Genomic DNA, 71,417 nt, shown 5'->3' on the forward strand with positions numbered 1-71,417 from the left:
AGGCCTTCAGCCCATAGCCATGTAAGGGCGCCATCTTGGAAGTGTATCCTCCAGTCCAGTCCAGCCTTCAGAGAACTGTTGACTTGGCTGCAACCCCCTGACACCTTGAGCCAAAACTACCCAGTGAAGTTCCTACCCAGCTCCTGAGTTCCTGACTCACGGACACTACGAGTTCAAAAATGTTTGTTGTGTTAAACTGCTAATTGTTGGAGGTAATTTATCACACAGCAATAGATAACTAATAGAGGGATCTTGGGAGCTGACTTGTCCTTCAGAGTCGTTCCAAACTGGGGTGAAGGGAAGAAGTCTTTATGTTCTAAATTGACTAGTCATTACAGGTGGGCTGTCTCCCCCAAATTCCCTCCCCCACCCAAATGACCATGACTTTGGGCAATGCAGTTTTCCTCAGCTAAGGGCAAGCTTTAAAGAGTGAGTTTAGCCGACAACTTTTGAGAGCAATACTCCCAGCAGCTCAGAAACACGTTCCTCAGTCCTAAAAGGTCTGAACAGAGCAGCACAGCCTCCACTAAAAGATGTTTAGTGGTCCGTGTCCTACAGTCCCAGAATGGGCAATACGCTCATTCAGCACAGCTGAAACAAGCATAGTGCCCCATCTTCCAACAAAAGATGCCTACACTTGGAGGCAGGTATTTTCCCCAGAGCTTAATAAAGAGCTGCAGTCAAGTCCTGCTTCCACCAAATACTTCCCCAATCCTCTCCATCTCAGTCGACATGGGGAGGGAGAGGAAGGAATAAAAGGAGGCAGTTGGCCTTGCAGAGAGTTCAGCGTTTCTGGTGGGAGGTGACGTAGAGGGGGAGGCTGCAAGGTAATCTCTCCTTGGTATTGGTGGGGACTACTGCAAGGAGAGGCTGGTCTTTCATTGACTCCTTGCAAACCTGTCTGGCCTACATTCTTGATTTATTCCTGCCTGCATTTTCGGAGGGAGCAAGAAGATTGAAGAAAGACAGCAGGGTGGAGAGGAGAGGCCTTGGGGCAGGTTCCAGTCCAGCCCTTTTGTGTGGCAAGGATGTGTATTTCTCATGGGTCACGCGGACTCCGTGGGAGATAAATGGTCTTGAGCCGCCTTGCTGAACCGTCACAAAGAGGCTGGGTGTACTACTGGGTGCTGGTAGGGGGATGATAAGAAAATATTGAGCTGGAGATAGATCTTCCATGGAAATGCATGGGAGGGAGAAGGCCCACCAGACCTTCTCATACGTGCCCCACGAAAGGAGTTTTGAACAAGGACCAGTTATCAAGACAAGCAGGAATCAATTAAGAGAGAACTTTGGCAGTGGCCAGTTAAAAGATGCTTGCCTCAACACAGAAGCATCCAGGCCTTGAAGAGGACGCTGAAGAAGTGTCTGAGCCAGAAGCATGACTCGTACCTTCCCACTCCCAACTAAGGATCTGGGATCCCACTCATGTCCTGAGACTGGCACTTTGATGTGGTCTGATTTTTAGTAACTGAAACTGACCAGACAGGAGTATGCCCTAAGGTGTAGCTGAGGGATGGAGAAAAGATTCAAAACAACAGTGACTGGAGAAAAATGGACCGTTTCATGTTTGAAAGCCATCACACAGAGAGGGCCCCCAAACTGATTACACTGACAATTGCTGGAACCAGAGCTCTTTGCTCCGCACCAGCATTCCACACAAATTGTGTACAACTTACAAAGAGGAATAAAAACATGGCCTAGCTGACCTCAGGGAATAAGAAATGTTTGGTTGTAAAGTTAAGTAGAAAGCAGGTTTGCAGAGGCAGACAAGTCTAGGATGTGGATCCCTGTAAGAGGTTTCTTTTCCTGTTTCCCTGCATTGTCTACTGAGATTGAGATTTACCAGTTGGAAATGCTAGGTGAGTCTAGAGGAGAGGGATTCATTTCTTGAATTGCAAATAGACTAGTCTGTGATTATCAACTCCCTAATGAATTGTTTTAGAATTGCTGAGTCTGAGTTGCAGGAAGACATCCAAGACAGAGACTGAAGCCTTGAGGGCAGAGAGGAGCTGAAACCGGAGACCTGAATATTGGGAAATACCACCTTGCATCACCCTTCAAAAGCAATTGTAGCTATAGCACCATCAGTGTCGTCCTATAAAATGCCTTAAATTCTCAAGAGGGAGGCACCGGTCACACTAATTTCACGAAATCGTTTTACGGAAGATTTCTAACGTCATCCTGTAACCAATGCACATTGAAAAACAAACATCAGAACTAAAGAATTTAAGAACAAAAAGCACTTCTTCACCGCATCGCCAAAATAACGAAATGTTACCTGCCTGCTTATTGGCAAAGCCCTCGTTTAAAACATCTAAGAGGAATTTTATTCGTCACGGCAAAACGTTTCCTACCACTTTATTGCTGCCCTGCCTGGAGGCCACTCCCCCCAAAACCAATATGTCTTGTGCCTGCTTCAGTCGGCTCCGTCCGGGAATGAAAAACAGACTGGGCAGGTCCGCTTCGGCGCCGAGGTTCCCATCCGCGCGCGCTGCCGGCACCCACGGCCTGCGGGCCGCGCCTCCCCGCATCCTGCGCACCGACATGAATATTCAGCCCCCGGTTCCAGGGCGCGCGCCGGGGGAGTACCCACAAGCCCCCGCGGCCCCGCCCAGCCGGCCTCCGGGGACTCAGAGCGGGGCGAGGTCACCTGGTGCTCCCCGAGACCTTGGCCCGCGGCCCAGCGGCAGGGGCTGGCCGGGTGGGCCGCCCGCCAATCGGCGCCTTGCGGGCCGGGAGCGCGGGGCCGCGGGCAGGGGAGGCAGTGCCGCAAAGGCGAAGACGCCAGTCTTCAGAACCCTCGGGAGAGAGTGGGGGAGGACTAGAGACGGCGAGAGGCAGGAGACTAGGGAGGGAACTCAGTCCTCAGTTATCACCACCTTAAGGCCAACATAGCGCAGCGCCCCTGGGCCGCACAGCCTGACGGGAGCTTCACTTACCCCGCAAAGGCAGGGCCCGCGCTACGCGACCTCGGCACCACCCCCCACCGCGGGGCACGCCGGGAGCGAGCCGTTTTGGAGGGTATTTCCGGTGTTAGGACAGTCCTTACGGAAAGGGTGGGGCCGGCCCGGTCCCGCCCCTCACGCCCAGCAGGGGCGGGGTGAAGAGTGACAGCCCCTCGGCCCGCGCTAAGGCCCGCCCCTGCACCGGAAAAAGGAAGGCGGGGGAGTCGATCCCGAGAAAGGCGCGAGGTCTCCAGGAAAGACAGCTAGCGGCAAGGGAAAAGGGGCGGGCCCGGGTCGGAGAGGCGGGGCGACTCGCCTTCCGCTCGGGTCACGCGCGGCAGGAAGTGCTGCCGGCCGCGGAGTACTCGAAATGGGGACCTGCCTGGATATTAAGATTAAGAGAGCGAACAAGGTTTATCACGCCGGGGTAAGTAGGGTGGGCGGGCCTGCAGGTCCCGTCGTCTGCGGGGCCCCGCGCACTTCTGGGTGTGCCTGGGCGGGGCAGAGCGCCCCTCCAGGTGCGTCCCCGCCAGGTGTGTTCCGCGCGCGGCCCGCAGCCCTAAGGAGGGCACCCCGGGCGGAGTCGCCACCGCGTCGGCGGGGCTTGGGGGCCGGAGGGGCCGGCGCCTGGGCTGCAGCGTTTACCGTCTGGCCTCGTGAACATCCGGCTCGGCCTTGGTTCCGGAGCTTGAGCTGTCCAGTGAGGGCCGAGGAGCTCGGTGACCACCTGCCCCGTTCCTTCGCTCCCCCTGCTGTGACTGCAGGGGTCTTACTGAAAGAAAAGCAGAATTCGCTTTGAAAGCAGAAATACGCACTTCGGGCCCCGGTCAGCTCTAACACCGTACAGAAGTGACTTATTTCTCCGGTTTTATTGTTTGAATGATCTACAGAAGGAGTAGCATATTAAAATGCAAGTACAAAAAAATAAAAATCTTAATTATGGCACTAACAAGTTTTGTGCCTGCCATTCGCCAATCACTTAATCTCCTCAGTCCTCAGTTGCCTTATTTGCAAAACGAGGGTGATGCAAGGTTCTTGTAGCTCAACCCTACTCTGCAGTAGAATCAATCACCTTGGGGATTTTAAAGTATGGTAGCCAGGGCCCCACTCCCAGAGATAGCATTGATTGTAATGTGCAGCCGGTGTTAAAATCCCAGCTGGCTTGCACTGTGGAACAAACTTGCGAGTAGCAGTTGGTCACATTAATGCAGAGCAGTCTCAAAAAGGATCGAAGACCAAGCAAAGATCATGAACAGATGCTAAACCTTTTGAGTGCAACACAGCTGGGGAAACCTGATATTTACACAGACTCAAATGGTCACCTCCCAGATTGTTAATGTCAAAGGGGAAAAGCTACCTTTATAATGGAGGAATCAGGTTATCAGGACTCCAACGACAACCAACAGTGAGCATCACCTCACTGCCACCACTAGTGACACTGAGGTTTAGTTCTGGCATGATAATAAAGGGTCTGGCCTGATGGCACTGAAAAGCAAAAGCCCTTCGATGTGATATTCCTACCAAAAGGGTTTGACTTAGATCAGTTCGTAAGGAAACAATCAGGCATTTCCAAATTGAGGAACACTCTGAAATAATTGGCCTGGATTCTTCAAAAATGTGAATGTCATGAAAAGCAATTTTTCTAGATTAAAAGAGCCTACAAAGATACGACAACTAAATACAGTGTGTAATTCCTGATAAATAAATTTGGATATAGACTGTACGAAAAATAATTTTGTATGGGTGTTAAATTTCCCGAGTGGGATATTTGTATTTTGGCTATGTAGGAGAATGCTCCACATACTGAAGTCTTTAGGAGTAAAGTGTGGAAATAACTAGATTTTAAATAGTCCACCCACATATTGTGTGTGCGTGGATGTGAGGAGAAGAGAGAGAGCAAGTGGGGCAAAGTGTTAATAATTGAGGACTCTGCTCGAGTCTACCTTGTATTCTTTTTTTTTTTTTTTTTTTAACGTTTATTTATTTTTGAGACAGAGAGAGACAGAGCATGAACAGGGGAGGGGCAGAGAGAGAGGGAGACACAGAATCAGAAACAGGCTCCAGGCTCTGAGCAGTCAGCCCAGAGCCCGATGCGGGGCTCGAACTCACAGACCGCGAGATCATGACCTGAGCTGAAGTCAGACACTTAACCGACTGAGCCACCCAGGCGCCCCTTGTATTCTTTTTTTAATAAGAATTTTATTGAGATGTAATTCAAATACCGTAAAACTTATCCATTTAAGGTGTAGAATTCAGTGGCTGTAACATATTCACGGGGTTGGGTGAATAATCACCGCCATGTAATTTTACAACATTTTGATCCACCCAAAAAGAAACCCTCCACCCGTTAGCCGATACTCCTCATCCCCTCTACATCTCAGCCCCTGGCAATCACAGATCTACTTTGTGTCTCCATGGATTTGCCTATTCTGGAAACTTCATATAAATGAATCATGCAACATGTAGCCTTTCATGACTGGCTTAATTCCCTTAGCATGTTTTCAGCGTTCATACATGTAGCGTATGTCAATCAGTTCCTTGTCCTTTTTATGGCGGACTAATATTCCATTGCATGGATAGACCGTGTTTTATTTACCCATTCATCTGTGGATGGACATTTAGGTTGTTTTCACTTTGGCTTTTTTTTTTTTTTTTTTCAACGTTTTTTATTTATTTTTGGGACAGAGAGAGACAGAACACGAACGGGGGAGGGGCAGAGAGAGAGGGAGACACAGAATCGGAAACAGGCTCCAGGCTCCGAGCCATCAGCCCAGAGCCCGACGCGGGGCTCGAACTCACAGACCGCGAGATCGTGACCTGGCTGAAGTCGGACGCCCAACCGACTGCGCCACCCAGGTGCCCCTTCACTTTGGCTTTTATGAAGAATGCTACTATGAACATTCCTGTACCAGTTTTTGTGTGAACATAGGTTTTCATTTCTCTTGCATATACACAGAGGTGTGGAATTGCTGGGTGATACAGTAATTTTATGTTTAACGTTTTGAAGACCCACCAAACTGTTTTCCAAAGCACTGGGACTGCTCTACTGTGTGTGAGTGTTCCAGTTTCCCTACTATTTTGTGTTCTAGGAACTTTTCTGTGGCTTGGAAATTCAGAATAAGAATTGGGGGCAGGCAGTGGTAGGAGACTGTATACATTTTGCCTTAATTATTTTCATTTCATTAAAAAGTCAGTACATTCTATTCAGAGATGTTGGGCCAGCTGAGATGTTTTCTGTGGCTTTTAAATAATGGCACAAGTAATCGAAGGTGCATCTAGAAAAGCTGCAAGAAATGAAGCGGTGAAGTTGCCCCTGCTGGAAGTCTTCCACTTGTAGGACCAGGCCTCGTGGGTGGCGGAGTCGAAGGTGGTGTCAGCTTTGCACAGCTACTAGTGCACGTCCCTTAGTGCCATTAACGGGGAATAGAACCTGTAGTTGCTGGCTTATGGCGGTTTTAATTTAATTAACATTTTATTTATTTATTTATTTATTTTTAAATTTTTTTTTTAACATTTATTTATTTTTGAGACAGAGAGAGACAGAGCATGAATGGGGGAGGGTCAGGGAGAGAGAATCCCAAGCAGGCTCCACACGATCAGCACAGATGACACAGGGCGCAAACCCACGAACCGTGGGATGATGCCCCGAGCCGAAGTCGGACACTTAACCGACTGAGCCACTCGGGTGCCCCCCTACGGCAGTGTTTCTTAATCTCGCGTTGGGAGACCGTACATGGTGAGTAGAAGAGAAAAATCGAGGTAACGTCTCCTAAACAGATGGTTGCTGTCTATGTTTTTAGAAGCCAAAGGAAGAAGAAATGTTACTACACTGGGCAGTCTAATCAACCAACAAAAGTATGTATCTGGACATATGTGCCTGTGACTCAGATGTCAGACTCCGTGGTCTGTGATTCAGGATAGGTGGAGTAGGCCAGGACTGCTATGGTGGCTTCCTAGGCTCCAGCCGGCAGGACCCTTGCTGGCCAGTTGCTTGATGCTCTCAGGGCCTGTGGACAGTGCGTGTTTCAAGCATAGTTTGGGCCATGGTCGTGTGAGGGGTGGCCTCTTTTTCCCACTCTTACTGGCCGCAAGGGGAACTAATCACATACAAGTTTTCGATTTTCCCTGCACATCTCAACAGCGCTGGTAAAGATTCCGTTACTCAAGATTTGACTCCTCAGTGGGTCACCAGAGCACAGTACCTGTAACTGTCATCGTTTGACGTGGCTACCACCTACGTTAGCCCGATCCTTAGGTCATAAGTGATTGCCATTCATGCAAAACATGTTTGCCTGTGTAACCACATAAAGCGGTCGTCTGTTCCACTCAGACGTACTTGGTAAGCACTGGTATGGGTTTGTTAGTCAGGCCGTATCAGTCCGTTTTACTGATGAGGAAACTGAGGCATAAGCAGGTTGAGAAACTTGCCCAAGGTTACCCAACTCGTGACAGCCTGGATTCCAGCTCAGGCCAGCTAGCTTCGTCCATCCAACCGTCTTGCCATCCTGCCTCCCTAAGAGTGACTATAATTGTGCAACATGGTAGAATTTATAATGTAGAAATAGTTGTTATTAATTTCCTAAGAGTGTTATAAATAGTATTATAATATTTTCATTTAAAAAACTATGACTTCTGGGGCGCCTGGGTAGCTCAGTCGGTTAAGCATCTGACTCTTGATTTCAGCTCTTTGTTAGATCGAGTTTGGGATTCTCTCTCCCTCTCTGCCCGCCCCCCTTCTAGCTCTTTTCCTCCTTCTCTCTCTTTTAAAATAAGTAAATAAACTTTAAAATAAAAAAATAGGGGTGCCTTGGTGGCTCAGTCTGTTAAGCATCTGACTCTTGATTTTGGCTCAGGTCGTGATCTCACAGTTGGTGGGTTTGAGCCCTGCTTCGGCCTCTGTGCTGATCGTGTGGAGCCTACTTGGGATCTCTCTCCCTCTCTGCCCCTCCCCCATGTGCACGTGCACTCTCTCTCTTTCTCAAAATAAATAAATAAACTTAAAATAAAACATAAAAAAATAAATCAGAACCTCTCCCCTACCCTTAAACCATGGAAACCACTGGTTTCTTAAAAAAATTAAAAACGAAACAAAAACTATGACTTCTACTCAGAAGAATGTACTGATTCTGTTACTGTGCTTTTCAGTATTTTACTTATCATAAAAGCATTTGAAAATGGCTTTGATTCTGCAGATGCCAGAGAACCTGAGTTACCTTGGGTTTAAAATTGGCAGTTGGGTTTTTTCCTAGAAAAAAAAAAGTTTTTTCCTATTATTGACAAAATGATAGACTTTAAAAAGTCACAGTTGAATCATTTAAAAAATAAAAATGTAATTCATGCCTTGTTGACCACTTAACATTTTATAGAAGGCTGCTAAGTGAAAAGCAAGTTCTTCCTCCTCTCCCCCCCCTTTTCTGTACCCTGGAGGTATCCCCTAGCAGTTCACGTACTGGTCCAGGCATTGCCTATGAGTAATAGGTGTACATGTGCATGCACTCACACACACACACACACACACACACACACACACACACACACCTTGTTCTTTCTGCTTAACAGTGTCTCTTTGTCTTGGATACCTGTTCATATCACCACATCCCCATCAGTCTCCTCCTTTTTTAGTTGTTACTTAATCTAAACAAATTTATTCACCCCGTGTCTTTGGTCTCATGAGGCTTGGCGGTCAGAGAGAGAGATGGGTAACTATATAAATGAAAGGTGAGAAGGAGCTCAGATAGGAGCGTCTGTGGCAGATGAGCACAAAGTTGGGCATCCGCATTTCGGGCGGGCAGTAGTAGGGCCCTCTGGAGCTCACTGGCGGTGATGTTTGCACCTAGCTTTGAAATTTAAGCACTGGTCTGGGGTCTCCCTCCCCACCGGGCCTGTTCATTCCCACCAGGAGGAATAGACAGGGCGGCAAAGTGAACAAGAACCCGCAGACATTTGCAAAGCAGTCCGAGTCCAGTAAAAAGGTTTCGGACCTTTTTTTGTAGGCTTTTCCAGTGACTTCTATAATCCCATTTGGCTGGGAGCCTGACCTTAACCAAAACTAATTTTTTTTTTGAGAGAGTGCACGAGCAGGGGAGAGGGAGAGAGTGAGAAAAGAGAGAGAGAGGGAGAGAATCTTAAGCAAGCTCCACACTCAGCACAGAGCCCCACACAGGGCTCAATCCCACCACCCTGGTACCATGACCTGAACCAAAACTAAGAGTTGGACGGTCCACCGACTGAGCCACCCAGGTGCCCCCGCAGCAGTTTTTAAAAGGGATTTCATTTTATCATCTTTCCAAATATTTCCCCTCTTTTTCTTGAATTTATTCTGCCTTTTTCCTGTTGTTGTCTTTTATGTTCCTAACTTGACTGTTCAGCATATCAAATTAGAGCCTCCTTTTAAAAATGCAGACATTTCCCTCTAAGGACTGCTTTAGTTACAACCGCAAATCTGCTCTGCCTACGCGCTGCCTGAAGACACGGCTCCAGAGGACCCCACCGAGACTGCATGGCACAGCAACCTCACACTGCAGACATGGGAAGACCCCCAAATCACTCTACCACCGTGTCGCGTGAGGTGTGATTTGTGGCATTTCATACTTTATAATGAGATATTACTGCAATATCTTCCAATTTCCACTATGGTTTTTCCTTTGACACATGAATTGTTTAGAAGTGTGTGTTTTCATTTCTGTTGTAAAAACAATTCTCACTCATAGACTTAGAATAATTCTTTTTTTTTTTAACATTGTATTTTTTATTTTTTAAGAGACAGAGAGGGACAGAGCACGAGCAGGGGAGGGGCAGAGAGAGAGGGAGACACAGAATTGGAAACAGGCTCCAGGCTCAAAGCTGTCAGCACAGAGCCTGACACGGGACTTGAACTCACGAACTGCGAGATCATGACCTGAGCTGAAGTCGGACGCTCAACCGACTGAGCCACCCAGGCGCCCCAACTTAGAATAGTTCTTAAATTGCAAATTTGAATTTTAGAAAATTCCTTATGAGTACCTTGAACTGGAATGTGTGATCATGGTGGAGCAGAGGTGTTGGTCCGGTGGTCAGGAAAAGACTTAGTATCATGCCATGTTTTCTGTAACTCAGTAGTAACCTGTAATGCATCAGCAACACCGTTTATAGGTACCTGTATCATTGCACCAGTTAAACTTGTTGCAATTAACTTGTTCTTTGAATCTTCCTAACTACAATACTGTTTTGTTTACATTTATATACCTAGGGCCGTCAGTACCTGCCTACTCAGTAGGCACTCTAACACTTTATTAAACGATAGTTGAAGCCTTTAAACTAAATTCATAAAGCTAATAGTTTTCTAAACGCATCAATCAGAAAGGGAAAGCTATGGTTTCATAGGTATACTATAGATTTTCCTTTGTAATTACAAATAATACTCTAGGCATAAATTCTAGACAGATGTTGGTAAGATTCTTATTTTGGCATAGCCCCAGAGCTATGTGCGAACCCTCTCCATTATTTGTATCTGCTTTAGGACTATCGTTCTTATGGTTTTTTTTTAATGTTTATTTATTTTGAGAGAGAGCATGCATGTGAGCGTGGGCCGGGGGAGAGGGCAGAGAGAGAAGGAGAGAGAGAATCCCAAGTAGGCGCCACACTGTCAGTACAGAGCCCGATGCAGGGCTCAATCTCACGAACCGTGAGATCATGACCTGAGCCGAGTTTACGAGTCAGACGATCAACCAACTGAGCCACCCAGGCACCCCTATGACGATCATTCTTAAAAGAATGATTCAAATAAATATGGGAATGGAGACTTCCAAATTCCTATCAACGTGATTCTCTTCTCTGCAATTCAGAAACAGAAAATAGTAGAAAGTGGTCCAAAATTTGATCTGTGCCTTCATCACAATTTACATAGCGCAGAGTGAGTAGACCTTCCTCAGAGCTTAAAGCAGCATTGCTGTTCCACTCTGAGAATCCTCATTGAGTTCAGAAATTTGACTAGTGTTTCCCAAGCCCCATGTATGTCTGATACAAGATAATCAGTAATATGATTTAAAAAGAATTCCCTAATTCCATATTTCCAGTGAACATTCTGATATCCCATGAGAGCACTTAACTAAAATTGCTTTATAATAACATATACTAATATGGCCCATTCCAACTTTAATCCCCACCAACACTGAAGAATGCCCGCATTTTATGCCTGAGAAGACTGAGGCTCAGAGAGTTCAGTGACATACACTGATGAGAGGAAATATTTGAAATCGGGCTTCTGTATGCCTTGTCTTAATTTTTAAGGCCTTAATTTTTCTCAGCTGGAGGAGGAAGCTGATACCTACTCAGAAGTGTTATTGTAAAATTAAATGACATAATGTTTTAAGACATTTACTGTAGGCTCTGACCCTTAGTAGGGGCTCAAATGGTAAGTGTTGGTATCGCGAGGTTTTCCGATAGTGTCTGTTCACACAGAATCGCTGTGTTAGTGCACTTTCCAAGTGGCGTACAAGTAAGTGTTGTATCAGATGCTTCTCACGTCGTCAGATGTCTCTCCACCGTGGACTTGGAGGAAGGAGGGCCAGTGACCTAGCAGCCCCGATAGGGAGCCCGGCAGTTTTGGGCACTGAAAGCTGAGTGGAGTGTTGGTCTCCCTGTATACACTCCTCACACGGTGCAGTAGATGTGTTTTTGATCAAAAAGTTTGACTCCATTGCACCGTAAATTATTGTTTTCAGTGCACCGGGGAAGTTTATTGGTTGAAAGAAACTTGCAGTAAATCTTTTGGTAATGTAAATACGGTTCATTTGTTTGTTTTTTTTTTTTTTCAACATTTTTTTTTTTTTTAATTTTTTTTTTCAACATTTTTTATTTATTTTTGGGACAGAGAGAGACAGAGCATGAACGGGGGAGGGGCAGAGAGAGAGGGAGACACAGAATCGGAAACAGGCTCCAGGCTCCGAGCCATCAGCCCAGAGCCTGACGCGGGGCTCGAACTCACGGACCGCGAGATCGTGACCTGGCTGAAGTCGGACGCCTAACCGACTGCGCCACCCAGGCGCCCCGGTTCATTTGTTTTTATAAATTCAGAATGTTTTATGTTCTAAAATCCCGGCACATGTACTCACGAAAGTGATGCTGTTAAATAATGTGCTTGTGCCAAACGTAAATAAGAGCTTTGCTCTCCAGCATAGCCAGGTCACAGTGATAAGGGATTTGTGCCCAGTACGCTGATTACTGTAGCGTGAGAACCGCTAGATTTCCATCTTGTCTTACTTGGCTTGCATGTACTTTCTTGTTACAAAATTAAAGAGGGAAAATCCTATATGTAACTGTTATTCTGAGGAAAAATTGCAGGACTGGACTGGAATGGAAAAAGAGCCCCTTACTGTACTTTGTACTGCAGGATTCTTGATGCACGAATGATCAGTTCTGGTGAATGCTGATGCAGGTACTTAGGGTACAAAGATGTAGATCTTTGAGCCAGGAGGGGTGAGTAATCCTAAGACATGTGGGGGAGGTCTGAACCTTTTAGGAATCTCTGTCGTCGAAACGTTGAGTGGGTCTCTAGAATAGAATCTAGAGATTCTAGTGGGTCTCTAGAATAGAATCTAGAATAGGCCTCTAGAATAATCGAATGCTCCTCCAAAGGCCTGTCTCCTGAATCGTAACCTAACCCTTATGTAATGCATGAGAGGCATTTTCAGAATTATCCAAGCCTGTTTGAAAACTGGGTGCAGTAAAATGATTCATATAGTTCTCTAGTTGGTGTTTGTGACAGCGGGTTTTGTACTGACCTGAGCATTAGGAAAGCCTGCTTGACCGCTCTGGGTGTGCCGGTTTCTAGACTCGGCAGCAGCTGGACGAGTGTCAGCACGCAGGGCCAGGCCGCCCTGACTCCAGCAGGGTGGTTGGGTTTCCTCTGCCTTCCTGTGGATGCCGGTCCCCAGTTCGGACCTCCTGGCCTTGCATCATCTTGGATTTGCTGGTGGAACCAGCCGCACCCTCCCCGTGGGCTCAGACCCGCATCTTTGCCTTGCCTGCTTCCTGCGGTGATGGTCCCCCAGCTGGAGAGCCAGTAGCATGGGCAGGTTGGGGGAGATGCCACCTCTCTCCCCGTCTCATCCCCCCTCTTGACTCCGTCCCCACTACTGCCCCAACCCAAGTCAGCAGAGCCCTGCTGGGCTGTTCTCCAGACTTCAGGTTCAGCTAACGCTACGGATGGACGGTCCCTGCTATGTCTCCCTTACCTCCCCGTTCTCGGTCCTCTTGCACCTGTGAACCATGGGCTGCTCACCCCCTCAGCTTTGAGCTGGACCGACTCCCTGGCCCTGGCTCTCCTCCTACTTCCATCACTCTTCCTGCATCTCTGCCCACACTGCTTGTCCTCTGCCCTCTGAGCACAGGCATGTTCTAGAAAAGCTGTAAGTTGAAGTCTGTTTTCCGTTTGCTTCCCACTTTCATTTCAGCTACACCGCGGGAGTTTTTATCCCCCCAGCTCTGAATATCTCTTCATCTCATTTGGGTTTTTTTTCCCCCCTAAATCAAGTAGTTGTTACACAAAAATGCAATTCTTTTAGTAGACAAATCAATGGCCTCACCCCCACCCCCTGTTAGTTTTCTGGGCTTCAGCTGTTTCATTCAGAAAACAGTCCCTTGTGAGCCACTGGGTGGGTGGGCTGACCTGTTTCCCCTCCCCATGAGCGCACAAAGCCTTGGAAGTTTCCGAAGAGCATTATTAACAAATTAGCAACTGAGGGTCTCGTGCCAGCAAGAAAAGGACAGTGTTCTGAAGCTCAGAAATGAACTTGACCCTGTCTGGATGGATGGTTGAAGGAGACGTAGGTCACGCGGTGCGTGTTTGTGAGCCACTGTGATTGCCATGTGTGGCTGGAGATGCAGGGTGCTGGGCTCTGGTGTGTTGGGCATTGTTCCTCTCCGGCTGTGGGGTACTGGGTCCTTCCAGATGCTTTCCACAGACAGGTAAAGATCCAATTTTTGTAAAAGACTTTTGTGAAGTGAAGAATTCCTTTCAGTTTCAATTAGTGTCCCCTACCTGCACACAACACTTTCCGGACACAGTTTTATGGTGAGCAGCTCTTAAAAAGACTGCGTTGGTCTTCTATTGTCCTTATTGAAGAGAACAAAGTCTACTTTCTTACTCGTAGGTAGAAGAAAATTCAGGCTCAGAGCAACAGTGCCTTTCTTGAGGTGATGGAAGATATATATCCCCTTTCATCCCCAAAACTAAAGGGAGTGTTTCCTTATAAACAGCTCAAGAAAATGAACAACATCGTTTAGAATGAAGATTCCCCCCCACACACCCAAATTTAAGCCTTGAACCTCTTATGTTAAATGAAATCTTATATAGAACTCTAACATAACCAATTTTTGTAAGTGTATGTTTTATAAGCATATAAAATCAGAGCTTTTCCCTTTGAGGAGGTTTCCCCTGGCTTCCCTGACTCATCCTCAGATCCCAAAGTGGCTGCTGAGGCGTCTGCATAGGCCTGGGGCTCAGCGTTTCGCAGCTTGAAAAGTACTGGTTGTATGATGTAATGACTGGCCACAGCCAACAAAGTTGAAGTTTTGTATCATCCCGTTTTATTTTGTCTTATGCCAGAACTTGAAAGCTCTATTAACTTTCACATATAATGCAGTGGGTGCAACCAGGCTTAAAGCATTTTGCTTTCATTCACTGGAGTATTTAAAGAATAATAATAATTAAAAGAGGTAGCCTCCTACTCTACACGAGATTCCAGACCCACCCTTGCTGGTGAGTCTTCTGCCAGTTTCCTCCTTGACAACCCGCTCACCTGGGGTTCTTGGGCCAGTAGTCCCAGCAGAAGCCGGTGGGTCTGGCCGCCTTCACCGTTGTTCTCCTTACCGGTGGGTGATTAAGCTTGCCGTGGGAAGAGCGGTGTCAGATTGTCAGTAGAGCCTTTGATTCTTGCTGGGAACCTGAACCTGGTCATGCTCTCCTGACCCCGGATGCTGATGCTAAGAAAGGGCTTGCCTCTGAGAAACTGTGGGCTCCCACCAGCTGTCCTCCTGGCTGTCGGGCAGGTTCTCACGGTGTGTGACATTGGCACACGGGCTTTCTAATGATGGCTGGGCTCCGTTCATCCCCAGCACCCCGCCCTCTATGCTGACGTGCTTCTCTATGCTTATGGTTTTCTGTCACACACCTGGCATGATGTCAGCCAAAAATCGGCCCTTCCTCTGCTTCTCAGAAAAGATCATTTAAGACCATTACTCTAAAACCCGAGTCATCATCTTTAGGAAAGGAACAGAAGTCCCATCAATGGAAAAGTAAGGGATAGAAGGACAGAAATTCCTCCCTTCAATAATAATCAGGGAAAAAAAAAGCCACTTTTTTTTTTTTTATTGAAAAAAGATCTAGTGTTAATTTGGCCATGCGTTTCAGATCTTTCAAAAAAAGTTCTATTTTGTAAATTTAAAAAAATCTATGTTTTCCCTTGCTAAGAAAATTTAAGGAAGAGGAAGGAGTATCAGATGAGAAGTAACATTCCCTGTCCCCCTCCTTCACTGCCCCGTAAGCGCCCAAGAATTAGCACGTGACACTCGCAGCCTCCCGCTGTGGCAGGGTCCTACAGTCTCTTTGGGCAGGGTGCCCGGGAGCCACTGGGCCGCCTGGAGCAGAGGCTGCTGCTGCGTTGGGAAGCGCAATCGGTCGGCCCTGGGCTCTCTGGCCCCGCTCCCGCCTGTGGGCCCTGCTCCCCTCACCTCTCGCCCTCTGCTCCCGGGCCCGGGCTCTGCCTTGGACTGATGCTACACTGTTGATGATACACTGTTGATGTGTACGTTGTTGATGTACTGTTCTCATTCATATGAGAGTTCCCTCTGCCTGGGATTCAGTTTGGTGGCTTGTTGGAGTTCATTATGTAAGAGGGCTGGCCGTTCAAAGCGTTTTCTTTGGCCAGCTCGCTGTATTCCTCGGTCATTACTCTGGCATATAATCAGGCCAGCTCCCAGCCTTCTGTGACGGGAGCTCCCTGAAGCTCTTGGTTTGTAGTCTGGAGCCTTTATGCTCCCTTATGCCAGCAGTGGCAGACAAATGTCAGTGTTCCCAAGTTTCCGTGAGTTTTACTGTTCTCGAAGTCTGAACCCAGTCATCTCTATTAAGTCATCACTTTGCCGATACGCAGTATCCAACCCCTGAAACCACACAGCTCACCAGGATTCTAATGTGACCCTCCCGTCCTGAAGACTCGAAAAGGTATCACTTTTTGTGACTGGCGTCGGCAATCTTATTTTGCCCCTTCCGGAACTTTTACTCAGTGGCTCAGATTTCTTTTCCAGACTCCAGAAAGTTTGGGAACTGGAAATTGCAGAGGTGTCTCCCTCGGACAACTGCCATGAGTTTGTCAGCCCATTTTACTTAGTATCTACACCTGTACTTCTATACCTAGAAGTACAGAAGAAACCTGCTGTCTTTCAGCGTAGTAGTACAGCATCAGAATGCGCTACTAAAATGCAAGCCCTTGAGAGAGGGACTTTGTCTCTTTTGTCCCCTGCCCTGTCCCTGGTACCTGGAACAGTGTCTGACTCCTAGAAGGCATACCCAAAATGTTTGTTCAATACATAATGACGTTATTTCTGCTGTTTTGGCAATACGTATGTGAATGTAAGCCAAACAAGTTAGTATCTCAGTATTTTGTTACCGTTCTGTTGTCAGTGAACCGATTGATTTTCATCGATTTTTACTTAAATATTAATCACTTTCAGGGGTGCCTTGGTGGCTCAGCCGGTTAAGCGTCTGACTCTTGATTTTGGCTCAGGTCATGGTCTCGTGGTTTGTGAGTTCGAGCCCTGCATTGGGCTCTGTGCTGACACTGCAGGGTCTGCTTGGGATTCTCTCTCTCCTTCTCTCTCTGCCCCTCCCCTGCTCATGTTCTCCTCAATAAATAAATATTTTAAAAATCTTTAAATATTAATCACTTGCAGACTGTGACTCTGTTGTCGAGAAAGTAGTACGTATTGAAGAGGGCATCTTTTGGGATGACCACTGGGTGTTGTATGGAAACCAATTTGACGATAAATTTCATATATTAAAAAAAAGAGAGTAGTATGGCTGTATTTCCGTCTCTACTTAATGATCTCTGTGGGTTTCTTAATTGAGGTTATCCCATACAATAGATCACTCTTCAGCGAAGAGTTCTTTTGAGACGGTAACCACCACCACAGTCAAGATCTGGAGCAAGGACACCTGGGTGGCTCAGTTGGTCGAGTGTCCAACTCTTGATTTCAGCTCAGGTCATGATCTCATGGTTCGTGGGATCAAGCCCACATCAGGCTCCGTGCTGACCATGTGAAGCCTGCTTGGGATTCTCTCTCCCTCTCTCTCTCTGCCTCTCTCCCGGGTTGCATGCATGTGCTCTCTTTCTCTCTCTCAAAAAAAAAAAAAAAAAAAAGACCTGGAACAGTTCTGTCACTCCCTGAAACCCCCTGTGTCCTCTGTAGTCAACCTCTTCTCCCCCCTCTACCCCCCACCCCCACCCCAGCCACTGGCAAACTCTGGTCTGTTTTCAGTCCCCTATGGTTGCCCTGTTCCAGAATATCTTGTAAGTGGCCTAATTTTGATTACACGATATGTAGCCTTTTGAATCTGGCCTTACCGTGTAGCATAATGCCTTTGAGATTCATTCAAATTGTTGTGCGTATCAATGGTTTGTTCCTTTTTATTGCTGAGGTGTCTTCCCAGGTATAGATGTACCACTGTTTGTCCAGCCATCCACCTGTTGAAGGACATTTGGGTGATTGGAATAAAGCTACTAGAAACATTTGCGTACAGATTTTTGTGTGGACGTAATCTTTCATTTCACCTATAAATGGGGTTAAGTAGCATTATAGGTTTTAATGACAGATCGGAGGCGATACAGTCTCTTAAATTCTCCTTTCTAGAACTTCAGTAAACACCACATGATACTGGCCGTTACTGACTATGTGGTGACCTATCTGGTGATGCTTCTGCTTTTCAGACAAGATGGGAAACAGTTGTGATACAGAATAGTGGAAATGGGGGTACCTCACAAATTGAAATCTCCCTAATGTTTCTGATTTCTGTTTTCCAAACAGAATGGGTCTCTGAGTGCTACTAAGAAAGACGAGTGTTTCAGCAATTGTCTTCGCGATTAATTGTCTAACTTGCGTTTTCCCACCTGGCTCGCCGATTTACCTTACGATTTTGCTGTGCATTTGATTCTCTCGTTGGTAAATGAAAGGACAGCCCATTATCGATGTACAAGATCTCTAGACCAAATGTGGTGTGAGAATCCCAGGGTGGTTCTGAGTAGTGCTGCAGCATTAGGAAGGAGGGACTTGTTTGGATACACAGAGGACTCTTGGGAACAGTGCCGGCTCCTCTGGGACCATCAGAACGGAAAGATACTGGAGAGAGAATGGCTGAGGCATCAAGTAAGAGGCCTTTGCCTCTCTGGCAGTTGTGTTCAAGTCCAAAGCAAGAGATAATCCAGCTGTGGCTTTCTAGCATACAGTCTTCAGATCTTTTCCCAAGGCGAGCAGGTTATCAGAATTTAAAGAACTTAGAGTCTTTGTACTTTTAGGTCCAGAGGCCACCCATTCTGGGATTGATCTTACTTTAAAATTGATTTATTATGTTAATAGTTAATCAATTCACATGGTTTAAAATTCATGAGTTCCAGGATGGACGCATCTACCCCTCACCATCCATCAAGGTCCTCTCCATGGGGCAACCAAAAGCTATCTATTTCTTGTGTTTCCTGCCAAAGAGATTTTATGCATATATAAGTAAATCATACATATGGCCTTTCTCTCCCCCCTTTTTTTTTCACAATGGTGCAGTATGCATCCTTAAAAAAAAATAATAACCACGTATATACTAATGTGAATGATTTCCAAGGTATTGTTAAGGGGAAAACCACCATTTTCCTGTTGTTGGAATTTAGGTTGTTTACAGCCTCTTGTTATTACAAACAGTGTTGTAGTGAGTAACCGTGTTCCTAAGTCATTTCACCTGTGCTGGTATATCTCAGGAAAATTCCTAGCTAGGAATTGCCAGCCCGCGTGTTAGTGAAATGCCTTTGGTATTGCCAGATGTTCCTTATGAGGTCATGGTACTCCAGACTGCACCCACCCCAACATCTGAGAGTACCCATTGCTGCCTCCCTTAACACAACACGATAAAATATTTTGATCTTTAGTAATCTGATGGAAAATGGTGGAAAATGGCACTTGGGATAGTTTTATTATTTCTCCTATTGCTGTTGAGATTGAGCGTATTTTCATGGGTGTGGAATAGATTGCCTTCTTTTTCTGTGAACTCTTTGTTCCTATCATTTGCCCATATTTAAAATATTTTTTGATGTTTGTTTATTTTTGAGAGAGAGAATGAGAGACAGAGTGCGAGTGGGGAGGGGCAGAGAGAGAGGGAGACATAGAATCTGAAGCAGGCTCCAGAGCCCGATGCAGGGTTTGAACCCACGAACTGTGAGATCCTGATCTGACCCAAAGTCAGACACTTAACCGACTGGGCTACCTGGATGTCCCTTCGTTTGCCCATATTTTAATTTTTCTGTTAAGTTGTTTATCTTTTCCATTTATTTTTTAGGAGTTTTTTTTTTTTTTTTTTCCCAACATTTTTTATTTATTTTTGGGACAGAGAGAGACCGAGCATGAACTGGGGAGGGGCAGAGAGCGAGGGAGACACAGAATCGGAAACAGGCTCCAGGCTCCGAGCCATCAGCCCAGAGCCTGACGTGGGGCTCGAACTCACGGACCGCGAGATCGTGACCTGGCTGAAGTCGGACGCTTAACCGACTGCGCCACCCAGGCGCCCCTAGGAGTTCTTAAAGTATTAGAGAAATCATCAGCCCTTTGCCTTTTACATGGAGTTGCATTATTTCCCAGGTTTATCATTTATGTAAATGATTTGCTCATAATCACTTTTATGAAACAAACTTTAGGTTGTATCTGTAGTCATGTTTATTCAGAATTTTGAGTCATTCTTAGAAAGGCCTTCCCCACTTTGACATGATAAAAATCATCCTGTATGGTTTCTTCCAATATTTTGGTTGTTTCTGTTTTTACATTTAAGTCTTTGATGCGTTGTGAACTTTTCTGTGAACAAAGGTTTACAGTATGGCTCCAGCTTAATTTTTTTTCCAGTTCTGAGGCCAGTTTTCCAGTATCATTTAGTGACTTTTCCATCTTTTCCTCTGGATTTAAAACGCTTACCTTTATTATCTGTTAAATTCCCCTACTATCTGGGTCTATTTCTGGACTCGTCTATTTCCTTCTGTTGACCTTTCAGCCTGTACATGCCCTGCACCTCACGTTGTGAATAATTGTGGCGATGTGACATCTCATGGGGCTAGTCTCCTTCTTTTCAACATTTACTGACTATTCCATAAGAATCTTCAAATCAGCAGCACCTGGGTGGCTCAGTTGGTTGGGCTTCTGACTCTTGGTTTTGGCTCAGGTCATGATCCTGGTTCATGGGATGGAGTCCTGTGTCAGGCTCTGTGCTGTTGGCATGTAACCTGCTTGGGATTCTCTCTCCCTCTCTCTGCCTCACTCCCACTTGCATGCACATTCTCTCTCTCCCTCTCTCTCTCTCAAAATAAATTAAAAAAAAAGAATTTTTGAATCAGCTTGTCTGGTCTGTCTCACCCCACCAAACCCCCCCAAAAGAGAATTATTTTCTTTAGGATTCTGTTGCCTTTATAGACTTAACTTTGGGAAAGTAGGCACACTTAGGGTGTTAAAACTTCGTGTTCATAAGTATGGTATGGCTTTTCATTTATTTTGTGCCCTCAGCTGTTTTAAGTTTTTGTCTTATCTGTGTTTTGGACATTTTGTTAAGTTAATTTATACCATTTTAACTTTTGGGGGCACCTGGGTGGCCCAGCTGGACGGCTCAATTAAGCATCTGACTTCGGTCCAGGTCATTATCTCGCAGTTCATGAGTTCGAGTTCTGTGTCTCGCCCTCTTTGCCCTTCTCCCACTCACGCTGTGTCTCTGACTCTCTCAAAAATGAATAAACATTAAAAAAAAAAAAAGTTTCCCATATAATATTTTAACTTTTTGTTGCTTTTGGAAATAAAGTCTTTACTTCCAGCCATGTCTTCTCATTGGTGGTGGTTTTATACAGGATGCCTTATTCATTTCTCTGCATTAATTTTCTACCCAACTGTCTTCCTGAAATTTTCTTCATGTTGATAATTTTCAGTGAATTCTCTTGGGTTCTTTTAGGCATGCAATCATATTATCTGCAGATAATGACCATTTTGCTTTCTACTTTTCAATTTTCATACTATTTGTCTAGTTTCATTATGTTAACTAGTACTTGTAGTACAATAATAGTGGTGACAGTGTTCATCTTTGTTTTATTCTTTTTTAAAATATTTTAGAGAGAGAGACAGAGTATGAGCGGGGGAGGGTCAGAGAGCGAGGGAGACACAGAATCTGAAGCAGGCTCCAGGCTCCGAGCTGTCTGCACAGAGCCCGACGTGGGGCTCGAACTCACGAACCCATGAGATCATGACCTGAGCCGAAGTTGGTCGCTTAACCGACTGAGCCGCCCAGGTGCCCTGATCTTTGTTTTATTCTTGATTTAAAGGCAGTGTATCTCATTTCCTATCAAGGCTGAGGCTGGCTTTTGGGAAAAGTAGATATATTTTGTCATGTTAAGGAAGTATCCTAATGTTACTAAGAATTTTATCGAGGATGGGTATTAGATTTTAGCAAGTGACTTCTGTGCATCTCTGGAGACGACTGTATTTTTCTCTGGAGAGCTATTAATGAGCTGTATTAATAATTTTTCTCAATAATCGAGCTATCCATTCCTGGACTAAATCCCACTTGATTATGATGTGATATTCCTTTAAGTTGCTCCTGGATTATATTTGCTAATATTTTATATACCTTTTATCTGTTTGGGAGTAGTTTAATATTGGAAATTTCTGCTTTTCATATATTTTGGGAGTGGTCTATGAATTTCTCTGGGCCTGGCGCTTTGAGCAGGGGTTTATTTATACCTTTCTGTACTTTTTCTAAGGTGATTGATTAGGTTTCATGGCTCCTTTGTTTAGGTTAATTGTATTTTCTAGAATGATAATTGACTTTATCAACTTTTCAGATTTACTTACATGCAGTTGAATAATGTGTTCTCCTATTATTCTTTTAATAACCTCTGTATCTCTGATACTTCCCTCTTATTGTGGAAATTTGTGCTTTTTTTCTTCTTGATAGTCATTTGCTTTTTTTTCCCCCCCCCGAAAAAAAACAACTGTTGATCTTACTTATGGGCCAGCTTGGTCAATTTTTGTGAAGGAACCACGGATATTAAGTGTGTATGTCAGTTTCCAGGGGGTAGAGTTCCACATGTACCGATCAGTCGTACCTCATTGACACGGAACGTAGGTCCTTTATAGCCTTTCTTCTCTTTGTCCTTTTATCTGTCATGAGCCAAGAGGGTAAATGAACACCTCCCACAACTAACGTGTTTCCCTCAATTTGTCCTGGTATCCCCTGTGGTTCTTGCATTGCGTTTCGATGCTGTGTTATTTGATCTGCAGCGAGTACTGCCACAGGTCGTCGCTGTGAGTGGCACTGCCTCGGGTGGTACAGCGCCCTTCTGCTTCAGCCCTTCCTTCTCTGAACTCACCCTTGTCTGATGTGAAGATTACAGCCTGTGATTTATTTCTTCGCTTTTGCCTCACAGTCCTTTGCTTATCCTTTCTTCTTCTTTTAGGTGCTTCTCTGTCATACACCATAAAATTGGGTTTTGCTTTAAGATATAATCTGTATGTCTGTTTTTAATAGACGTTAATTTAGCCCATTTATTAACGCGACATATGTTTGGCATTAGTTCTGTCACTGCTGCTTTGTTGTCACTCGAGGGGATGGTTAAGTACCTTTTAAAACTTCTTCCTCTCTTATTTTCTTTGCTTTGTGTTGATTTTCTAATACTTTGGAGTTTTATTTGTTATAGTTGTTACCCTTACAACTTTTTATTGTGCCCCACATCTGCCGTGTTTTAGACGTTACTTATAACTCCCTCTTGTGAACGATGATGAGATGACTGTATCCCCTCTTTCCTTCTTCCTTTCTCTTCTACCAACTGGTCCTAGTTATTTACAAATATTAACTCTACTGGCGTCTACCTTTGTTAAGTTTGTACTGTACGGTTTGACGTGTTACCTTTAGATCCTCACCGTCTAATAGAACTCTCCCCAGTGATGTGCATGTCCTGTACGTTATGACAGCAACTGGCCATAAAGTGGCTTTTAAGCACTTGAACGTGTGGCTAGGACGACTGAGGGGCTGAACTTTAAATTTTATTTATTATTAACCTATATAAATTTGAATTTAAATAGCTACCTGTGGCTGGTGGATACCATACTGGGGAGCATGGCTTTATTGGAGTGTTTGTAAGTCCCAGCTGTGAGAGTCAGGAAAACCATGGACATTATGCCACTTGCTGCGTTGTCTCTCCCTTCCTTCCCCAACTAGTGTCACTTAAGTCACTTCTACACTGTGAGGTATTTTGCATCCTTCTACCGTCATCATTGCGTATCTCGTCGTTAGAGTTGAATGGATTGAATCTTCTCGTGTTTGTTTTGTTTTTTTAAAGATTTTATTTTTAAGGAATCTTTACACCCAGTGTGGGGCTCAAACCTGCAACCCCAAGACCAAGAGTCACACGCTCCACTGAGCCAACCAAGTGCCCCACAAGTGGGTTTTTTTGACACGGTTTTTCTAGCCATTCCACAGGTGCATATAATTTGCAATGTAGTAAATTCCTCAAGGAGGATTTTCATACAATGTTGCCTGGGGTTTATTTGTTTCTGCACATTTAAAACTCTTTTCTACTGGAGTGACTGTTGAAGTGGGTATAAAATTCTAGGATCACTTTGTTCTTTGAGCACTGTGTCAGGCATTTTGCTGTCCCTTCGTTTTGTGTCTTGCTGTGGAGAGTCTTTTCTCCCCTCTTGTGAGTGACTTAATCTTCCTGCCTGACTCCTAAAGGATTTTCTTTTTTGGTTTAGAATAATTTTACTGTAGTTTGTCCTTTTTCTGACCATTCCTGATTCATTTTCCCTCTCAGTATTTTAAAATTGATCAGTGACGACGTGTTCTGTTCCATTCTTTCAGTTTTCTTATTTGGGAACTTTGTTATGCACCTGTTGGATGTTCCTCACAGTCTGTCCTGTTTGTCATTGTTCTTGTGATTCTTTTTAATTCTTAAATTTTTATTTAATTTGAATTTTCTTATTTCTGCCCTGCATGCACTTTTTGCCCTTTTCGGCTTCACCCCCTTTTCTGTGGTGTTTTCGTTTTTTTCCTTCCACTTCTTCTCTGAGTTTTTCTTCTACCTTTATCTCTTTCTGTGGCCTCATCATGTCATTATCCCTGAGCTCTTACCGCTCTGTTTTGTGTCCATCCTTTATAGAAGCAGTTTAAAGAGTTCATGGTGAAATGCATCTTCACAGTGTTCATCTGCTTGATGATACTGTTTTTCCTGGTGAATGGTCATTTATGAAGATTGAATAATGAATATGGATCGAGGGCCTGTGGTTGCAATCACTCTGCCCTTGTGGAGTTTATGTTCCAGGAGTACAGATAATAAATAAGAGAGAATTACTTATGTGTATTTTATTGATTAATTGATTGATTTTTGATTTAAATTCGAGTTAGTTAACATACAGTGTAGTACTGGTTCAGGAGTAGAACCCAGTGATTCATCGCTTACATACGCCCCCCTGTGCTCGTCCCAACAGGTGCCTTCCTTAATGCCTGTCGCCCGTTTAACTCATGCTCCCTTTAGCCCACCCCCCACCCACCTCCCGTCTAGCAACCCCTGTTTGTTCTCTGTGTTTAAGAGTCTCTTAGGATTTGCCTCCCTCTCTGTTTTTATCTTATTTTTCCTTCCCTTCCCCTATGTTCATCTGTTGTGTTTCTTAAATTCCACATGAGTGAAATCCTACGATATTTGTGTTTCTCTGCCTGATTGACTTCTCTTAGCGCCATACCCTCTAGTTCCATCTACATTGTTGCAAATGGGAAGATTTCATTCTTTTTGACCTCGGAGCAGTATTCCATTGTAAGTGTGTGCATATACGTGTATATATACCACATCTTCTTTATCCATTCATCAGTTGATGGACATTTGGGCTTTTTCCATAATTTGGCTATTGTTGATAGCCCTGCTATAAACATGGGAGTGCAGGTGCCCCCTTTGAAACAGCATTTTTGTATCCTTTGGATAAATTCCTAGTAGTGCAATTGCTGGGTCATAGGGTCATTCTATTTTTAATTTTTTGAGGAACCTCCACACTGTTTTCCAAAGTGGCTGCACCAGTTTGCAGTCCCACCAGCAGTGCAAGAGGGCTCCCCTTTCTCCACATCCTCTCCAACATCTGTTGTTTCCTGAGTTGTCAATGTTAGCCATTCTGATGGGCACGAGGTGATATCTCATTGTGGTTCTGATTTGTGCCTCCCTGATGACGAGTGACATTGAGCATCTTTTGATGTACTTGTGTGTATTTTAGGAGGTGACATGTGCCCCAGAGTGGAGTTGAGGTGGGGCTGACTGTTGGGGAGAGGGCGGTTTTGGACAGCACGGTCTGCGAGGGCCTCACTAAATGGGGTCATTTGCATGATGACTTCATAGAGATGAGCGAGTGAGTGTTGAAGAAAAACGATCCGTGACACTTGTTAAAGATGGTCGGGTAGGCTTTTTCAAGGATGACTTCTGTGGTGGGCTCAGGGGAGAGAACAGGCTCAATTCTGATCACAGTGTAGGTAAAGAGTGGGGGTGGGGAGGAAGAGACACGGGGACTGAGTCCAAGTGGGGATTCTGGCTAAACCAATCTAATGGGACTCTTGCTGAAGGCAGGCCAGGTTGACGGGGTCTCATGTGTTGGGTGAGGAACCTGAGCAAGGGTGATCAGATATGGGGGGTGGCTAAAGCAATTAGCAGAATTCTTGCTACAGTCAGACATTGCAGAGGTGAACACGGGAGTCCAGAAGTTGAGGCCTCGTTGAAAAAGAGCTCAAGAGAAGCTGAGTAGAGTTTGGTCAAGGAGAGGATTTTTGTCACAAGCCGTGTGGGTATGTGCAGGAGGAGCATCCAGGTTGGGGGGTGGGGGGAAGGACATGTGCAAATGCCCTGAAGTTGGAATTTGCAGGCACCTAAAGGACTAGCAGGGGGGCCAGTGAGGGAGGATTGGAGTGAAGTGATTGAGGGGGAGGGCTGAGAGATGAGGTCAGGGAGGGGGAGAGAGAGGAGAGAATCTCAAGCAGGCTCCTCGCGGTCAGCACGGAGCTTGACGGGGGGCTCAAACCCACTAACGGTGAGATCATGACCTGAGCCGACGTCAGGAGCCCGATGCTTAACCAACTGAGCCACCCAGGCGCCCCTACACTTGGACAAATTCTATATCCTTCTTTTATTGGCAGAGATTGAACAGACCTGTATATCATAGGAACAACTAACTTATCTACTATTTGATTAATTTTGTATTCTCTCTACTGCGTTCTTTCTGAATTAAATCAGCGAGTGACAAAAGAGTCCCTTGGGTCATAATTATTTACTCTGCTTACTTCCAAGGTGCTTTGCTTCTTTTTCCTTCTCATGCCATAGGGATGAGGGAAGGAAAGGTGCTACTGATTATAATATGCCAACCAGCGGTCAGCCCAGACCCTGCTCCTGTGACATTAACTGAAAATGTTGTGATTAGATAGGAGCAGAACTGTCCCAGGCATGACTGTGTTGCATTAGGTGATAAAGTTCATGCAATTGTTTTGGCTCATTTTATTTCTTGCATACACTAGTCAAGTAGATTTTTAAAAATATACTAGTGAATTTAAACTTCTAAAAATTAGATTTCTGTTTAATATGGGTTGTACAAGAACTAGTAGAATTAATTTTAATTAAATTTAAAAGTTAAATTATTTCAGAGGGGTTTTCATTTAAATTTGCCTACGTACTTTTTATGGGGGAGTAGGAAACAAAAACAAAATACTTAGCATATTTAAGGGACATAGAATATTCCCTGCTCCCCAAATTCCATATACCATGATAACTTGGTCAGAGGGTTTTCACTGGATGACTAGAGGAGATGGAGAGGTTTCAACATCAATAGGACAGATGGTTTTTAATGCTTTGATCTGTGGGCCCGTTTTAATTTTGCTGTTTTCCTTTTTTTGTGTTGTTGCCCCCAGTTTTCTGCCATCATATTACCGCTTGACAGACGCATGCTGTTTCTGAAGGTCATTTCAGAAACACATTGTTTGAATTTATTGTGGATTCTCTTTCCGCTCGGGTGGATGCTATTTAATCTCAACTTCCTTTTCCACCCAAAACCCCCATAGCAAATTGAGACTGTCGAGTTCAATGGCGACAGGAAGAAACTGCCATCCAGCCGAGAGTATAATGTCCATATTCTGTTGCTCAGTAATTATCTTCAGGCAAATGAATACACGATCTGTTGTGAAATCGTTCTCAAATGATTTATGATCCAGGGAATTCTGGGCTCGAATGTCTGCAGAGTGAACCTGCACGTGGAGAGATTGGGGAAGACCTTTAGTGAAAGGCTGGGTTGCACTCACGTGTTGTGTGGACAGGCTCGAGACCGCCCCCCCCCCCCCCCCCCCCCCCCAGCGAGGCTTCCTGGGCAGAGAGAGCACCATTTAACAAGGAGTTGTGTTAAATTACGCATTTGAAAATGTGTAGTCGTTTTAGCATAATCGGGAAAGAACCCAAAGAAAAGGGTCTTACTTGATCGTATTCTTTCTGAAGAAGTCATTATACGTGCTCATGTGTAACATGATTGTGAATCTGCCATTTGCCTCAGGCCCTTGTCTTTGCCCTTTTGAAATCAGACATTTGTTGGGATTCCCCCAGCCGGGAGGGCGGATGTGTCTGGAAGGGGGCGATCGCATGAGATCCCTCGCCCGCTCCCCGCCTCGCGCTCCCCGGCAGTGTCACCCAGCTAATTGTCCATGTAGTTGTCCATGGCCGTCCGGCGCCCCCACCCGAGGCTGTGCCTTCTCCATCCCAGCATCCAGGCCTCTGGTCTGTAATAAGTGCTCAGTGAATGTCTGCATCTTTGAACAGATCCTTAAGGAGACCTATTTTGGCTAATAAGGTGAATGCAAAGGAACGTTAATTTGGTGGCTGTCTCTGCTTTCCTAGGAAGTCCTCTCGGGCGTGGTGGTCATATCTGGCAAGGATTCAATCCAGCACCAGGGAGTGTCTCTGACAGTGGAAGGAAGTGTGAACCTCCAGCTCAGCGCCAAGAGCGTGGGTGTGTTCGAAGCTTTCTATAATTCTGTTAAGGTAAGAATGCTCAGGTTGCACATCTTTTTTTAGTTCATTATCCCCATAATTGTGGGTTTTTTTGCTTGCTTTTTGGCTTTATTGTTGTTACCTGTCGTCGTTTTGTAAGGTATAGTGATAGTCATACTTTTAACACTTACTAATCAAACTGAAAAAAATACTCCGATATTTTGATTCTGAATCTCTCCTGCGATTGAAAGTCTGTTTTTATTCCTAGAAGATAGGACGAGGAAAACTATAAGTGGTCTAAATTCAGCCTTTAAAGAGACCAGAGCCCTTCCGAGACGTTGTGCCTTTGGCTTCTGGCACTCACCTTCCCAAAACAAAACCGTTACTTGATATTCAGATAAGACGCAGGTAGGGCAGTGGCCATTCTTTCCTTTTTGTCATTTTGGGTAGAGGTCTGTGTTCCGGAATATCAACTCTTTTTCCGTACTTATAGTGTCCGTTTCCTGAAGGACATGTTAACTCTCAGTGTTGAGAGGGAAGGAGGTGAGAGGAGAGAAGGGCTCTTGCTGCCCGCGTTCCGATTCCGGCCTTCCCGCCCTCTTCCGCAGTCTCCCTGCTTTCCTCCAGCAGCCCTTGGAGACTCACTTCAGAAGCCGGAGATCTTCTGAGTGATGCTAACCCAGGGCTTGGAACACATTAACTACGGCGTGATGGCTGCCTTCGGGCAGGTTCCCAGTGTGATGCAGAGGCACGCAGGGCTGAGGCCGGGCGGGCCGCTCCCTCCGCACACGGCGGGCGGGCGGTGGGCAGGCTCCCGGGAGGCTGGTGTCCGAGGCGGGTGCCGGCTGGTGAGAAGCCCCGGTTCAGGTGGCGGCCCTCCTGGCCGCTCATCCTGACTGTGCTGCACCTGCTTCTTCATTCCGAAGGTCAGAGTGCGAGGCAGGAGGGTTGTTAGGATAGTTGACTGAGCTTTTTGGGGAGAGGAGAGGAAATACCGCTTCAGATGTGCCCCAAACATCGAAGCATCCGGTACCGTGAGTGAACCATTATTGTGCCAGAGACTTGAGCCGACTGTGTGCTCACCTGCAGATACAGAGCTGTGCGGCCCAGGACACCGGGAGGGGGGGCACCCAAGGGCTCGTGGCTCGCGGCTCTCAGGGGATCGTTAACGGACACAGTGATTCGGAAGTACATCCGGAAGTGCGTGCTGATAGACGGAGTTGCTTTTTTGTCTTTACAGCCTATCCAGATTATCAATAGCACCATCGAAATGGTGAAGCCAGGAAAATTTCCCAGTGGCAAAACAGAAATTCCTTTTGAATTTCCCCTGCACGTGAAGGGCAACAAAGTCCTGTATGAGACTTACCACGGCGTGTTTGTCAACATTCAGGTGAGCGCTTCCTAACGCTGCGGTGCCACCTTCACAGCTGTTCCTGTGCAAAACGGCTCCGTGTCTCTTTCACTGAAAGTTAACAGACCCAAGAAGTTGATGTGGTTGTTGCCGAGACCTCCTGTGTGTATTCTATTTTGATTTCTCATTTTGCTTTGCAGAACACGGTTTGTGTGCGGCTGTTAGTTTTGATAGAAGTCCCAGAGGACCCGTGCTACACGGCTTCTTTGAAAAAACTCCGTCGTTTCTTTTGGCCCCCACTCAGGCCGCATGGACGCCGCGTGAGGGGTGCTTTTATTGTTTGGTGATAGATATGCCCTCACGTCTCTCTGGCACCCGCACTAATTGTCTATTTTCTACGTATAAATATCTCTTTGTTAGACATCCAAAGGCTACTACTCTGACATAGGCTTGTATTCTTTATTGAACAAACCTTGTAAATGAGGGGAAGTGAATTATGACTTCCTGTCTACCTCTGCTAGCTCAGGATGCCTTTCACAGCCACTATTGTGTCAGGCACAGTTTGGAGTCATGACTCAGAGCGAGCGAGCGAGCGAGAGAGCCTTTCCTTTATTCAGTGGAAAGAAAGGTACTTTTGTGACGCCAGCTCTGCAGGGTTCCCCTTGCGGGATGAGACAAAACCATCTTGTCTTACGTACGTGCAAGAGGGCAGCAAGTTGGGAAGTTTTTTGATTTATTGAGTTTTAGCCGATAATTTGGTCTTGGTAAGTCCCCATTCCCCTGCCTCGAGTGTAACACTTTAAAAATGCAACACTTTAAAAATGCGGTTCCTCAAAACACTCCTGAGAGTTTTAACTAAAGGTCTGTCTACGCGTGAGTTCCATGAAGTGCTTAAAAGATGGGCAGACAAGAACCACGTGCCGCCTGGCGTACTGTGCTGCACTGAGTATCTTTCTACAAAGAAAAACTGTATCTAGTCCTTTGTTATTGGTGCACCTGTTTCAGGCATTCTGTATAGTGAAGGCTTTGGACAGGCCCGTAGGAAGTACTTGTAACAGTGGGGAAGCGTCTAGATTGGAAGGAACCTGCCTGCATAGACGTGAGTCCTCTGGCCAGCTTTCTAGGCTGGGAGCACTTTCACCGTATAAGAGCATAGATGCAAAATGCCTTTTTAGCAAGACTGAGACTATCTCAAACGTTTATTTGGAAATCATATTTATTCTCTTTCCAGAATCAGCATCACCGCACTTTCCTGACACGGTAGCTCTTTAATCCTGTTTATTTAATAACATAAGCATATGTTCATTACAAACCGAATAGAATAGTGTTCAAATTTCAGTGGCATACTTCTTGTTACTTCCTCCTATATTCTTTGTTTTTGTTAAAAGATTAATTGTTTGAAATCAAATTGGAGGGCCGCCCGGCTGGCTTAGTTGGTGGAACATGTGACTCTTGATCTCGGGGTTGTGGATTCAAGCCCTACGTTGGGTGAAGAGATTACTTAAAAAAATAAAATCTTTCAGGGTGCCTGGGTGGCTCAGTGGGTTAAGCATCCATCTTCGGCTCAGGTCATGATCTCACGGTTCGTGGGTTTGAGCCCCAGTGTCGAGCTCTGTGCTGACAGCTCAGAGTCCGGAGGCTGCTTCGGATCCTGTGTCTCCTTCTCTCTCTGCCCCTCCCCTGCTTGTGCTCTGTCTCTCAGAAATAACTAGAATATTAAAAAAATAATAATAATAAAACCTTAAAAAATCATATTGGAAATTTCATTCTTTTCCAGATGTTGCCAGGAAGGGCATGTGGATCTACAGTTGACCCTTGAACGGCATGGGTTTGAACCGTGCGGGTCCGCTTACTTGTGGATATTTTTGTCAGTGCATACAGTTCAGTGCTATAAATGTGTTTTCTCTTCCTTGATTTTCCTAGTAACATTTTCTTTTCTCTAGCTTACTTTATTGTAAGAATATAGTATATGATACATATAACCTAACAAAATATGTGTTAAACCACCGTTAATGTTATCACTCAGGCTTTTGGTCAACAGTAGGCTCTCAGTAGTGATGATTTTGGGAAGTCACAAGTTACACCTGCGTTTTTGGGACTGGTGCCCCTAACTCCCCATTGTTCGTAAGAGTCAACTATACATAAAAACTTGTGTACTTATGTCCTGCATAGCTGTATGTAAGTTGGAAATTCTTTAAAATGCCGTTAGAGGGCTAACATGTGGTGAATTCTTTTAGTAAGGTGTATACTCTCCCGACCCAACCTTTATTTTGGCCCTAAGATCTTACCCCTTGAGGGTTAACTTCAGAATGCTACAACCTGGAATTCTCTACCTCCCCAAATATCTCACAGATTTCTAAAGATGAGGGGATTTCTTCTTATCCTAACCTTAGATTCATAAGAGCTTATCACCTAGATTCAACATTCATTAGAATTTTGCCACCTTTGTTTCATCTGTATTTATCCTTCCTGAATCATTTCAAAGTTAGTTACAGAATCTCGACACTTCATCTAGAGGCACTTCAATGTCCATCTCTGGAAAATAGGGACATTCTCCTACAGAATCACAGTTGACATTTTCACACCTATCAAAATTAACAGGGATTCTCAAATACCATCTCATTCCCAATTCATATTCAAATTTGTCATTGCTTCTTTTGAGAAAATACACTTTAAAAAAAAAGATTTTATTTAATTCATTAAAAAACATTTTTGTAATGTTGTTTTTTTTGAGAGAGAGAGACAGAACATAAGCGGGGGAGGGGCAGAGAGAGAGGGAGACCCAGAATCTGAAGCAGGCTCCTGGCTCTGAGCTGTCAGCACAGAGCCTGATGCAGGGCTTGAACTCGTGAACTGCGAGATCATGACCTGGGCCAAAGTCGGACGGACGCTCAACCTACTGAGCCACCTAGGCGCCCCAATTTAATTTATTTTTTAAAAATGTTTATTTATTTTTGAGAGAGAGCATGAGAGAGTGCGTGGGGAAGGGGCAGAGAGAAAGAAAGAATCCCAAGCAGTGCAGAGCCCACAGTGGGGCTCAAACTCAAAACCCTGAGACCAAGAATATCACACGCTCCACCGTCTGAGCCAGCCAGGTGCCCCTTGAAAATATACTTCTTGAGCAAAACTAGGATTATGGGTTTTTTAAATCTGCTTTTCACTGATCGGTTGATTCAGTCATTCGGTTTCTAGATGGGTCTTTTGCTAGCCTTCTTGTTTTATTAGCAGAGCAAGTGCCTCCCAGAGTCCACGGTGACCACTTGTGGTCACAGGGCTGGCCTTTGCACCACCGCTTACCACGCTTACTCTGCAGATTCGTGGGCAGTTTACTTTGGATAGAAGGTGGTGTTAAACTAGATAGAAAGTGTTATTAAACCTAGTAACATCCTCTTTCTCAAATGACGTGGGCACAAAGACATTTTACACTTATAATTTGAATTGTGTTGTAGTAACATATTGTAAAAACAGTAAAAACCATAAGACAGAATAAAGGGTTTAAGATGCAGCCAGTATTAAATTCCCAGCTTGCAGGGTCTGGGTTTCCTTGTGACTCCTTAGACGGAGGCTCAGCGGTGTTTGCCCGTCTTCTTCTCAGGCCTGTTCTCACCTTCATGATTAGATCATGCATACGAGAATCCGCCCGCTTTCCCTAGTTGTCCTTGGTGCGCCTTTTCTTTTAAAAGTTATGTAAATCGTAGGCAAGTTTTATTATGTTTGTTCCACGCATGTGGCCATAGTAACAACGTTTTGTCCTATAATAACACAGCATAGAGCGGTACTAACATGTCTGAAATCGCAATTCAAAATTAGTTTATCCAGATGCTAGTCATTCTTTGTCATAGTTCAGAATATCCTTTCTGGGAGCCTGCTTCAAATCTATCGGCAGTCTTCTTTCTTCTTCCTGTTGGCTCTGTGTTTACTGACGGTCATAGAAGATCCAATCTTGCACCTCTTTCTGGAGCCCTGCTCAGTCTGACCGTCCTGACCCCCTCTGACCTGCGGAAACTCCTACCACCTGGACCATTTCTTCACGATCGGGCAAGAGCGCGATAAAGCAAAAAGATCGAGGGCTTTGCGGCAGACAGATCTGGGCTTGAGTTACGTGTTGTGTAAAGATTCCGAGCATGGGTTTTGGCAGCCAGCAGGTGTAAATTCATATCCCACCTCTGTGACCCCGAACAGCCTTCATGACCTCCTCCTAGGGGATTAATGAGGTCTTGGCATGAAGTGCTTAGTTAGCTCGGTGCCTGGCACATGGAATGGTCCAAGTCCGTATTTGTTGAATGATTGAATATAAATGAGGTATTGGTAGCTGTCCTTGCATTATCCTAACAGTTCTATTGGAGTTGTTAGAATTAACTGAGATGGTGCATGTAAAAGAATTGACATAATTCCTGGAACAAAAATCAGCATGTTCCTCTTCTCCGCCTTTCTCCCCACCCTCGCTTGTTAGCATCTGCCCCATGTTACGAATTACTGCCTTCATACTTAAAAACATTCCGTGGCCAGAAGTTGATGCCACTTGTTCTCCTTTGCGAGTGATGGAAATCCAGTTCAAGCTGACTTCGCCTAAAAAAGGTATCCGATCACAGAGCCAGAAGTGCGGGAGGCCAGCTGTGTCCCCGGCTCCGTTGTCTTCTGTGCAGGCCTCATTCTCAGCTGGGTTCTTCGCTGGCCACGGCAGAGCTGGCTGCTAGCGTGTGGCTGGCGTATGATGTACTGGATTGGCACCCCAGCAGAAAGAGTTGTTTCCGACAGTCCCCGTAGCAGGCCTGGCTTACCGGTCACTTCCAGGAGGCTGACGGGAGGTCAGCTCTGCCAAAGCCCTGAGGCTAAAAATGAGGAAGGGGAAGTTCCCACTGGGAAGAGAATGCAAGAGACCAGGCCGGTCTGATCAAAATGTCGCCCATGCTGGACAGCGTGTGGGCTGTGTAGGAGAAAGACAAAACACGCGTGTGCATACACACAGACTGCACGCATACACACACGTTGTGTGCACACACACGTATACAGATCTAGCAGTACCAGGCCTCACTGAGCTTGTCTGGCTGGGGAGACCAGATTGAAATCTCAAAAGAGAATGTGTGTGTGTGTGTGTGTGTGTGTGTGTGTGTGTGTGTGTGTACACACGTATATATACATCCCTTGTCTACAAAGATCTTTATATATAGATATAGATCTTTGTAGATCTTTATATATATAAAGATCTTTGTAGACAAGGGATGTTTCTTTAGAAAAATGTTTTAGGGGCGCCTGGGTGGCTCAGTCGCTTAAGCGTCCAACTCTTGGTCTCTGCTCGGGTCATGATCTTACAGTTCTTGAGTTTGAGCCCTGTGTCAGGCTCTGCACTGACAGTGTGGAGCCTGCTTGGGATTCTCTCCCTCTCTCTGCCCTTCCCCTGCTCATGTTCTCTCTCTCCCTAAATAAACAAATTTTTAAAAATGTTTTAATAACCGGTAACACCTTAAATATATAGCAACTTCTTGTATAATGTGGACAGGTCGTTCATAATAATGTAGCTTCTTGATTCAACCATGCATGTAGTCCCAGTTATATAAAATATTTTCAACATAATTCTAAAGTTTTTCCTGGATGATTAAAACTGTAGCTGACTTTCTTCAATGTGGGTTATGTGATTTTTTTTTTTAGATTAGCATGAAGACAGTGATCATGCTATAGATTTTTGTTACCGGTGTGTCAACCCACAGACAAGAACCATGTGAAGAAACAGTCCCAGGTCAGAGCTCTTAGCTCAGGGACCGGCCCCGCAGAGGGGCCCGCTCCCCCTTGGGTAGAACCGGGCCTGTCTTGCAGGAGGTACACGAGCAGTGGCTGGTTCAGAAAAACAGCACAGGCACAGCAGAGAAACTGAACACGGGTTAAAAGCTAGCGTGATGCCACCTGCCTTACCTGTCCCCGTCACCTTGCACTCAGGGTATGTCTGTGTATTGGCACATGGGGAACGGCTGAGAGGGAGAATAGTTAAGATCGGCCATGCATCGACCCCTGTGGAAGCTGGCTCCTGGATACGTGGGGCGTCTTTATACTCTTCTCTTTACTTTTGCACATGGTCGACTTTTCCAAAATAAACATTTTAAAAGATTTCCCCTTCTTTATTACTTCTTAAGGTTAAAATATGGAGAGCTAGTGGTGCCAGGGTGGCTCAGTCGGTTAAGCGTCTGGCTTCGGCTCAGGTCATGATCTCACGGTTTGTGGGTTCGAGCCCCGTGTCGGGCTCTGCTGGCGGCTCGGAGCCTGGGGCCCGCTTCGGATTCTGTGTCTCCCCCCCCCCCCCCCTCTCTGCTCCTTCCCCACTCACACTCTGTCTCTCTGTCTCTCTCAAAAATAAATAGACCTGGGGCGCCTGGGTGGCTCAGTCGGTTGAGCGGCCGACTTCAGCCCAGGTCATGATCTCGCGGTCTGTGGGTTTGAGCCCCGCGTCGGGCTCTGTGCGAACAGCTCAGAGCCTGGAACCTGCTTCGGATTCTGTGTCTCCCTCTCTCTCTGACCCTCCCCTGTTCATGCTCTGTCTCTCTCTGTCTCAAAAATAAATAAACATTAAAATAAATAAATAAATAATAAAAATAAATAGACCTTAAAACAGTTAATTGAAATGTGGAGAGCTAGTTTTGAGGTGCCCTGGAGTCTTAGACCTTGAGCACTGTCACCGCAGAGTCCTCTCTTCGCTAAAGCCGCAACTCCTGGGTGCAGGGTCCGACTCCGATCTTGGTCCGTCACCCGGCGCCGTGCTGTGCACACGGTGCCACGGGCAGCTCGCTTCTCAGGGGCGGTTCGTGAGATGCCAGACGCTGTCCTGGGGCTTCTTGTCCTTCCTGTGTGTTTTCTAATCCTCAGGACAAAATAGCTGCCATTTTACTAAGAGCTGCTACGTGCCAGACCCTGTACTAAGTGCGTGTCACACATTATCTCATTCGGCCCTTGCTGCAGGCAGGTACTAATATCCCCATTTTAAAGAGATCCCTCCTCTTTAAAATTTTTTTTTTTCTTTTTTCAACGTTTATTTATTTATTTTTGGGACAGAGAGAGACAGAGCATGAACGGGGGAGGGGCAGAGAGAGAGGGAGACACAGAATCGGAAACAGGCTCCAGGCTCCGAGCCATCAGCCCAGAGCCTGACGCGGGGCTCGAACTCACAGACCGCGAGATCGTGACCTGGCTGAAGTCGGACGCTTAACCGACTGCGCCACCCAGGCGCCCCTGATCCCTCCTCTTTAAAGCTCACACGGGTTGTCTTATTTGTCAGGGTTCACACGCTAAGACAGACAGCTGGATTTAAAGCGGTGCACATTCTTTCCGCTCTCTGCCTCTTATAGGTGAGACTCTGTGCCTTTGCACCAGCGGGTCAACTACGGGACGTCCGCGGCATCACCCGAAAGTGTGTTTTTGCTTTTGGTCTTTTTATAGAAATGCCTTTACTTTGAGCACTGGCTCCCCCAGTTATGTATATTAAGTTCATTGAACACAGTAGTTGGACCACGTTTCCCTGAAAGTTGGCTTTCTTGGGTCTTTGGATAAAGTTCCAAGGTGGAAGCAGACCACACTAAAACGGCATTTTCTTGTCCGATTTCGCCCTCCAGTACACCCTGCGCTGTGACATGAGGCGGTCTCTGTTGGCCAAGGACGTGACGAAGACCTGCGAATTCATCGTTCACTCCGCTGTAAGCTGTGTTTGGGGCTCTGCGCATCATGATGGGACTCTTCCGCAGGGTCTGGTCTTTTCCCCCGTTTGTAGGCCAAGAAGTTAGCCTGGTGCTGTGTCATGGCTGCTGGGGAAGAGACTCCTGGGTTGGAGACAGGGATGCTAGTGTCTTCTGGCAGGATCAGAACCCTCCAGGGGGCCGTGCCTCCGCTGAGAAACAGCGGGCAGGGGCGCCACCTCTGTCATAGGAAGCAGCAGGCCTGTTTCCGAGGGACGCATCTCTTCCTTTCTCAAGGTCATGACGGCCACACAACCCAGAGCAGTGGCCCGCCTCAGACAAGGGATGGTCAGGACCTTACCTTGTTGGCACGCCCAGTGAGAGCACACAGGGACCTTCGGGGTCAGGGTGGGTCGCGTCTCCCAACACTTCCTTTTTTTTTTTTTTTAATACATTTTTTTAAATGTTTTATTCATTTTTGAGAGACATAGACCATGAGTGGGGGAGGGGCACAGAGAGAGAGGGAGACACAGAACAAGAAGCAGGCTCCAGGCTCCGAGCTGTCAGCTCAGAGCCCAACGCGGGGCTCGAACCCACAAACCGTGAGATCACAACCTGAGCCAATGGCAGACATTAACTGACTGAGCCACCCAGGCGCCCCTCTCCCAGCACCTTCTGTTATTATTTTGCAGTGACGACATATTCTTTATTTTATTTATTTATTTATTTATTCATTTTAAAAAATTTTTTACAACATGTTCTTTAAAATTTCCTTTCACGTGCCGACTGAGGGAACTGGATCCCTCTCCCCTGTGACTGTTGGCGATTCCGGGTGAATTCAAGGTAGAGTCCGCAGCCCATCTGTGCTGTTCCTTGGTCGTCGTGCAGAGCCTCACGGTGACTGGCCATGTCCGCCCTAGGTGTGACACGTGTGACGGATGTCCACAGCATTGGATTCCCTTGTCTCCCGGGCCTCTCTGCAGGCCGTGTCGTCCTTCCCTTCCCTGGGCTGTGTGCTCACACCTCCAGGTCAGGGCCGGCTCCCGCCTTCTCTAGGCCAGCGCTAGCCTAGCTCCCCCTTGAATGGCCGCCTAGACTCAGATCGCAGCGCATCTGCCTTTCGTTTGATCCTGAGCAGTTTGGAGACGGAGGTGGCCAAACTGGGGTTCCTGGAGGCGCCCAGGTGTACGGGGTCTGGACGTGTCGGCGCACGTCTGCCTGGGCCGTCCCTGGGCTGACCCGGGAGCACCGCTTCTGAGGGCCTCACCGGGCCGGGTAAGACCCGTGCGTGTGCTCGGTGAGCGAACGGGTTCTGCGGGGCTGCGGGCCGTGTCAAGATGGCACCAAACTGGACAGACGCAGAAGCCACTAGCTTTCCCTGACTCGCTTCCCTTCGTAGGTAATTGCGCAAGGCGCCGCGTCCTGGGGACCCCACACGTCTCCCACCGTCCCTGCCACGTGCCTTAGTAAATGGGGGCTCCTACAGAGCTCCGCGGGGAGGCACGTTGCTTTTGTGGAAAATTTGCAATTGTATTTCTTTTGTACTGTTATGAAATGTCCATGGATGTCTTTTAGTCATGGTTACATAAAAATGTAAGACTTAAATCTCTTGTGCAGAAGATGGGCAAAATCACCGATGTCCTTTATTTCCATCATTTTTGTGATTTTTTTTTTTTTAGGACGTCTAACATTTATCATTAACCCCTTATTAAATGTTTAATAATCACTGTTTAAGTGTCTTTTAGTGATAATGTATTATATAAAATATTAAAAATATTTATCTTTTTTTAGAAGTCATGTGATTTAGGTATTTTCCTTTTTTGTATCAAAGGTCTTCACATGGAAGCAAAAAAAAAATATTTTTTCTTTAATGTGGATTATTCTGTAAAAGAGACATACACCCTTTTATGTCTTTAACAAAAAGAACCTCCAGCTTTGTGAAGGAGAATAAACCCAAATTCAGCCCCCTGCCCAGAGCCACACTCCAGGCCAGGTCTTCCCTGACCCCCGACCCCCAGCCTGCTCATGACTGCAGGGCCCTGTCCGAGGTCAGCTCAGGGCAGGCCCTGACCCTGGTGCCGTGTGGGGCTCCCGTGTGGGTCAGGGCCGTGTGGGGCTTCCTCCATGCTCCTGGCAGCTTACCAACACCCAGCCTTCAAAGACCGTGTTTTTGGGGGCGCCTTGTGGCTCAGTCGGTTAAGCGTCCGACTTTGGCTCAGGTCATGATCTCACCGCTCGTGGGTTCGAGCCCCACGTCGGGCTCTGTGCCGACAGCTCGGAGCCTGGAGCCTGCTTCGGATTCTGTGTCTGCCTCTCTCTCTGCCCCTCCCCTGCTCACACTCTACCTCTCTGTCTCTCTCAAAAATAAATAAACATTAAAAAACTAATAATAAAAAAAAGAACCCTGTTCTTGGGGTGCCTGGCTTGCACAGTTGCTGGAACATGCAGCTCTTGATCTCAGGGTTGTGAGTTCGAGCCCCATGTTGGGGCTTAAAATCTTAAAAATAAAATCTTAAAAAAAACTACAAAAATAATCCTGTTCTTTTTTACGAACGATTTCATGAGAAGGCTAAAACCATGCTGTGATCTCTAGTCGACAAGTTAAGTACTCCTTTAAATGCCGTGAGGAAGAATATGTCCACTAAAGACTATGTTCATGAACCTATTAATAAGAATATCGCGTAGAATACGCCTTTGGTAAATGAGTAAACTTGGCAGTTTGGCTCCTGGCATCTGGCTGTCAGTGGCCTCGGGATCCCAGCGCCGGAGCGGAATCCGCCAGGCGGGCCCTCATGAAGCTCGGCGGTGCCGATGGGTTCCGCAGCTGTGCAACGTGGAGGTGACCGTGCTTGGCTGACGATGGCAACACTTATGATTATTTAATGGGAGTGATCCTCCCGGTGGACACTTGGACGGCTGGGTGGCTCACAGTGCCGGCCTTGGAGCCAGACCACCCGGGTTTGACTCTCGGTTCTGCCACTTGAGACCGTCCGGGTTCTCTGTGCCTCACTGTCCTCGTCTGTGAAGTGGGGCCGGTGACCGCAGCAGCACCCCGTAGGCTCGTCGCGCTCGGTCAGGAGCGCATCAGAGGTACTTGGCGCCAGCTCTTATTCTAAAGCTTTAACGTGAATACCTTCCAATACTACTACCCTTGGTTCTTAGGTCTGATTTTTAATTCCCGGACCTGAAAGGGACCTGATAGGTTAAGAAAGTGGTCCCTCATTTTACAGATGAGGAAACTGAGTCACAGGGGATGAAGAAATGTGACAAAGAGCACAACACTGTCTTTTGGCAGAGCTGTGTTCGTAGAACCCAGGTGAGCTGCCTCGCACTGCCAGCTCCCCGCCCCCCCCCCCCCCCCCAATCCATTCTGCTGCCTTTCGTCTGTTTAAAAACGGAAAGAGAGGGGCGCCTGAGTGGCTCGGGCGGTTAAGCGTCCGACTTCGGCTCAGGTCATGATCTCACGGTCCATGAGTTCGAGCCCCGCGTCAGGCTCTGTGCTGACAGCTCAGAGCCCGGAGCCTTTTTCAGATTCTGTGTCTCCCTCTCTCTCTGCCCCTCCCCTGTTCATGCTCTGTCTCTCTCTGTCTCAAAAATAAACGTTAAGAAAAAAAAAAAATTTAAAAACGGAAAGGGAAGTTGGACCCGTGGAACCCTGGGCCTTCAAGCCGCTGATGTTGGTTTTACCTCCTGTTTTAGCCTCAGAAGGGGAAGCTGACCCCGAGCCCTGTGGACTTCACTATCACTCCCGAAACCTTGCAGAACGTCCGAGAGGTACGTGCACTTCCCACTTGAAAGCCAGAGATGTTTTCTTGGTGACCGGGCCCCGTGGACAGACCGTTGACCAAGGGTTCCTTCTTTGGGTATGAGGTCATCAGCAAAGAGTAACGTTCTGATTATCTCTGTACCCAAAATAGCCTGGATTTTTGGTTTGATTTCTTTTTTTTTTTTAATGTTTATTTGTATTAGAGTGTGTGTGTGTGTGTGTGTGTGTGTGTGTGTGCGCGCGCGCGCATGCGTGCGTGAATGTGAGTGGGGGGAGGGGCAGAGAAAGACAGAATCCAAAGCAGGCTCCAGGCTCCAAGCTGTCAGCACAGAGCCCGACTAGGGGCTCGAACTCACAGACTGTGAGATCATGACCTGAGCTGAAGTCGGCCACTTAACTGACTGAGCCGCTCAGGCGCCCCTGGTTTGATTTTTTAAACTCGGTAACTACTTGGAACAAGAATGCTTTTCAGAGGCTGCTCCGGGAGCCTGTATGCCCACCATGGTCGCCCCGCTCTCCTCCCGGTTCTTTTGTGCTGCGGTCAGAGCCCCTTTTCCCTGAGTCCCGACCACCCCCGCACCCCTCACTTCTTAGCTGGCCACCTGCTCTCTTGTCCGAGGGCCTGGCTCTTCTTCCCTGCTGTCATCCCGCATTCTGCTGTCCGGACCCTGTCATCTGGGTTAAAGGCAAGTCTGGGAGGCCTGGGGCACAGGAGCGGTTATTGGCCTCCCTGGGGAGGCAGGGGTGCGTCCTCAGGTGCCTCTCAGAAAGTCCCTTTACCATCTGGAGGGGACAGGACCCCCATGGCCCGGTCGGCTTGTACTCTCACAGGGATTTGAACATGACTGGACACGTGCAGGGAGTGCAGGTGGTAGTGACGGGCTGAGGCTGCGGCCGCGGCCTGGATCTCACTGCCCTGGTCCCTTCCTGGCCTCGGCTGTTCAGCCCGAGAACTACCCGGTGGTGTCCCAGTTGGCGCTCATGCTCTTAACTGGTTTGTGTTTCTTAGGAATCTAAACAATACAGAACCAGGTGACAGAACGGGAGAGGGGAGGGGGGCTGAGTAGATCCAAGAGCGTCTTGTAAAGAGCACGCAGCCAGATCCTTTGAACGAGTGTTTTGTTCCTTCCGTCATGTCCTGCACCCTCTGGTGGACCTTAATGTTTCTCTCTTTGCCTGGCCTTGGTCTAATTGGTTAAGGTCGCGAGGGTTTTTTTTCTGTTAGCGTACTATTACCTGCTCCTTTTTTCTCTAACATCCTGTTTCTGTTTTCCTAACAGTGATCCCCAAATGTTCAAACATGCAGAGACAATCATGCGTTTCAGTAACAACACGGAGAACGAGAACCTTCTGCCGGAAGGTTTATAACATTTTCGCATTTTCCTCCTACCACACCCTTGTTTGTTGAAATGGTCTGAAATCTAAGGTCCGCTTTGTCTGTTTCATTTTTCTCAGTGTTAATTAAGCCTCTGTTGGCTTAGAAGCCATTTCTTACAGTTGCCTGAACTATCACAGTCAGGATTTAACTGTCACTGCTTTACTGGAGGTGTCACCGTGGTCATTGCTGCCTGTTGCTTCCTCTCCCATTCTCGTGTGTCTTCAGTTTATTTTCTGTGTTGCTGGAGTACATCCTAGAGTCATTCTTTCAGAAAGGGCAAGGAGTGAACTTACATCCTTGAGTGTCTAACAGACACCAGACACTGGAACCCTAGTTTGTTCAGGTCGAAGACTCTGGCTCTAATTTCGTTTCCCCTTAGAACTTGGGAAGTAGCTGCCTGGTGTTCTGGTGCCTCGTGATTCTCATGATGACCTGATCCCCAAATTTGTGCGAGCTCATCTGTGTCTCCTCCCTCTTCCTTACCCAGCCCTGAAAACTTCCAGTATCTCCCCATCCTTAGCATTGTGGAACATCTAAGCCCTTGCCCAGATTTTGATGTTTCCTTCAGCTGTCTTTCCTTCAGCTCTGTGACCATCTCTCAGTGTCTCTTAGACGCATCCCAGCAGAGTCCTCGGCTCGGTCTTCCAGCTCACTGATTTGCTCTTTGGTTGGTATGGAGCCCAGCTATCGAAACATTTGCTTCGGGCGCCTGGGTGGCCCAGTCGGTTGAGCGTCCTACTTCGGCTCAGGTCATGATCTCACGGTCTGTGAGTTTGAGCCCCATATCGGGCTCTCTGCTGACAGCTCGGAGCCTGGAGCCTGCTTCGGATTCTGTGTCTCCCTCTCTCTGGCCCTCCCCTGTTCATGCTCTGTCGCTCTCTGTCTCAAAAATAAATAAACGTTAAAAATAATAATAATAATAATGATAATAATAAAAGAAACGTTTGCTTCAACAGCAGTGTGATTCATCTCCAAGCAGTTCCTCTCGCAAGATAGTGCCTCTTCCTGCAGACACACGGCCCTTCATCTCTCTTCCTGGTGATCCTGTTTGCTGGCATCGGCCTCTTTTTCTTGCTTTTATTTTCCTCAAGTGTCTATCGGTTTTTGGGTGTCAGCTTATGTTTATATAAACGAGGATCAAACGTGTGTGGCCTTGTTAACCAGACTCTCTGTCCTCGGCCCAAATGATAATCTGTCCTTGTGGTTACACACGCACACTCTACCTGAGGAGCTCTGCTGCAGGGGAGGGGCATTCGGCCCTGTGGGCTCTCTGTGAAGGTGTGCAGGTGGCTTGTCTTCTGGGGTCAGAGCCTTGTCGTCCTGCATTGTGGCCGTAAATGGGGACGCTCGCCCAGCCTGCTCTGGGAGCGTCCTGGGTGGGAAGTCCCCCTCTAGGGGGACACGCTGACCCCAGAGGCCGCCCATGGCCAGTTCCGCCATCCCTGTGACTGCCCCGCCCCGACTGCCCCTTCCCCGGGTGGGCCCCACCTCTGACCTCAGGGCTGCCCAGGGCCCGTTGGGAGCACGCGTGTGCAGAGCTCTGTCTTCTAACCGCGGGACGTGGTTCCCTGAGCTGGGAGCTTCACTGTCCGCGCACTTTTATTCACAGAAACACTTCACCGGGCTAGTCTTTCTCTGTGTAGCTTGTTTTTTTGTTTATTTATGCCAACGTCATGTCCCCGGGAGGAGGGGTAAAGTGAATTATTAGTCAGAATCTTTAGCTGGGCGTTGAGAGCTTTTCTTTTTTGCCAGTTGCCTAAAAGAATTTTAATGCAGACTGCTACTGCTTTTTAGTTTTCGGAACAAATAGCCTCTCTGTAGTTATTTTTAGAACTTTGTCTTGAATCAAGTCTTTTTTTAGAGCTCTCTGCCCTTGGGGCCAGCAGGTGCGGGTCCCTGCACCCCAGTTCCGGCGCTGCCCGACAGGGGAGACCAGTCACGGCCACCGCTGGCCCCTGAGGTGTGGCTGGTCTGAACTGGGATGAGCTCTGGGTGTCAGGTCCTGACTGGATTTCAAAAAGAAAGAGAATATAAATGTAATTTTTAATATTGATTATATGTGGAAGGGAGAGTTTGGACCTGTTGGTTGATTTTAGCTGTTTCCTTTTACTCCTTAAAATATAGCTACTAGGAAATTTTAAATTACATAGGTGGTTCCCATTTTGGCTGCTTTTTGTTTCTGTGAGACAGCAGTGCTCCAAACTCCACTTTAGTAACTGGGACCAGCGAGGTGAAGGCTTCTAGAACAGTTACCTCTGTTTATATCCACTTCCCACAAGAAATCATCATCCACCTGTGACCAGGTTCTTAGGTCTACAGAGGAAGCATCCAGAAGGTTTAGTCAATTGTTTTCTTTAAATGTCCTTGAGGGGTGCCTGGGTGGCTTAGTTGGTTGAGCGTCTGGCTCTTGATCTCAGCTCAGGTCTGATCTCCTGGTCATGAGTTCAGGCCCTGCATTGGGCTCTGCACTGGGAGTGAAGCCTACTTAAAAAAATAGTAAAAAATAAAACCAAATGTAAAAAAATTTTTTAAATGTCCTTGAAATAAAATAAATGCCTTGGCTTTTCAAAATTGCATAATTGGGAGCATAGCATTCTTAGGGAGAGACAGCATGAGCAGGGGAGGGGCAGAGAGAGAGGGAGACAATCTGAGGCAGGCTCCAGGCTCCGAGCTGTCAGCACAGAGCCCGACACGGGGCTCAAACCCACGAACCCTGAGATCGTGGCCTACGCCGAAGTCGAACGCTTAACCGACTGAGCCACCCAGGCGCACATAATTGGGGGCATTTTTAAGTTGATTATTTTTTTAAAACCTTTTGGGTGTATGTGTGACCAGTTGCCCGTGGCCCTTACACGCTCTTGGCAACTTCCTCGGGCGTTTTTCGGTCGTGTTGCTTGGCAAGAAGGAGCTTTCCAGATCTGATCTAGGCGATCGGGACAGCTCCGAGGGAGCCGGCCATTCTGTGCGGGCCGTGTGGACGCCTGGTGTCTGCGGGCAGCTGTTGAGTAATTCAGTCTGTTAGCTGACTCGACCGTGGGTTTTACGAAAATTACCCAGCTTCGCGTTCGGTTTTTACTTGCACCGAGTGGCTGACTGTGGAGCGATCTCCCTTGGCACCTTCGTCCCTGACGTCTCGCTTCTGTTTGTCGTAGAGAGCCCTGCTCCCCAAGTTTCTCATCAGGGGCCATCTCAGCTCAACCAGCTGCGTCATCACGCAGCCGCTGACGGGCGAGCTGCTGGTCGAGAGCTCGGAGGCCGCCATCAAGAGCATAGAGCTGCAGCTGGTCCGCGTGGAGACCTGCGGTAAGGACCCGGCGGCCGGCCGGCCGAGGGGGGAGCGGGCCGAAGGGCGCGCCTCCCGCTTCCAGGACGTGTCCGTGGGAGAAGGCGCCACGCGGAGGGAGGCGGCTCGAGTCGCGTGGGGCAGACGGCAGCGCCGGGTGAGCGGGGTGACACAGGTGCTCACGGGGTCCCCGGGGTCTCTCGCTCGGCCCGTTTGGACACCCGCTGTGTCCTGACCGCTCGGCGGCCCGCCTCCCCCAGGGTGCGCCGAAGGATATGCCCGAGACGCCACGGAGATTCAGAATATTCAGATCGCCGACGGAGATGTTTGCCGGAGCCTGTCTGTCCCCATATACATGGTCTTCCCCCGGCTGTTCACCTGCCCTACGCTGGAGACCACCAACTTCAAAGTGGGTAAGCGCGCTGGCTCCCTGCCCCGGGCCTGCCGGGGTTCTCCCGCGAAGGCGGGGCCCGCAGAAGGGCCACCGAGTGCCCGAGGCCCAGACCCACGCGGGTCTGCTTGGGGCGGGCTCGGCCCCGAGCACCCGGTCCTCCGGCCGCTCGGCAGGAGCTCCCCGAGAGGCTGCCGTGCCAGCCCTGACCGTACACGTGAGCGGCGCCGGCCCTCCACGGGGAGGCAGCGTGGCCCTGTCGCCGTGGGGCAGGGACCGTGGGTCCGAGAAGGAAACTAGCACAGCGGGGAGCAAGCCCGCCGTGTGCGTGAGGAGGTCAGGCAGGCTCCTCTGATAGGCTGGCATTTGGGGGAGACTCGGGCGTGACCATCAGTGTGATCACCGTGAAGGCTGCTGTCTTCCACCAGCTGGCGGCGTCTTGGTCATTTTCCATGACGAATATTTGTGAAGCCCCTTGAGTGCTTTTACCTGCCATGTGACATCATAACAAGCACGTCGTGGGGTCAGGACATCGTGGCAGGAGCAGAGGGTACCAGACTCCGCTGTTTGCCAAACACGTACAAGGACGGCGATGTCTGCTAAAGACAGCGTGGGGTCAGATCTGACCCGAGCTAAGTTGCTGTGACTTTTTTTTTTTAATTAAAAAAAAAAAATGTTTTTTTAACGTTTACTCATTAGTGAGAGAGAGAGAGAAAGAGACTGAGCATGAGCAGGGCAGGGGCAGAGAGAGAGGGAGACACAGAGTCCAAAGCAGGCTCCAGGCTCTGAGCTGTCAGCACGGAGCCCGATGCGGGGCTCAAACTCCCCAACCGTGAGATCATGACCTGAGCCCAAGTTGGACGCCCAACAGACTGAACCACCCAGGCGCCCCGCCGCTGTGACTTTTCTCACAAAACATGTGTATGATTATCGAATAGCTGGTGTGTGCCCACAGCAGAGAGGGCAGGGCGCCAGGGGCTGGAGTGCAGAGCGAGCGCCCTCCGCTGCCCCCCGCAGGTGCCCCCCTGGCGACCAGCGTCAGGCCCCCAGCACGCTGCCCACGGCGCCCTAAAGGCCGTGTTTTATTTCAGCATACTTTGATTTTAAGCCAGAAGGAGGAGCTTATCTGTTGCTTTCTCACTTGGTTTTTCTACATAAACTTCAAGAGCTCTAAACATTTTTGTTCTTCTGTGCTGTATTTTAAGCACCTAACTTTTTGCATGCTGTTTCTATCAGATTTAGAAAGTATCCATATAACATGTCATGCGAGCCTGCGATTCTTCCATATAAGTCATGCCCTCAGTCCTTCAGCTGGGACAGCAGTAATGCTCTTCAGACCTGATCGTGAATTTCATGTGGTTTGGGGCTGACAGGCTCCCGGACACCAGTAGGGACTTGGTGGGGCTCACAGGCCGCCGGACACGGCTGGTCGGGAGCGCACGCAGCAGAGGGAGGGCCCGATGGCTGGGCCCCGCAGCTCCCGTGGGCCCTGGAGTTGCCGTCCGTGGGCCCGGCTGCGGTGAGGCTCCGAGCGTCTGGCTGGGAGGTGGGAGCGAGCCGTACGTCCCAAGTGTCCAGCGGTACCTGCGTGTACCCCCTTCAGCTTTGCTGGTGCTGACCACGCGTGACCCAGTGCTCCGTTGGGCCCGGGTCCTCCCGCGGGGACCGGCTCAGGGCCCCGGAGCCTGGGCGGAATGGCTGTTCTGCCCCGTGTTCTCTGCCGTAAGGAGAGCCAGCACCAGCTCCCTGACCTGGGCCTTCCCGGCCTGCCGGGCATCCAGCCACGCCGTGCCCCCTCCAGGGAGGACGGCAGGGGGGCGAGGGGATGGGGGAAGACGATGGCCACCAGAGTCCCAGCAGGCCGTTCGAGTGCGGTGGCGGTCGTCATCATGAGGAGAGAGACGGGGGCGCTGCTGGCCGACAGCTCCTGCCAGGGCCGCCCCCCCCCCCCCCCAGGAAGGCAGACAGACACCCTCGGGGACACTATCCTCAGGACTCCAGCCACGAGGGCCTTGGGTGAGGTGACTGCAGAGCCCCTTCCCCAGCCGAGCTGCCTTGGTGCTTGGCCCTGGCCTCTTGGCACGGAGCTCCCCGCTCACACACACCGCTTTTGCCGTCGTCAACGAGAGACCGTTCTTTGAACCGGCATCTGGGGTGAATTAACCCCTCCCGCAAAGAACAACAGTGAAACCGCAGTCTCTCATTTGGGGCGGGAGACAGGGACCCACACAGCTGGCCAGTTCCCAGTCGGTTCTTCCATGAAGAACTGTTGGAAGTAAAAAAAAAAAAAAAAAAAAAGCAAGACTATGAATGAGCAGAAAGGATTCTAGAAGATTCTCTCTGGTAAGGACAGAGGATGAGGAAAGTGTGGTTGAGAAGCTGACCTCTTCCTGTTCCAAGGAGAGAAGACCAATTCCCCTAGAGAGAGTCCTCCCCGGTTCCCCTGGAAGCTGAGGGTGACCGTCGCGGGTCGTGGGCACAGAAGCCCCCAGGGCTGCCTGTGCGCCCCTCACCTTCAGAGCCGGGCGGTGGGCGTGTGGCCTCTGCTGCGGGGGCAGGTGAGTGTGACGCCCGTTCTTTCTTTTCTCAGAATTTGAGGTTAACATCGTTGTGCTTCTCCACCCCGATCACCTCATCACCGAGAACTTTCCGCTGAAGCTGTGCAGGATGTAGCCCAGGAGCGGGCAGTGTGGACGGCGGGAGCTGCGGGGCGGAAATGCGGCTGGGGGGCCGACCCATGGGAGCCGAAGCCCGCAGCTTGTGCTTCCTTTCTCGATGAATCTGTGTCAGAAACGGAGCTGACCCCCGACCACAGTCACCGTGAAGCTTCTGCTTCCAGTGCTCGCCTCTCGTCAGACCTCTTCTTTAAGACTCAACAGGACTCCGTTGTTTTTGGCCAGATCGCTTGGCAGAAAGCAAAACTTCCTGGGACTCCTGACTTAACTGCCCCCTTTTAGAGGCAGTAAAACTACAAACAGCCGTTTGTGCTTGGCCGGAAAGTGGGATCCCGGAGGCCGAGGAAACCCTCCGCACCGAAGACTCCCCCGCAGCAAAGCAGCTTCGCCGGATGGTCACGGGCAAGCGGCCGGCTTACGACGTTGGTGGATTCCGCCCGCGCGGGGCTGCGGGGACGGGGTCTGCGGATCATCCGCGCGGGGCCGCAAGGAGGCGTCCTCTAGAACGGTGTAGCATTTTTTCCCCGACTCTGTTCTGTAGTCCTTTTGTAACATTTTTCATAACAACTTCCAAGTTTTGAGGGAACTGGAATAAAGCGTCCCTTCCTGGCACGGGAGGAAAAAACGTCTGTCTGCACCTGTTGTTGCTGGGTGGGTTCCGAATGGCAGGAGACCTGTGCCCGGGGCAGTAGGCGAAGACCCCTCTGCGGTGGGTGGTGCTGGGAAAATGCCCCGGACGTGATGAACTTGGCCTGCCCCCAAGCCCGTGACGGAGGTGCGTTCGGTAAAGCCACGTGGCTCGCGCAATGTGAGCCTGTTGCGACGCGTTTCTTCCTTCTGATCCTGCCATTGTATCTGTTGGTCCGCAACGAACAGGCCTCAGAGATAAGCCGTGTGCTTCGCACGTTCCCTGGCCTCCCTGACGGTTCCTCCGCCCGGTGAGGCCTGAGCAAGGCGGCCGGCTGACCCCCCCGCACCCCGGCCACGCCGCTCTCTTCCGCGACGGCGTCCTGCGACGGGTGAGGCCCAGGACGGACACGCCTGGGTCAGGCACCGCCTTATCCTGGGGCTTCGCCAGCGAAACTGACAGCGCTTATCCACGGAGTCATTCCGAAGCTGGCTCCCAGAGAACGCGTTTCCGGTTTATAAATCGCCCTTTATGCTCACGTGGCATTAATAATTGTCTTTGATGATGTGTTTAGAGTATCAGAAGACAAAGAGGCCATACTTTCTGGGAAATTTCAAAGGCAGAAGTCATTTTTAATGAAAAAAAAAAGCTAAATAAGAATTTTGAGAAAAGGTTTGGGATGTATGTTGCTATAGAATTTCCGTAGTTAACAGGTTTTATGGATATAAATATGACGACTGCCCTTCTTAGGGGCTATTAACTCAAGACCTGCCAGCAGCCTGGCCGCTTTGATTTTCGTCTCATTGGATCCCGAGTGGCCCAGGCAAGGGCCTCAGGCTGGCCATGTCCTTCCCCTTCCTGGCCAGACACCTCCCGTGGCTGCTTTTTTTTTTTTTGGCGGCTACCCTCCCGTGGCTTTTTAAGGGAAACACAGATGTGTAGATATCTCGGACAGCGGCAACCGCCCGGCTACTGTCCTGGCTGGCTGGGGCCCGGGTATCCGCTGTCAGGTGCCCGGGGCCGCCAAATTCGCCCATTAGAGCAAGAGCAGAGGAGGGGGAGGGGAAGGAAAGAGTCTGAACCGTGAGTGTCTACCCGTATTAACTTGGAAATGCCCCTCGAGGCAGGAACGCACTTCGGCTGTCAGAGATCGGCAGGCAAGGGGCCTGGCTCCAGTTCTCGGCCATGTTGTAAGTTCCGGCGTAAAGGTAAGAGGTAGATCAGAAATCAGGTGTGAAAAAGCCAAAGCGTTTGTGCCTGAATTCGTCCAGTTGATGTCCTGAGCCTACCTGCTCTGGTAGCTGGTGGGGAAGAACACCCTGGTGCCCTGTCTGCCCCCACCATTGGAATCTCATAATTCCCAGTCTGGGTCTGAATTCTCCTCTTAAAACTTCGGGGGTGGGTGGGTGGGGGGTGGCGCCTGGGTGGCTCCATCAGTTAGGGTAAACGTGGTTTCCCTGTTCATGAGTTCGAGTCCCACATCAGGCTGACGGCCTGCTTCAGATCCTCTGTCCCCCCCCCCCCACCCCTCCCCCATTTGTGTGCACCTGCGCATGTTCTCTCTCTCTCTCTCAAAAATGAACGTTTAAAAAAGTATTTAAAAAACTTTAGGGGAGAAGATTACCTCCACGTGCAGGCAGAGATGCGGGCTGTGGCAGATGGCTACACTCTGGGATCCCACGATCCCTTTCAGAATTTTTTTTCCGAAATAATGTGCTTCCGTGAACCCAAGGCCTCCTGAGTAGGGACTGACTTCCAACTCCTTTGCTGCTGGGTGTGGTTGTGTGATGAGGAGGCCGTGGGCCCAGGAGCAGCCTGCCGCCCAGCTCAGCCTAGCCGGAGCTCAGCGCCCTCCTGGATGGCGAAGAAGCGGGACACCCGTCCCCGAACGTGTAAGAACGGCTCACCTCCCCACCCTGTGTGGCCACGGGAGGAAGGAAGGGACACCTCTTCAGACCTCCAGATTGCCGGGAGGCTTGGCAGCCCAACCCCGCCCCAGAGCGGGTGGCGGGAAGGGCAGGAGCCCCACACCGGGGCCCGGGCCTGGTAGGGCCGGAGGTACCCACGCGTGTGCAACAAACATCTTCGTGACCCTCCGAGCTGAGAGATGGCTTCGAGGCTCTCAGGGGTCCAGAACCCTGCTGGGGTCGGCTGGCCAAGTGCCAGGGTGGGAGGAAGCCCAGTTCCCCTGGGAGCCGCCATCGCCACCCGTTGGGTGGCCACGCCCGGCCCCACCCAGGAAAACCTCCCTGACCCGAGTGGAAGGACCCAGGGCTGGTTTTCACGGTTAGTGCTCAGTCGATTAAAAGGACTAAGTTGCTGGCTTCCCCGGAGAGAAGGGCCGGCTTAGCACCAAGAGTGAACTCAGGGAAGACAGCTGCATGGCATCCTTGTATCCTCCGCTTTGGGGGGAGAGCTGCAGCGGGCTCGCGAGGGTGGGCTCGAGGGTCTTGAGCCGGCCCCGACCCGTCCTTGAACCTTGTCAGGAGGTGCTGCCTCCCGTGAGGCTCCTCCTTTCCCTCCAGAGGGTGCACCTCGAGCTGCCTGCTCAGGGTGGGGGTGGGGGGTGCCCCACCCTGGCGGTTCTGAGTCACTGGATGTTGAGATACCAGCCGTGGGGGCGCCTGGGTGGCTCAGTCGGTCGAGCGACTGGCTCAATTTCGGCTCAGGTCAGGATCTCACAGTTGGTGGGTTCGGGTCCCGAGTCGGGCTCTGTGCTGACGGTGAGGAGCCTACTTGAGATTCTCTCTCTCCCTCTCACTCTGCCCCTCTCTCTCAAAATAAATAAATAAACTTAAAAAATTAAAAAAAAAAAAAAAAAGACCAGCGGTGGTTCTGGGTCTAGTGGGAGTAGGAGATACGTGAGCGTTTGTCGTCGTTTAGGATCTGGCCCCATCAACAGTGCTGTGCACGTATCATTTAGCCGAATGGTGATCCTCGGAGGAGGGAACGGTTACTCTCCTCGTGGCTGATGGAGGGATCAGAACTGACGGAGGCACCGCCCGCGCCTCCCCGCCTCCCGGGGGCGCTCTGTTTAACGAGGTCCAGTTTCACCTGCGCCAAACCCCGGGCCACCCTCACCTCGCTCGGTGCGGGCCTCACTGTGCCACGTCAGCAACATGCTTTTCTGCCCTTTTCCTCCTGTTCCCCGTCCCACGTTGGCTGCGTCACCGTGTCGGCCGAGGGGAGCTCAGGGCTCTGCTGCCTTTGTTCTCAGTGGTGGCCTCCGTTTTGATGAGGTGAATCAAATGGAGATGAAATCAGGAGACAGGAAATCGTTTGCAGCTGGATGCCGTTAAGGAGTGAGGTGAGTGACAGAAGACCCACAAGTCCAAGACAAGTCGTACTCTCGTCCTGATTTCCGTTCTGGAAAGTGAAAATGTCAGGGAATGTTCTCGACCAATTCAGCCCACTGTAGTGTCTTGTGGTAATGACCTCACAATGGCCTTGTTGAGGGGGTTCTGTTATTCCCACTTCGCAGCTAAGCAAGCTGAGGCCCAGAGAAGCTGTGAGCTGCCCGAGCCACATCGCTCTATGTTTCCTGGCCCGATCATCCGCCCCCACGGCCCCGACTTCCCACACCAAGAGAGAATTAGAATAGCCATTGCCAAAGGCGCACGTGATCTTGTTCGTGGGGGGCCACCTGTTCGTGCACCCCTGCTGTCAAAGCCACTCTTCGTAATTGCCACTTGTTGTCAAAGAGGCGGAAGAAAGTTTTGTGTGGAGAAACCTCTGTCCACGGTCAGGCTTATCCAAGCTAACGGATGTTGAGACCAGCGTAGAGCTGAAAAGTCACAAGGCAGGGCAACTGCTTGGGAAAATGCTCCGGGAAGAGAAGGCCACTTTTGGGCATGAACAATTCTGGAACGCCAAGGTGGGCAAAACTAGACACTCGGGCAGAAAAAAAGTGCGTGCATGTGGGTCCAAGAGGTGGAGGTGACAGTAAGTCTCCTGGGTCAGTGTCTTCACTCTGACCACCAAAACCTGTTTATACTCGAGACTGCCAAGAGTGGCTGGAATAGTCAAAGAACGTGACTTTACTAAGAAACCTAAGGGTACCTAGCTTACAGACTCAAAGCTGACCCATCTACACTTACACAAAATGCAGTGAAGTGATGGAGGGAGTAAAGGCAAACCGGAGTGATGGCTCAGTGAGGAGTCGTGACACACAATTCTGCTTTCCTGAGAATGTCGCTGGTAGAATGGGGCCACCTCGGCCCCCGCCAGGTTAGGCAGGATTCCAAGTGCTGCGGGGTTTTTCACATCCAAACCCAGCCAGGCCCTCTGAAACCTTGCATTAACATACAAGAAGCATACTCTGGAGGTTTTAAGTACTTAGAAAAGTACAAGACATCATTTGCACCTGTGTCTGCAAGACTCTTGTCAGATTTTGGGAGCACCCCCTTGACCGAGACCAAGGGGGCGGAAAAACCAAAATATTGGATTGCCTGTGATCGGCGTCAACTGTCACTTGCTCCAGCGATGCCTCTGTTTGGTTCCCTTGGCAACGTCCAGCAGGGGCAGGAGGCTGGGGTTCCCTGAGGTAGGGTTTGTTAAACAAGTGCTCCGTGAGATGGGATGTTGTCACTTCCTTTCTCAGGGGTCACCCATCTGGGGGACAAAGGACTAGGGCTTCAGAACCATCACTTCTGGGTCTTATGGGATGGGACCGGCTTTCCTGTTTTAGACCAGCAGCCGCTGATCAGGCCCCCTGAGGGAGGCTGGGCCAGCAGCCCAGACGTATTGCTGCTTGATGCACCAAGAAAAGGGTACGTACAGACTTAGTTGACGAAAGGTTGTGGAAAAGAGCAGAAAACTAAAATCAAGTATTCATTTTAATTTTTTAAATGTTTATGTTTTAATTTTTTTAATGTTTATTTTTGAGAGAGAGAGAGAGAGTGTCAATGGGGGAGGGGCAGAGAGAGAGAGAGAGAGAGAGAGACAGAATCCGAAGCGGGCTCCAGGCTCTGAACTGTCAGCACAGAGCCCGACATGGGGCTCGAACTCATGAACCGTGAGATCATGACCTGAGCTGAAGTTGGACACTTAACCAACTGAGCCATCGAGGCACCCATTTTAGTTTTAAAATAGTTTTCAACATCAAAATGTATTAAAACAGAAAACACAAAAACAGGTAAATTCAAGAGATGAGTATTGATTCCCTGAAGTGTTTACCACCATCTTTCTTTCTATCTTACAGAAAATAAATATTTTTTTAATGCATGGAAAATTTGCAAAAATCAGGTATACATTCTTCCAAAAAAGAAAGAAAATCTCAATAAAATGTTAATAAGTAGAAATTGCCCAAGCCACACAGTCTACCATATTGCAATAAAATTAGAAATTAATACCAAAAGAAAAATTCAGTATAACCATTTGTAAATTTTATAACATTCTTCAAAAAGAAAATCAGAACTTTATTTGCAGACCTTTTAAAATTTAATGAAAATGAGGGGCGCTTGGGTGGCTCAATAGGTTAAGCATCTGACTTTGGCTCAGGTCACAATCTCATGGTTCATGGGTTTGAGCCCTGAGTTGGGCTCTGTGCTGACAGCTCAGAGTCTGGAGCCTGCTTCAAATTCTGTATTTCCCTCTCTGCCTTTCCCCTGTTTGTGCTCTCTGTCTCAAAAATAGATAAGCATTTAAAAATTTTTTGGGGGGGCGCCTGGGTGGCTCAGTTAAGCATCTGACTTCATCTCAGGTCATGATCTCGCGGTTCGTGGGTTCGAGCCCCGCATCGGGCTCTGTGCTGACAGCTCGGAGCCTGGAGCCTGCTTTGGATTCTGTGTCTCTCTCTCTCAAAAATAAATAAAAATATTAAAAAAAATTTTTTTTAATTTAATGAAAATGAATATACTATATGGCAAGGAGCTTTGCACAGTGACTAGTGCTGCAGTCAAAGGATAATTCATAGTCTTTTTTTTTTTTTAAGGTTGTTTATTTTGAGAGAAAGAGCACTCACATGCGCAGGGGAGGGGCAGAGAGAGAAGGAGAGAGAGAATTCCAAGCAGGCTCCATGATGTCAGCGCAGAGCCCAATATGGGGCTTGATCTCACAAACTCGGAAATCAAGACCTGAGCTGAGATCAAGAATCGGATGCTTAACTGATTGAGCCATCCAGGCTCCCCTTAAGTGTTTTTATTATTACAATGGAGAGAATGAAAACTAATGAGTTAGGCACTCCTAAGTCTAGAAAAGCAAGAACAAAATAAGAATGACAATAAGGGGCACCTGGGTGGCTCAGTCAATTAAGCATCGGACTTCAGCTCAGGTCATGATCTCAGGGTTTATGAGTTTGAGCCCCGCACTGTTTGATCTTGAACCCTGCTTCAGGGGAACCCCGCTTCTCCCTCTCTCCCTCTTCCTCCCTCTCCTTCTCTGTCCTTCGTGGAAATTCTCTTTCTCTCTCTCTCTCTCCCTCTCTCTCTCTGCTCTTTGCTCACTTGAGCCCCCCTCTCTCTCTCAAAAAAAAAAAAAAAAAAAGTGATGATGAAAGCAGGAATTGATTGATATGAAAGCAAAAACACTGGAAAGTTTATAACTAAGTCCAGGAGTTGGTACTTGAAAAGACTGATTTGCTTAGCAGAGTTTGTTTTTTTTTTTCCAATATATGAAATTTATTGTCATATTGGTTTCCATACAACACCCAGTGCTCATCCCAACAGGTGCCCTCCTCAATACCCATCACCCACTCTCCCCTCCCTCCCACCCCCCATCAACCCTCAGTTCTCAGTTTTTAAGAGTCTCTTATGCTTTGGGTCTCTCCCACTCTAACCTCTTTTTTGCTTAGCAGAGTTTCAATAGGACAAACTAAACGCAACTCTTGATTTTGGCCCAGGTCATGATCTTGAGATTTGAGAGTTTGAGCCCTGCTGGGCACTGACAGTGTAAAGCCTACTTGGGATTCTCTCTCTCCCTCTTTCTCTCTCTGCCCACCCCCCTTCTCTCTCTCTCTCAAAATTAATAAATAAACTTTAAAAAAAGAAGCCAATGTATCATGACCAGGAAGGGGTATGTGTGTATGTTTACAATAGGAAAAGGCAGTTCAACACTAAGGAATCTGTTGACATGATTTATCACATTCATCAGTTAAAGGAAACCATCTTAATGCATGCCTTAGGGTATATATTCTTTAATGTTTTATCTTGTATTTTATTTTGTATATGTTATTCCAACATGTACAAAAGGAGAGAATCATATAGATCATGTCAGATCCAAAGGATATGTATTCTTTTTATTAACATCTTTATTGAGATATAATTTAGAAACCATAAAATTGACCCATTTACAGTGTATAATTTCATTGTTTTTTAGTGTTCTCACAGAATTGTGGAACCACCACCACCATCTAAACTTAGAACATTTCTTCACCCCAAATAGAAACCCTGAACCTATTAGCAGTCAGTCACTTCCTGCCTTCAGCCCTGAGAAACCAGTAATTTACTGTCTCCATACTTTGCCTCTTCTGGACATTTCATATAAATAGAATCATACATTACGTGGCCTTTTGTGACTGACTTCTTTGACTTTGTATCGTGTATTTGAGGTTCATCCACATTGCAACGTGGGTCAGTAGATCATTATTTTTTTAAGTTTATTTATTTTGAATGAGAGAGAGAGAGAGAGAGTGGGGGAGGAGTGGTAGGGAGACAGGGAGAGAATCACAAGCAGGCTCTGCAGAGGCTATCAGCATAAAGCCCGATGCGGGGCTCAAACTCATGAACCGTGAGATCATGACGTGAGCCAAAATCAAGAGCCAGACACCTAACCGACCGAGCCACCCAGGCGCCCCTATAGCTTGTTACTTTTGATCGCCACATAACATTCCGTTGTATAGCTGTACGATATTGTGTGAATTCTCAGCTACAGGCATTTGAACCGTTTCCACTTTTTTGGCAATTAAGAAAAATACTGCTCTGAACACTTATATGCATATAAGCCCTTTGTGGACATGTGTTTTTACTCCTCTTAACTCTCCATGTAGGAATAGAAGTTGAGGGTCATAGGACTCTTTGATCTTTTAAGGAACTGCCAGACTGTTTTCCACAGCAGCTGGACCATCTTACATTCCCGCCAGTAGTGCCCCAGGGTCCCCATTTCTCCACGTCCTCATCACCGCTTATGGCCCATCATTTTATTGCAGCCATCCCAGCAGGTGTGAAGTGGTATCTCATCGTGATTTTGATTTTGATTTCTCTGAGGACTAATGATATTGAGCATCTTTGCATGTGCTTACTGGACGTTTGTGTGTCATCTTTGGAGAAATGTCTATTCAGATCTTCTGCCCTGTATTTAATTGGATTCTTTGTCTTTTTATTACTAAGTTGTGAGAGTTCTTTGTACATTCTGTTTACAAACCCCTTTTCAGATATATGATTTGCAGGTATTTTCCCCCATTCTGTGGGTTGCCTTCTCGCCATCCTGATACATAATTTAAGCACGAAAATTTTAAAATTTGATTAGTCCAGTTTATTCATTTTTTCTTCTGTTGCTTGAGCTTTTGTTGTCATATATCCAGGGACCTACTGCCTAATCCAAAGGCCGTGAGGATTTACTCCTGTGGCTTTTTTTCAAAGAGTTTTATAGTTTTAGATATCAGATTTATGTCTCTGATCAATTTGAGTTAATTTCTTGTATGTTGTGAAGTAGAGATCTAACCTCATTCTTCTCTATGTGGATATCCAGTTGTCCCAACACCATTTGTCAAAAAAACCACTATTTCTCCCCATTGAATTGTCTTGGCACCCTGGTAAAAAAATCAATTGATTATACACATATGGGTTTCTGGACCCTGGATTCCCTATTCCATTAATCAATGTGTCTATTCTTATGTCAGTACCATACTGTCTTGGTTACTGTAGCTTTGTAGTAAGTCTTGAAATTGTAAAGTATGAGTCCTATGACTTTAATTTATTTTTTTAGAGAGAGAGAGCAGGCTCAGCAAGGAGCCCGACATGGGGGTCGATCCCACGACCCTGGGATCATGACCTGAGCTGAAATCAAGTCAGACACTCAACTGACTGAGCCGCCCTGGTGCCCCAAAATACAGTTGATTTTTATATATTGTTTTGTATCCAGGATTCTTGCTGATATTAATCACTAATAGGTTAATTACTAATAATAGGTTAATTAATTACTAATAGGTTTTTTTGGGGGGGGTAGATTCCTTAGGATTTTCTATATACTAGATCATGTCATCTGCAAATACAGTTAGTTTTACTTTTTTCTTTCCAACGTCATCTTTTATTTCTATTTCTTACCTAAATGCCCTGGCTAGGTCCCCCAGTACAATGTTGAATACAAGTGATGAGAGTAAGTGCCCCTAGGAATACTTCTTAAAATCAAGATAAATGTATGTATTACATATAGAAAAGCTCAATTGTAAAGATATCAGTTATCAAATTAATTGAAATTTTTTAATATTTAGGGATGCCTGGGGGCTCAGTTAAGCGTCCAACTTTTTTTTTTTTTAATGTTTATTTTTTTGAGAGAGAGAGAGAGAGAGAGACAGAGTGCAATTAGGGGGAGGGGCAGAGAGAGAGGGAGACACAGAATCTGAAGCAGGCTCCAGGCTCTGAATTGTCAGCACAGAGCCTGATGTAGGGCTTGAACCCGCAAACCATGAGGTCATGACCTGAGCTGAAGTCAGCCGCTCAACTGACTAAACCACCCAAGCTTAAATGTCCGACTTTTGGTCACGGCTCAGGTCATGATCTCACGGTTCATGGCTTCAAGCCTTGCATTGGTCTCTGGTGCTGATACCATGGAGCCTGCTTGAGATTCTCTCCCCCTCTCTCTCTCTGCCCCTCCCTGGCTCACGCTCTCTCTCTCTCTCTCAAAAATAAATAAAAATAAAAATTTTTAAATTTTTAATATTTAACTTTATTCTAATATAAATCTTAATGTAATATTTTCTTTGGATCTAAAGTTCATATGGAAGAATAAGTATGTTATTTTTTTTTAATTTTCTTAATATAATTTATTGTCAAATTGGCTTACATTCAACACCCAATGCTCATCCCAACAAATGCCCCCCTCAATGCCCATCACACACTTGCCCCTTTCCCATATCCCCCATCAACCCTCAGTTTGTTCTTTGTATTTAGAATATTCAATAACATTTTAAAAATAAAGGAAAAAATGAAAGGTAATACCGAACCAGATTATTAGGTAGTATGAAAAAAAAAAAAACCCCAAAATTAAAACAGTATGGTAGCTGTGCCAAAAGAGACAGGACAATTTACCAAATATAAAAGCCACAGTTGGACCCAGGTGTATAAATAAGAACTTAGTATTGAGACAAGCAAGGAATACGAAGTTAAAAACGTCATTCAACAGTTGCAGAAGAATTGAGAATATTATAAGTTGTGTTAAAAATTGTATTGCCGGGGCGCCTGGGTGGCTCAGTCGGTTGAGTGTCTGACTTCGGCTCAGGTCATGATCTCGCGGTTTGTGAGTTCGAGCCCCGCGTCGGGCTCTGTGCTGACAGCTCGGAGCCTGGAGCTGCTTCGGATTCTGTGTCTCCCTCTCTCTCTGCCCCTCCCCCACTCAAGCTCTGTCTCTCTCAAAAATAAATAAATATTAAAAAAAAAATTTTGTATTGCCAGTAACCACCTCAAAAGGAAGTAAATTTCAAAGGAACAATGTAAAAGTAAATAATGACATAACAATACCAGAGAAGATATAGTAAGTTGATGAATCACTGAATTCTACACCTGAAACGATTACACTGTATGTTAACTAACTGGAATTGAAATAAAACTTAAAAAAAAAAAAAAAAGAAGATATAGATAATATATAACTTTCATATGGTGAAACTTTTAAATATGACAGCAAGGACAAATGTCATCAAGAAGAATATTGATGGTAAAAACCTTCAATACATAAAAATTTTCTGGAAGTTAAAAGAGGAAAGACAAATTAGGAAAACTATGACATAATGACTTGCAAGGTATGAATATCATTAACATATAAGAATAGTCTTACAGATCAGTAAGAAAAGTATGAACGCCACAAAAGAAAAATGGGTCAAGATATGAATAGACAATTCACCAGAGGAAAAACATGTAGCCAATGAACTCATGAAAAAAAAAAAGGGTCAGCCTCACTAATTTCTTCATTTATGCAAACATGTATTAGGCAATACGATTTATCAGCCATTTTTCTGGGATACCCAGTGAACAGGGTAGAAAGCATGGTGTCCATTAAAGTTAAAGGTTCCTAAATTCTCTTTATTAAGGGAGACGTGGGAACAAGATTACGTAAGCCCTTTCTTTGATTCAGAAACGTATGAAATCAGATACATGAATCTTTTCATTGAAAGAAAAATGGTAATGCCAATCACATGGCCTAATAATCCTCTGCTTGTTCAGGCTCTGTGTTACAAATTTCTGTTCTTTCCTCACAGTAGAAACTAAGGATACAGAATAGTTATGACTCGGGGAGATAAAGAACTTGTTGTCAATGAATCAGGTAGAAACTAGCAAGAAACACTAAATAAACCTAAAACCTGGCTCTGCTCCATCATAACTAAATTTGCTGTGGTGTGCCTTTTTGCTAAGCAGTATTGCAAAATCATAAATAATCATTAAATACCTGCAATGCATTATTTAACCTCTTAGCTAAAATCAATTGCTTGATATAATAAACATTTTTTTTCAAATTTTAAATTTAAAAAATGTAAATAGTGTTCATTCGTGAATTATGTGTGCGTGATTTTCACCTAAATTGTAAATGAAATCACCCTTTTCTCTTGCTCTTTGTTCACCATCAGCTTCTAGTTTTTGTGATACAGCTTCCATGATTTATTATCTCCGTTTTGCAAAAGTGTAACAGACATAAAGAAATTAAAGTGTTTTACACACTAAGGTTAAATATATCCCAGATCTTCGTTTACAGATCAACCTGTATGTTCTCATGGGGTTTAAGATGCACATTTTTAAAACAGTGTTTAGGAAATTCAGCTTCTACTCATGAAGGGGAAGCTGGTACCAGACTTGCCTCTCTTTCATAAACAAATAGCAAACTAGCTAAAATATAGGAAACACCTGTGTTTAAACATTAGGCTAGTCAGTGCAGGACTGACATCCCTGGAAAGAGGGAAGCACACACAAGGTGAGTCCTAAGAATGCCGAGGCTTTGCATGTGGGCCGTAGCACGTGGAGGGGGGACTGAGGAGGACATGTCATTGCAGAGTTGGGGAATCGGAGATCAGAGTTTGGGTAGACTGGAATGGCTGGAATTTAAGTTTCAGAACACTGGAGAGGAGAAAGATACATAGAGAAAAAGCTCCAGAAATCTGAAAGGAGTCCCCTTGAACCTGTGGCTGAAAACTTAGTCACATATGGGGTTTTGGAATGGGGGTGGGGATTGGAGCCGATGGCCAAGAAAGAATTCTCAAGACATCTTTTGTGTAAGAAGGTGAATTTATTAAAGTACGGGGCAAGACCTGTGGGCAGAAAGGGCTGCACTGGGGTCATGAAGAGTGACTGGTTATATACTATGGAATTGGGAGAGGTAAAGGCAAGAGGGAGGCCTCCAGAAGGACTTTCATGTGCTAAAGAGGACTCCTAAGTTACCTGAGGCCTTGCTATTGACAAACTAAGGTTGTTCTTCCTCTAGTAAGGCACTAACATTAAGACAGTAGGAGTTCCTGGAGAAATGTATACTCTGTATTTCCCCAAGTATTTGTCGATAGCCTGCAGGTTATAAAGAACTTTAATTTTACCTGACATTTCCTTCTTGCCTTTGTTCCCCACATTACTGTGAAGGGGGTTGATATTAGGGGCTCCAGGAAACTGAGTCTGTAGGTTTCTGGAGATTGGTAAGATTGATATCAATAGATTGATAATCTATTGATAAGATTGCCTTTTTCTTATAATTTACTAAGATATTTGTAAACTGATGGAGACTCATGTCCTGTATGACTGTGATCTCTATCAGTTAACCATTTGTTTTCTTTCCTTTCCTTTGTTCTTGGGCAGCCAGGAGAGCCTGAGGAATGTCACACACATCCCACCTGGGGGAGGGGGATGTGTTAGCTTATATGTTGCCCCTTGCCCTGTGTTCCCTCATCAATATATATGTAAGGTGAATCTCTAAAAGTCAAGGAAATGCCAGGTGTCTGTAAGCCAAACTGTTTTCAGAGCTGACACAGTGCTGGGAGGCATGTGAATTCCAACCAGCCAGAGGGAATATTCCAGAAGGGTCATGCATAATTAGCAGGGCTACTCTAAACCCATCCCACCAAAGCTTAAACACAGGTCTTAATGGGGTCAAGTTGATCTTCAAGAGTTTAACTATCAGCCAAAATGAACTCAACACTCTTTAAAAGAAGACAGACTCCAGACTCTCAGTTGGTATAATACACAATATCTAGTATCCAATCAAAATTACTAGACACTCCAAGAAGCAGAAGAATGTGATCCATAAACCGGAGAAAACTCAGTCAAAAGACATAGATCCAAAATTGGCAGAGAAGGTCAAATTAGCAGATAAGCAACTTAAAACAGCTATTAAAAATATGCTTAAGGATTTGTGAAAAACATAACATGATGAGAAAAGAAATTAAAGGGGCATCTAGGTGGCTCAGTTGGTTAAGCATGTGACTTCTGCTCAGGTCATGATCTCATGGCTCGTGAGTTTGAGCCCCACGTCGGGCTCTGTGCTGATGGCTGGGAGCCTGGAGCCTGCTTCAGATTCTGAATCTCCCTCTCTCTCTGTCCCTCCCCACCTCACCCTCTGTCTCTCTATCCTTCAAAAATAAATAAACTTAAAAAAAAATGTTTTTAAACAGAAAGGAAACTAAAGACATAAAAAATAACCAAATGGGGAGCATTTACCTGTTTACTAGAAAGGATGCTGCCTGATTCCAGGATCACTGAATTAGGCCAACTGGATAAGGGAGAAAAGAAAAGGAAAAGGAAGAAACAGAGAGGGGAAGGAAAGGGAGAGGGATCCTCCCGAGCTGTGGGTTGATGTCAGGTGGTCTATCATCACTGAAGTCCTGGAAAAAAGTGTTAAGTGGGAGCAGAAAAGAATTTGCTTGAATAATGACTGAAAATTTTCCAAATGTGATGAAAATTGAAACAGTTAAATAGATTTCGTTACATCAATATTGACATAATGCTAGGAAGTTGTTAAATTGGATAAGGTAGATTTGCATGGAAAAATCATGTATTATAAAGTGAGAAAAGCAAGGTATAATGATAATAGGTATAGAATCATCCCATTTGTCTAATTTTGAAAAGGATACACATTATCTTACAAGAAATGGGTATGGAAGTAGCCACAGTGAACTTTTGGAAGTAGATTCCTTTGGACAGAGGATGGGGGGAGAGGGAGAGAAGGACAGATTCTTATTTATTTTTAGTTTTTTTACTTTGTGTCCATTTGAATGTTTACCTCATCCACGTATTTTTTCTATTCTTAAAACAAACACAATTTAAAATTGGTGATGTGTTCTCATGCACTGCTCATGGGACTGTAAACTGGTATACATATGTGTGTATGTATACACACAAATGCTAATACATATGTGACACAGATTAAGAAAAAAACTAGGGGCACCTGGGTGGCTCAGTCGGTTGAACGTCCGATTTCGGCTCAGGTCATGATCTCACAGTCTGTGAGTTCAAGCCCCACTCCGGGCTCTGTACTGATGGCTCAGAGCCTGGAGCCTGTTTCGGATTCTGTGTCTCCCTCTCTCTCTGCCCCTTCCCCGCTCATGCTCTGTCTCTCTCTATGTCAAAAATAAACATTAAAAAATATATATTAAAAAAAATTAATCTAGGCGCCTGGGTAGTTCAGTTGGTTAAGCGTCCGACTTTGGCTCAGGTCATGATCTTACTGTTTTTGAGTTTGAGCCCCGCAGTGGGCACTGTGCTGACAGCTCAGATCCTGGAGTCTGCTTTGATTCTCTGTCTCCCTCTCTCTCTGCCCCTCCCCCGCTCTCTCTCTCTCTCTCCAAAATAAATATATGTTAAAAAAAATTTTTTTTAAGGTAAAGAAAGTATGCTATGATAATTTTCACATTACACAAGGCATTAAATCTTTGCCAACATACACAGTTCTTGGGATGTGTGTAAACCTGAAACACAAGAAAATGGAGTAAAGGCTCAGAGAGCACTTAAGAAAACAAAGAGCTAGAAAAATGAGACCCGCGATGAAGAGACTATTCAACCCGGACCCCCCAGGAGGACTCCAGCGTAGCCCTCCAGTGTCGAGGCTCTGGCCATCACCCCCAGATCTGTGACCACTGGTCCGGCCCACACCAGGCAGCAGAACCTGTGTCCACATGAAGCTCTCAGGCTAGCAGAGAAGATGAGAAAGGAGGGCTGTTTCTTCTGCTTGGCTTGAAAGTCTTTGAAGGTAGGAGAGGCAGACTGGTGTCTGACTTGTTGTAATAGTAATAGCTCACACTTATCTAGCGCTATGTGCCAGCCACCGTTCTAGGTGCATTGACAATACTCTTACGTCTCCAACTAATAGAGTGGAAACTGAAGCATGGAGAGATCGGTGTAATTTGCCTTAGGTTACCTACTGGGGAGTGTTGGAGGTGATATTCTCAGCCACGGCTACTCCCCAGTTAGGGCCCTGACTGCAGGGTGGGAGGTAACCAGGGCACTTCCCAGGAAGCTCTTTCCAGGCCTGACTGGCATATGATTAATTCAGTTGTCCAATTGGCCAACGTCGATAATACGTTACCCCCAGGTACCCGCGTCTTCCACCTTGACTGCATGTTGGAAACAGGCCACAATGACTACTTACTCCAGCTACTGAGGAGAAAGCCCAGGCCCCCCACAAATGGTGACTCTCCATGCAGCCAGTTGGAGAGCCACGGCCAAGCTCATTGAGGATGGCATTTTCTAAAGCTCTGTAATTTCACCCTTTGTGAGGGGAAGGAGATTTCCCTGCCCTGCCCCTGTGCCTCACACTTCAGAAACCCAACAGCTTCCGTAAGTTTCCCGGGCTTTGCATAGAGCAGGTAGGCAACAAATGTTTGCTGAATAAGGAGAATGAAAAGCAGGGCCTGGGGAGAGAACTGATGAGATCACCAACCTGTGGTTAGTAGGATTGAATTGGCCATTGTTTTGAAAAACAGAGGAGGTTAGAACTTAAATTAGCTCAACCCAGAACTGAGTAATTGCATGTAAATCCGCAGGCCTGCCTCCATAGCAAATAGAAAGATAAATCTTTCATCTGTAAAATATGGACAATAACTCCTACCATGAAGGATTCAAACACTTGGCACAGAACCTGGCCTGTTAAAAGTGCTGGGTAAATAGTGGCCTCAAAAAGTGGCCTGAGGAGGCAGGGACTAATCGAGCAACTTCATCAACGATGAATTTCCCGGGTATTGATCACCCTGGGCAAGCGGCTGCCCCTGTCTTCACAGCCCATGACATCACAGAGGGGAAGGGCCTGGGAATTTCTGAATTTGTGTTTGTAATCCTAAAAATAAATTACCATTTTGTCCTAGTCGTTACTACATTTATACTCATGAGTCCTGTTCTTTTATCATTACTGCCATTGAGAAAAACGCAAACGCTTCCAGTATCCTTTCTGATGCAGCACGTATAGCAAGAGACTAAGTGGTTCCCGTGGTATGATTCTCTGGACCCTCAGAGGAACCACTAACTGCTCCACCGAATTGTAAGAGATCTGGAGGGAAAGTGTCCACAGGGGAAACTGGTAAGGTTTGATGGATGTAATTAAATTAAGACCAAGAAACAGGTTTCCATCTGTGAGGACAAAAGGAAGAGCTACTATCTTAACGCAAATACTTAGTATGGAAAAGTGGCATTTAAGAACTCATTCTTACACGGTGGGAGGTAATTTTCTGAGACAAGCTTTACCTTGTAAAACAATCTAAAGGCATCATCAAGTTTTCTGTAATCAGAGAGTTTTGGTGTGTCTTTCATAGAAAAAAGTGAATCAAGCAAGTAATCCATCCTTTTCTCCAACCCTACAATTGAAACCAGTTTTAGTTCTCTTCTGCTTTCAGAGGGGGAGAGATTTAAAACCTAAATCAGGGACCCTTCTCTGCCACAGGGTCCCAATATTCCTTTTTATAATTAGTATTTTTTTTTAATTTTTTTAATGTTTATTATTTTTGAGAGAGAGACAGAGCATGAGTAGGGGAGGGGCAGAGAGAGAGAGGGAGACACAGAATCTGAAGCAGGCTCCGGGCTCCAAGCCGTCAGCACAAAGCCCGATGCAGGGCTTGAACCCACGAACTGTGAGATCATGACCTGAGGCAAAGTCGGATGCTTAACCGACTGAGCCACCCAGGCTCCCCCAATAATTAGTATTTTTTAAGTGTACTTATTTACTTTGAAAGAGAAAGAGAGCGAGCAGGGGAGAAGCACAGAAAGAATCCCAAGCAGGCTCCACACTGTCAGCACAGAGCCCCATGCGGGGCTTAAACCCACAACCCACAAACCGTGAGATCATGACCTGAGCAGAAACCAAAAGTCATATGCTTAACCGACTGAGCCACCCAGGTGCCCTTATAATTAGTATTTTTTATTCACAACCAATATTTTCATAATTAGCAATAGTTTAATATTGGTCAAATATATTTAAATAGCTCCTATGGTAACCCGATAGATCCATATATAAGCTGCCTATACACAATTTTAAAAAATTACTATAATGCTCAACTATAATACAAAGAAATAAATGTATCATAAAATAATACATACTTCAATTAATCGCTTTGGCACAGAGAAACTAGAAGATATCAAGACAGGATACTGAAGTACCTAATGCCTGTAGGCACAGAATCCCCATGAATATGACAGCTACAAATGTAGCTGATTTGGGTATGTGCTGTGTTGGGGACTCAAACGCAAAACGGGAGTGTTGGAGGATATCACTTTCCAAAACAGTAAACAACTTTTGGTAAAATTCTGGAAAAAAAAAAAAAAAGTACAGTCAAACCCTCAAACCTCTATTTGCACAGTAATTGCATTCCTAGAAAATTCAAGTACATTAAAATTCAAAGGATACTTGGTATTCATGCATAAAGTTAGGGTCTCAACCTGTGCTGACCAGTTCAGTAGCCACAAGCCTCTAGCTATGTGTGGCTACTGAGCATTTGAAATATAATTACCGGGGCGCTGGGCAGCTCAGTGCTTTGAGCATCCGACTCCGGCTCAGGTCATGATGTTGCAGTTTGTGAATTTGAGCCCCACATTGGGCTTGCTGCTCTCAGTGCATAGCCCACCTCAGACCTTCTGTCTCCCTCTCTCTCGGTCTCTCCCTCACTTGCTCTCTCTTTCTCAAAAATAAATAAAACACTAAAAAAATTTGAAATGTGATTACTTTGGATGTTGAAGACTAGACTTAGAATAATTTCAAAAAGAATGTAATATATCTCCATATTAATGTTTATATTGATTATATGTTAAAATAATATTTTGGATAAATAAAAATGTAAAATTTTTAAATAAAAAAATATAAGATGTAGTACCAAAATTAATTTTACTTGTTTCTTTTTACTTTTTAAATGTAGCTATTAGAACATTTAAAATGTGATATGTGGCTTAGGGGCACCTGGGTGGCTCAGTTAAGCAACTGACGCTTGATTTTGGCCCAGATCATGATCTCACCATTGTGAGATCGAGTCCCGCACAGGGCTCTGTGGTGGGTGTGAAGCAGCTTGGGATTCTCTCTCTTCCTCTCTCTCTCTGCTCTTCCCCTGCTCATGTGCTCTCTCTAAAATGAAAGAAATAAAGAAAAGAAGAAGAAAGAAAGAAAGAAAGAAAGAAAAAAGAACAGTAAAGAAAGTAAAGAACAAAAAAGCAAAGGAGGAATGGAAGGAAGGAAGGAAAGGAGGCAGGGAGGGAGGAAGGAAGAGAAAGGATATGTGACTTGCATTATGGGACAGCAGCACTAATATGTAGACTGAGTTTGGTGGGTCTTTGAAAAGTCCCACATCCTTGGCCCTCCCCAGCTGCCTCCCATTGAGACAACCAAACACATCCTCACGTATCTCTAAAATATCTACCTTGGACAGGTAATGTGGACTGTTCTCCCTATAGGATGAAGCTCCCAGCTATTCTCTCTGGGCCTCTCTGTGCCCCCACCCTCCTCACACAGCTCTGGCCTCATACTAAACACTTCAGCAGCCCTGAACTCCTTGGTCACCCCAAGTTTGCTACTAAATTCCATTTGGACAATATTTCAAATCCCCCTCTGGTCACACATCTAGTATGTTTAAGGATAGTATGTTCACCAAGGTAATTTATCAACTGTGCCAATAAAACAAATCTCAATACATTTTAAAAGATCAAATGACATAAAACATATTCTCAGAACTAAATTATATTAGATCACAATAATTCAATATAATTAGATTCTATCAAAGTGAGATATTTAGAAAAACTTCAGATATTGGAAATTAAACACACTACTAAATAACCAATGGATCAAATAAAGCATCATCAGGGAATTTAGAAGATATTCTGAACTGAATGCAAAGGGAAACACATCACAATTTGTAAGATGCAGCTAAAGCATTCTTTAGAGGGAAATTTATAATTTTATATATATATAATAGAAGAGACAGTACGTTTAAAACCAATAAGAAGCTAGAAAAAGGAGAGCAATAAACAATAGAAAAAGTTAACAAAGCCAAAAGTTGGTTTCTCAAAAAGAGGAGTAAAATTCATAAGCTGTCAATACTAACGAAAAAAAAAAATATGGAGCGCCTGGGTGGCTCAGTTGGTTGAGTGTCCAACCTCGCCTCAGGTCATGATTTCACAGTTTGTGGGTTCGAGACCTGTGTCAGGCTCTATGCTGACAGCCCAGAGCCTGGAGCCTGCTTCAGATTCTGTGTCTCCCTCTCTCTCTGCCCCTCCCCTCCTCCTGCTCTCTCTGTGTCTCTCAAAAATAAATAAAAATGTTTAAAAATTTTTTTAAAAAAGGAGAGAGAGAAAATAGAAATAACCAATAGTAGGAATGAAGAAGTATCTATAGGTCCTTTAGATATTAAAGGGACAATGAAGAAATATTAAAAAAAAAACTTTATTCCAACAAATTCAATCTAGATGAACTGGAAAAATTACTTCAAAGACATAAATTAGTATAACTAACTCAAAAAGAAATGGAAAATCAGAATGCTCCTATATATATTAACTAGATTTTTTTACCAAAAAGCCTTTCTGTAGAGGAAATTCCAAATTACCCATTTAACAAAGAAATAGTACCCATATTACATAAACTCTTTCAGAAAACAGAACACTTTGCCATTCATTTTATGAGGTCAACGAAACCCTGACACCACATCCTGACAAAGACATTCCAACTCGAGATTTACAGACTAATAATGCCTCATGAACATAGATGCAAAAATCTTCAGGGTATTATCCAATATAATGCAGGAATATCAAAATATATACATAAATAAATAAGGTTTATCAGATGTGATTCACCACATTAACAGAAAAAAAAAGTTATGTGATCACTAAAAAAAATGGACAAAATTTTTTTAAATGAAAGAACTTTCTTTTTAATATTCAGTGTTAATAATTTATTACATTATGAAAATAATTCAAGGTCCTTATTAATGATTTTTAATAAAGTTTTTTTTTAAATTTTATTTGTTTTGAGAGAGACAGAGACAGCGTGAGCAGGGGAAGGGTAGAAAGAGGGAGAGAGAGAGAATCCCAAGCAGGCTCCGCACTGTCAGCACAGAGCCTGATGTGGGACTCAAAGTCACAAACTGTGAGATCATGACCCAAGCTGAAACCAAGAGTCGGACACTTAACCAACTGAGCCACCCAGGTTCTGCCCACCCCCCTTATTAATGATTTTTAAAACTCTCAACAAACTAGGAATATGAACTTCCTTAACTGGATAAAAGGCATCTATGGAAAACCCATAGCTAACATCATACTTAATAATGAGAAACTAAATTCTTCCCCCCTAAAACTGGGAACAAAGTGAGAATCTCTTATACTGGAAGTCCTAGCCAATGCAGTAATTCAAAAAATAAAATGTGTAAGATTGGAAGGGAAAGAGAAGAACTGCCTTTATTTGCAGACACAATTGTCTACATAGAAGATCTAAGGAATTAGAAAACAACACTAAGAGAATTAATAAGCACATTTGTCAAGGTTGCAGGATACAAGCCTATAAAAAACACTTGGACAAAGAAGTTTAAAAATAGCATTTCCAGTGTTAGTAAATATGCAGCATACTTAGGAATATTTTTAATGAAAGATACGAAAGACCAGAGTGAAAACTTTAAAACATTGATGAGAGAAATTTAAAATGATCTAAATAAATGGAGAGAGATCCATTATGGTTATAAGTTGCAATAATCAACATTGTTAAGGTGTTTATTCTTCTAAAATTGATCTGTAGATTCAGTGCAAACCCCAAACTCCCAGTGGCTTTATGTACTAAATACCTGCTTCTAAACTGTATTTGGAAATGCAAAAGACCTCGAATTGCCAAAGTTATTTTGAAAGACGAAAATGCTGATGCTGGATTATATTCATTTGCTCAGGCTGCCATAACAAAATACCACAGACTGGCTGGCTTAAACAACGGAGATTTATTTTCTCACAGTTCTGGAAGCTGGAAGTCTCAGATCCCAGATTAAGGTGTGGGCAGGCTGGGTTTCTCCTGAGGCCTCTCTCCTTGGCTTGCAAACAGCCGCCTTCTCACTCTGTCCTCACAAGGTCTCTTCTTAGTGTGTGCAACCCCAGGGGTCTCTTCCCTTTTTCATAAGGACACGGTTGTATGGGATTAGGGCTCCACTGTTATGACCTGCTTTTTTTAACCTAAGCTATAGCCTGAAAGGCTCTATTTTCAAATGAAGTCACATTGGGGGTTAAGGCTTCACCATGTGAATTTAGGGGGAGACCCAATTCAGTCTATAGCATGGATCTCACCCCTTAAGAGTCTGATTTAGTTGTGCTGGGGATGCTGGTTATAGGCTGCTGAGATGCTCCCAGGGATTCTCATGAGTAGCCACGGCTGAGAACAAATGAGTGAGGACGAAGGTCTCAACCTGTGCAGGAGCTGAAGGCACAGAGGCTCTCCTGGGCCCTGTGAACTCTGATCGAT

General features: G+C 46.3%; 1 protein-coding gene across 1 annotated transcript; it reads left to right on the forward strand.

The window, feature by feature from the left end:
* The first annotated feature begins 2,750 nt into the window (after nucleotides 1-2,750).
* VPS26C (VPS26 endosomal protein sorting factor C) lies at nucleotides 2,751-50,227 on the forward strand. The gene is made up of 8 exons (XM_049627880.1): nucleotides 2,751-3,372; nucleotides 28,115-28,258; nucleotides 29,448-29,597; nucleotides 37,157-37,237; nucleotides 40,916-40,990; nucleotides 45,513-45,663; nucleotides 45,904-46,056; nucleotides 48,625-50,227. Exons 1-8 carry the CDS (start codon nucleotides 3,316-3,318, stop codon nucleotides 48,705-48,707), a joined length of 894 nt encoding a protein of 297 aa, XP_049483837.1. The 5' UTR covers nucleotides 2,751-3,315; the 3' UTR covers nucleotides 48,708-50,227.
* The last annotated feature ends 21,190 nt before the right edge of the window (nucleotides 50,228-71,417 follow it).

Source organism: Panthera uncia, chromosome C2, assembly GCF_023721935.1.
Source record: "Panthera uncia isolate 11264 chromosome C2, Puncia_PCG_1.0, whole genome shotgun sequence".
NCBI classification, from domain to species: Eukaryota; Metazoa; Chordata; class Mammalia; order Carnivora; family Felidae; genus Panthera; species Panthera uncia.

Excerpts from the sequence above, each read along its gene's own strand:
- VPS26C (XM_049627880.1), top strand. The coding sequence starts at position 3,316 with ATGGGGACCTGCCTGGATATTAAGATTAAGAGAGCGAACAAGGTTTAT. Across the intron at positions 29,598-37,156 it reads GCGTGTTTGTCAACATTCAG|TACACCCTGCGCTGTGACAT; the intron begins GTGAGCGCTTCC and ends TTCGCCCTCCAG. Across the intron at positions 46,057-48,624 it reads GACCACCAACTTCAAAGTGG|AATTTGAGGTTAACATCGTT; the intron begins GTAAGCGCGCTG and ends TTCTTTTCTCAG.